This window comes from Micrasema longulum, unplaced genomic scaffold (genome assembly GCF_059751315.1).
Source record: "Micrasema longulum isolate JH-2025_06_02 unplaced genomic scaffold, ASM5975131v1 h1tg000900l, whole genome shotgun sequence".
Lineage (NCBI taxonomy): Eukaryota > Metazoa > Arthropoda > Insecta > Trichoptera > Brachycentridae > Micrasema > Micrasema longulum.
Genome location: NW_028278091.1, coordinates 29,191 through 101,279, shown reverse-complemented (window position 1 = coordinate 101,279; position 72,089 = coordinate 29,191). Strand labels below are relative to the sequence as shown.

The window sequence follows — 72,089 nt, the reverse complement described above, 5'->3', positions numbered from 1 at the left end:
CATGTATTTTATTTTTTTTAAATAATCTCGACTAAGATACTAATCAAATAATGAAAAACGCTTTGTTCAATATTTTTCATGTGTTTTTTTCAACTTTTAACTTGTATCAGGGTTTATCCTGATGAATATTTTTATTTATTATAATTGATCATACATTTGTTTTTAATATTAAAAAGCGAGTTACAGATGTATGGTTCAAAAACGGCCTTCTGAGACCATCGTGCAAAGGTCCGAGATTCAAATCCCACTTTACTAAAACTCGATTTAAATTTTTTCAGCACAAGTTATTTACGACTTTTAGAAAATAGTCTGAAAATTTCAATATTTGAGAACTTAAGTATTTCTCTTAAAAAAAAAAAACAAGTGGTCAAAACCAAAGGAGTTTTATTTTAATTTTAATTAGAAATATGTGTTTTTAAGAAGGGGTTAGAAATGGAACAGGAAGGCAAGATAATTATTATAAATAAATTGTAACCCATATAAAAAAAACTTCATTTGAGTTTAACTTCTGCCTAAAGGAATGAAATAATGCGTTTCCAGTTTACGTCCATATTTATATAACCTTTTTTGTTCTCCATAAAAAATAACCCAGTATTCATTTATTTTATTTATGATTTATTTATTTAATACACTACGTACAATTAATTAACGGTTTTTATTCTAATACATTATACATAAAGTTAGTATTTTGTTATTTACGTAACTTTAATAAGAGATCTTGGGGTGGTTCAAGACAACAAACTAAATTTTCATGAACACATTGACTGTATCATTAACAAATCCCTTAAGTTTTTTGGATTTATTAATAGAGCTACATACAATTTTGAAAACATATTAACTCTAAAAACACTTTACTGCTCATTGATTCGTCCCACTATTGAATACGCCTCCGTAATATGGTCTCCTTCATATGTTACTCATATAAATTGCGTCGGATCAGTTCAGCATAAATTTATAAGAAAAATTGCGTACAAACTAGGAATCACAAGAGATCACTATAATTTTTCCGGCATGGAACTTTTCCTGAATATATCCAGTCTCTTACAACGTCGATTTGATGCAGATTTAATTTGCATGTTTAAAACACTTAATAGTTTATTTGATGTCCCGACTATTCTCCAACAAATATATCTTAATGTTCCTTCACGTAGACTAAGATATAATAAAATTCTGTTCCTTGGTCATCATAAGACTAATTATGGTTTCCATTCGCCTCTACCGAGAATGATTAGATTATCTGTAAATGAAAATCAAGATCTAAATTATTTTGATTGTAAATTGAGTTTTTTTACAAATAGACTGAAGAAATATTTCCAATAAATTAACTGTATATTTGTAGAATTGACCTGGATTCCATAATGCCTGACTAATGTATTAAATGTCTTTGCTTTTTTTTGTTGTATTGCTTCCATTATTTTTTACTGCATTATTATTGTTTTTCGTTATATGATTTGATTGAATTGGATATTGTCCGTAAATTTGAAGAATAAAAAAATAAAAAAATAAAAAAAATATTTTATGCTATTTCTCTCCAAAAAAGGGACAAGTTCTTGTGCTTGGAAAAGGACTTATACTGGAGTTAATAGTGGTTACAAGTATTTTAAGTATTTCATGTTATAAAAATATAACACATTGACATTTTTCATTTTTTCTTGTAAACCCTCAGTTTGTTTTTTTGCAAGATGTTTTAATGATGGGCTTATTTAAGTTATCACATATCTGTATTGTTTTTTCAGCTCAGTTTTAGTGCAAAATACGGCGTTTATTGGCCAAAAAGTAACAGTAAATATTACTTCTCGCTACTATCCGTGGCCCTATTAAAGGTTCTGTAGAAAATAATTTCAAAGCTTTTAAAAAGTTTTAATCATTTCGGCGAATTGATCATCTCCAGTCAATTTAATCCTAGTCAGTGAAGAATTCACTTCCCTCTTTTTTTTATCCAATGAAATGCATATTATGTACTTCTGGATTACTTTCTTTCAGCAGAAAGATGTTAAATCTACCAGATTACAGAAAACTCCTTCGGGCAGCTTTTCTCGTTTGGCAACGAGCAACTTTTCCGTGTATATGGGCACTGCCAAAGAAACTTATGTCCTCAGGTGCGGTGTTTGGTATGTGGTGGGCAAGCTGTAGTACATTATACTTGCTGTACAATAAATACATTCAATTTAAAATATGTGCTGGATATGTAAAATATGGAAATATTCCTAGCTGTTTCACTTTAAACAAAAATACCTGTTTTAAAGCTACGTATATATTTATAGATACAATGAATATGTAATAATGAGAAGAATATGAAGGTATTATTATTAAATTACAAAAAAACAAAATACTGAAAAAAGTACAAAAAAATACATATAATAGAAAATTAAAAAATAAGAAACCAAGTGTATTTTTTTTTATTATTTGTTATTGATCAATATATTTTTTTAAATGGTTCATGTTTTTTTATTCTTATACAAATCTACTTTTATACGTCTAGTAAATGTTATAACTGTAACTCTCCAAAAAAAGAGACTAGCTCTTGTGCTCGACTTACACTGTTACAGTTATTTATTTATAAGAATTTACATAAGTTTGAATATGAGTAAATGAGAAAAAAAACTTATAGGTTGTAAAAAGAAAAACAGAAAATAATGTACATTAATACTAATTCAAATAGAATGCAGTTTTTTTACGCCTTCAAAAAATTTCTTTAAATTGACATTGATATTATTTATTGATATATTAGTTTTAATAGTTTTTAGTTCATTGGGGAGATTATTGTAATTTTTGATACCTTTAAAGACAAAGATTATTGACCATGACTTGTGTAGAATTCAGGGGTTTTAATATTATTGGTATCTGAGTGACTTATTCATCTCAAATAGTGTTATTTTTTTCACCTTATAAATTTGTATAATGGAATTTATTTTATAAATAGTGTCTACTGTATGAACTTAAAATAATTTTTAATGAATTTCCGTAATGAATGTTGAAGGTTTCTTTAAAATTACTAAATCTAAATTATAAAACTATTGCTAGATTTTTATGAGGAATACACATTTAAAAATTAATATTTAATTACACAAAAAAAGACAGCATTATGAACAAACTTGTAATTTTTTAATGTATTTATTATATTTCTCCTTGCATTGATTGTTTTATCTTCTGGCCTAATTTGTGTTTTGTAAAATACTATGATTTCGGTTACCTAACAAAATTAAAACATAGAAAAACAGAATAACTTATTAAAAAAAATCAATCATAAAACATTTTTTATAATATTTTTATGATGTTGTAAATTTTTAACAATCCAATCATATTTCATGATTAAAAATACCTTATGTGGTGGTCTAGTAAATTGAGATTTTATTCACAGGTAAATTTTGATAATTATCTGCATAAATATGTAGGTAATCTACTTAAATAATCTATATAAAAACCAAATGCTAAAATATTTTAAACTACTGCCAACAGTTTCTTGGTAAAAAAATAGTTTTGTTATTAGGTTTTTGTTTCACAATAATAACTTTTTTTTTATATGGCCAATAGAAGTTCACAGGTTGGTATTATGTCATTCTAAAAGTTTGCTTTGTGGTTAGCTCATTCGTGAGGTCCGAGGATTGATTTCCAGCAAATTCTATGTAAAACATTAATCAAAAATTGTTTTTTTTTACTATAATTTGAAGCTTGACTGTTCATCTTGCATTTATGTAACAATGAGGTACTACGGGAAATGGATATAAAAATGTGTTCTTAAGCAAAAAATATTTTTAAAAATGAATCGTGGTTCTATTTAAAATAAAAATTTGATTTATTTGACAATGTGTTATCGGAATGTAAGAACAATATAGGTTGTTCTCTTTTTGCTCATGTTGACTGGGTGGTCAACTTCGTTTTGATAACAATACAACTCAACAATACAATATAATTCCTAAGTGAGATACATCTAAATCTCCCAAACATTATATGTATCTTCTAAGTGATGTTATTAATTCTCATATAACACCATAAATTCAACGTCGTTAAAAATCCGCACACATATCCTGACCTTTCGAAGGAATTCGTAATAAATCTGTTTATGGTGTTGGCGATATCGTTGTAGGAATATTAACAATAAAAAAAGAAATTTATATGTTGAAATAAGCAAAAGTTTCTGGTGAATAAATGCCATTCAGTCGATCTCGACATTACTCTAATATATGTACAAGACTGAACTATCACCAACTGAAGACTGAGACACATTAAAATAACATTTGTAAAAGCGTGTAAAACTGCTGCTGTCAAATAGGAATACTTTATATGATATGTCTTAACTGCTTACATTTTTCGTTTGTCTTTTTCTCTGAGCAAGTCAAATTTATATTTAATATGGTAAAGATCGAATGATATCGTGTTATTTCAATTCGATGCCACCGATCACAAACGTATCTTCGTGGAAAATTTGTTCAACCCCAAAAGAGGATATTTTAGTCTCTCACCAATAAAATTGAATTTTTCTTTTTTATTGTTTTTAAATGTTTCATAGATGTTTTAAAAAAATATTAGCATTCTTATAATTAACCAAAATATTTTAATTTTGGTACGCATTTTCAACTACTGTTACGAGTCGCGGGACCACAAACAGACTTTTTTAATGTTTATTTTTCTGGATTTTATCTGAATCTTCAATTCCAAAAAGTAATGGAATAACCCTTCTCCATATAAGTATTTTTATACTAAATTAGAAATCCAATCTTTATCTACAAATATTTGGACAAACTCAAAATATTATTGATTTAACCAACTGGTCCAAGAAAAAGTACAATTTTTTTTAATGTTTTCAGACGTTGCCTAGTAGATAATGATTCAGTCAGATGAATCTCACCCATATCGCGTAGGATTTGGCTTGACTTCACAGACAATATTTGAGTATGTCCAAATGCTTGCAGACTGGTTGGATTTACTCCCTAGGGAGTTATTTATATTTAAATGTATTTTAACAGAGGGAAAACATTTTTGAGAAGGGAATATGGAAGTCTAGGCATTTACATGGCTTATGACCTGTCATTGGCTGGTTTAAGTGGCCACTTTACACACTGTCTAATATTCACCATTCTGCCCATATTTAGTTAGAGAGGAGATTTAGCCAGTCTTCAAGCATTTAGACACACTCAAACATTGTTGAATTAACTACCTGGTAAAAGGAGAAGTATAAAAATTGAAAAATTGTTTTCAGGCGTTGCCTAGTAGGTGATTTAGTTCAGCCGGATAAGTCTCACACACGTGATAAAGGTTTTAGCTCTTTTATTTCACAAAAGTCAACAGATGGAAGAGTTGAGGAAATATGGGTGTTCAAACATGGGCAGAATGGTGAGTGTTACACAGTGTGCAAAGTGGCTTTTAAAACCAGCCAACCTGTCATTGGCTGGTATAAGTGGCCACTTTACACACTGTCTAACATTCACCATTCTGCTCATATTTAGTTAGGGAGGAAATTCAGCCAGTCTTCAAGCATTTGGACATACTCAAACATTGTTGAATTAACTACCTGGTAAAAGGAGAAGTATAAAAATTGAAAAATTGTTTTCAGGCGTTGCCTAGTAGGTGATTTGGTTCAGCCGGATAAATTTCACCCACGTGATAAAGGTTTTAGCTCTTTTATTTCACAAAAGTCAACAGACAAAAGAGTTGAGGAAATATGGGTTTTCAAACATGGGCAGAATGGTGAATGTTACACAGTGTGCAAAGTGGCCATTAAAACCAGCCAATGACAGTCATAAGCCCTGTAAATGCCTAGACTTCCATATTTCCTTCTCAAAAATGTTTTCCCTCTCTGTTGAAATAAATTTAAATATGACTTCACAAAACTCAACAGATATAATTGAAAAAAATAAGATTCTCAAACATCAGCAAAAAGGTGAGCATTACACAGTGTTTAAAGTGGCTACTTAGGCCAGCCAACGACATGTCATAAGCCCTGTAAATGCCTAGACTATATAGTCTAGTAAATATTTACTTCGCTAAAATGTTCTACATCTCCAATCTAATTTCCTTCTTAGTATTGCCGAAAGGAAAATAAGAAGCAATTCTTGAATCACGTATTTGTATGAAACTACCGAACAAATTGCCAAAATGCTTTTCCTTACAACTTACCGTGTCTTTGATTTCAGGAGAATGCGGAATGTTGGCTTTGAGCTAACCCAAATACTCACGGGTCACAGTGGGCTCATGAGCTAACTGCATCGCTTCAAGAACTCCGAGATCGACAGCTGCCTGTGCGATGATGAAACACCTTAAGATGTTTTCGCCTGTTGATGGATTGCCTCTTTTTTAGCTTTAAGAGAGAACAGCTGGAGGCGCGACAGGCCCGCTTCTCCTGAGGAGTTTAAAGTGGTTTCTCATCACTAAAGCATTTTCTGGAGATGTTTCTGATTGGCCCACTATATACTATCTTTCCTGATCTCTACATTTAAAGATAATAACCGAAAAATCCACTTTTAAGAATTATAAACCTTACATAATAAACCAGGCAAATAATAAATGGAATTACCATGTAGAAAATCAAGCTCACTAAAAGGCGATATTAATTTATTGTAACAGTTATTACGGTATGCGGGCTTTCTGATTCGTAAGATAAGTAAATTAATTGTAAACAGTCAGGGTTACAATGTTTATTTATTTAAAAAATGAATTTACGTCGCGCATGTACTGTTCTAGATTCTAGATTATACGAAACAGAAGGAATAAAATCAAAGTGACCACAATATTTTGACGTTCACGATAACTGCAACAATATTGTCACCTTAATTAAAGAAAGCATGAACATAGTAATAATGATTGTCACCCGGTCGAATGTTCGCATGACACGAGACAAGATATAACTCGGAACAAGTCGAGCATATTGTGGAGTAATTAAAGCCCAGAAGGCCACACCCAGATTGGTCGGAATAGAAAGAAATAAGATTTGTTCGTTTGAACTCAGCAGTAAGTTAGGAGTAATAGTATTGATATTGTGACACGCGGGTGTAGAGAGGGAACCTTGTATCTGGTATTCCATTGCTTTCCGCTCCAGATTGTGATCTGTTGTCTGCGTGGCCTCGGAGGTTGTCAGAGAACGTGGCTTTATTGTTGACACTATTTATATCAGTATATGTACAGCGTATTTATGCGTTTTCATTATTGCCAATACAAGCGAGATTTGCATTTAATTGCTTTCGGTCCTTGATTGAAACCATATGCAAAGCGTAGCTATAAAAGATTTAGTATAAAAATGAGAAAAAAAATTATCAAAAAACTTGGAAAGTTTCCACTGAATCATTTATTTACAAATTCAAAGCGTAGCCATAATAGAAAACGAATCTTTTCATCCAGTCAGGATTCGATAAGAAGGCTCTTTTCCAATGGGGTTTCTCGATTTAGTTCAATTCGTTTAAGTTTTTCATAGTTGAAACTTAATGTATACATTAAAAAAATTAGTTTGAATGCAAACTTAAAAATACTAACATTAATTAGTTTCCAGCGTCCCAATCAGGAACTTCATCCCTAAGAGAAAACGGATATAAAAAATGTTTTTTTGCGTGCGGTAAAAATTAGAGCATTAAATTTTACCGCAAAATTTCTTGAAAACGTACAAAAAAATATATTTTAATAAAAATGCACTACTTTGAACGACGATACTGGTTTATATGAACCAACCAATGCTCTCCAGCTCTCATAGCTGTGAAGGATATCCGTTATGCTTACCGTAAACGAACCAATCAAGAGAACTGACAGAGAAGAAACTCTTACGTTACACGCAAAGTGATTTCTGAAATACAAAACATTTAAAGATCAAAGCTGATAATACGATGTATCAAAAAATATTTTTTAAATTTGGCCTAGTTTTATAGACTATTAATATACTTTTTATAAATATATAAAACACTGAACTTTATTTACCAATCTATTTATTTTTTCTGCACCACAAAAGGACAGGAGGCCCAATTACAGTGGTAAATTACAACACAAAACACCCAGGCTTGGGAAAAATCACATTTCATGTTTGGGATCTCGACGGGAATCGAACCCAGAATCTTCCATTTGCGAGTCAAGCTTCTTGACCACTACACCACTTTTACATTACCATTTTACTTTTTCAAAGACTGCAGCAACATAAAAATAAAAAAATACAGACATACTATTGTATACATATAAAATAATAGACATATATGTATATTATTATGAACAATATTTTGTGTTTGTCGCATTTTCTAGAGACAAGAACTAGATTCAATGCCCGTGTTAATGCCTAGGCGTCCATATTCCCTTCCATAAAATGTTATTTATCTCTGTGTTAATAGATTTATTTGTATCATGGTTTTGGTGCCGAAAAAATCAAAATACTCTTAAAATGAGATAAAATAGCTGAAAATAATTAAAAATTATTAAAAAGAAAAGAATAAGATTGAAATTAAAGAATAAACGTATATATTACAATTATAACTCTGAGGTTTTAATGCATTTAAGAAAAAAATATTAGGTGCTCATGAACGTAACTAAAACAAGATAAAAAATAAAATAAAACAAAATAAATCCGAATTTAAATCTTTAATAAATATTGCAATATTTTTTTTTAGATTAAAATCTAAAAAAACATGTTAACAAAACAAAAATGATAATCTTAAAAATGATGATGTTATGATGAAACTATGATGTTTGAGACAAATTTAAAATATTGTTGCGAAAATCGAACCTACCTTGAATATCATTTGTAATTCCTACACGGAATAATACGAACCTCAAGATCGCGTGCGCAGCCACATTTCAGATTAGTCGTGACATCCGTCAATAGCCGTAACATTCAAGAAAAAATATGGCTTTGCAACCAATTTGCCACAATTCATACAATTTGTTATTTGACATGTATTCAGGAAATATGTGTACGTAACCTACACTTGTGTCCATAAATAGTTTGATCTTTTATTTTTCCCATCAAAACAGGACATCTTACTTTTCAGTAAAAACATGTGTATTCAAGAAAAGCAGTTTTAATTTATTACACGGTATGTGTACACACCTGGGGTGGTATTTCAAACGCTGTATTGGCCGTATTGTCTCGCGTATTTACATACAAAATGCCGCGAGAGCGGTTCAGAATAACACCCCTGGTTGAAATACACAATAATTGTAATGAAAGATAACACCGGGCACAATTTTTTAAATCATCTTCACATCTTGGTAAATTACAAATCAAGCTTCTCCTGGTTAGTATACACAAAAAACTGCATTAGTTATAAATAACTTTTTTTATAAATTAATCAATTTTAAATAATCATTTCATTTTATGATTTTATTTACATATCATAAAAACATTAATAAATATGAATGATGAAATGTGAATGATTGCGATTAAGCTTTTGAACTGATATTAAAAATGATCAAAAAGTAAAAGTGAAAAATCGTACATAATTGTTAAAATGAATTTTTCATAAACGGTAAAAATTTTACTGAATCTGGTTGATCTTTATTTTATAGCTTTTTTTCTTTTTTTTCTGTTTCAGTTTCCTGTACAATATTGCTGGATGAAATAATTTGATTTTTGTTTAATTTTGTAAAGCTTATTAAAATATCTATACTGTATTCTAAGATTTTTGTTTAAAATTTGATGTAATTTCTACCTCAAACTCTCAATTCGGGCAAAGAAATTTCACGTTTTTGGACTCAAAATATTCGAGGTATTACCTGAAGATTTTAAAACTGTTACCCGGATTTGGTTAAAATAAAATGTTAGTGGGTGTTATGTTAGTGAGAGAAGTCAGAAGTATAAATTAAACGTATTAATATTATCATCATTCCCTTTCCGCACCTAATTGTGCAAAAGCATTGGTATACCATTCGTATTGTATCTTGATCATCTTTGGTACATGAAGATAAGATAATCACTCTTACGCTTTAGGTGCTAGTCCAGGGACCATGAAGTATTCTAATGTAAAAACACATTTTTGAATAAATATTTGATGTTAATAATGTCGGGAATCGATCCCGAGACCTCTTGCATGATAGGTAGGCGCGCTGACCACTACAGCATAAGGCTGACAACGTATTGATAAACAATGTTTAAAATCGGGTTGTGGTCCTGTGGCCAGTGTCTCGGACCCATGGACCAAAGACCTGAGGTTTGAATCCCACTCTACCCCAACTTGATTCCATTTTCTAATAGTGAGTTATTTACAACTCGTTGAAAATGGCCCTCAAAATTAAATATTTGGGTAAATCATAAGAACGCAAATATTTCTTTGAAAAATAATTGTAGGTAATCAAACTTAGTCCCACAATATAATCAATTCACTAGGAGGTAGTACTTTTTATTATTATTTTGCACTGCGTATGAAAATTATCATCCTTAAACTGTTGTAGTTATCCTTAAACTAACCTCCTAACCATCCTTAAACTAACCTAGTTGTGCAGACTACACACAATCCAGAAAAAAAATGTACTAGGTTATAGGAATGATTATGATAATAAATTATTATTATTATGATATAATAAAAACTGAAATAAACGTAATCGAATTTCGTTTACTATGGTGCTTCATTTGACTACGACATCGCCCATTTAAAATAATGAAATAAGATACTAATAGTGTAATATGGTAAGTGACGTATAAACTGGTAAGTAAGTTTGGCCCACGCACGCTAAACTAGAGTAGTGGAGATGGTGCATATTGTAGTGACGCGATGATAAAGCTAGCATTTTTATTTGAATCCAGCGAGATCGTGAGCCACGCAATATGTGTTAGGCTGTAATGTACGTAGTTTGTTTAACTTTTTGTACATCGGCGGGCTTATTGCCAAATGGCGATTTCTTCCAACCAACCAATAAAATAAAAGTGTTATTTTTATAATTGAAGTTGCAAAACATATTCAATAGAAAATAAAAACAAAAAGCTAAAGATATACAAAAAAGGAAAAATTGTATTTATATATAAATTTAATGTACGTTCATTCAATTTATAATTGTACAGTAATTTAATATGTTACAACAGAGATTTATAACATTTTAGGTCTAGGCCTTTTTTGTTATTATTCTTAGAGGTGGGGATCAGTGCTAATCAAGCTACTGACATCACTGCGACCTGTGAAGATCTATTGTGACAGGTCCCCGTGAATAGTTCTCGCCCTCTAAGCCCAAGTCTATAAAGAGCCTGGCTACTGTGTGGAAGGCGAGAGTTTGAATTTAGCAAAATCTCCCCCTCCAAGCCCAGGTGTATATAGAGCCTGGCTACTGTCTGGAAGGCGAGAGTTTACATTTTGCTAAATCTCCCCCTCCAAACCCCAGTTTATAAAGAGCCTGGCTACTGTCTTGAAGGCAAAATTTTACATGTATCTAAATCTCCTCCTCCAAGCCCAGATCCGTAAAGTATCGGGTAACTAAGTAGGGGGCGAGCTCTTTAATATCCTCAGGTTCAACCAGTGCTCCCCCGAGAATGAGGCTCCTTTTATGATGAAACGCATCACATTCACATAGAATGTGTTTAAGTGTTTCCTCATCTGCACTGCAGAACCTACATCTAGAAGTTTCGGAAAAGTTCATTCTAGCAAGGTGTTTGTTTAATCTGCAGTGCCCTGTAAGGGCTCTAGTGATAACCTTCACTTGATTTCGGCTGAGCGTTATTAGGTCGAAGGGAAACCTTTGCGAATGCCCTTTTATCACTTTCTTCGCATGGTTCTGACCAAGTGCTTTTTGCCAGAGCATAACGCTCTGCTTCCTGGGCCATGACCCAAGCTCTAGGCATTTACATCTTGTCTACAAAAATTTGAACACACTCAAATGCAATATTTTGACCAGGTTCATATGTCCGAATATTTGTGGACAAGTTGGTCAGATTCAATCCACTCGGAAGTTTGTGGGAGAGGGGATCACTTAAACTCCCGACACAATATATGTTCGCATCTTTCATAATACTGAAAGGATGTTCAGAGAGGATAGTTTTCTTTTATTCTAATTACTATTACGTTTATTTTGCCATTTTTCAAATTCAAATATATTGTTATTTATTTTCGCGTTATTTACCTGTACCTTGAAATTCGTATTATGTAATGAACATAAACAAATTAAATTATATCTAATGCAAGTATCAAACTAAATATTTTTAAAAGACTTGGAATATGTATGGATTCATATTCATCTTTTTAAATAATATGTGAAATATTATTGAATAATATTAACAGCCGAAGGGGCGTTACTATCAAACGCGCGTCAAGCTCGCTTTCGTCAATGAAATGGAAAGTGTTACAGTGATAAAGCCTATGATGTCTAACATACGTTAGAGTGAGGCGGCTAATACAAGGCCAATACGTTGGAGGGAGAGGATGAACGTGAAGACGATTACTCCAAAGAAGCGTGAGATTTTTAGCCATAATGACAGAACGAACCTCCTTACTATGCGCTCCGGATAGCAATTATACTCATCGGATTATATGTTATTCCTGTATATTATAATTGTATCATGTGTCCTAGTGAGATGATGACTACAGTTATATATGTGATTTGTAACCGAAATTTGTAACAATAATGAATCGGGCTGTGATCCGGTTGCGATCAGAGGTTTGAACTCCCTCAACCCCAACTTGATTTCCACTTTCTAATAGTGAGTTATTTACAAGTTGGAAAATGTTCAAATCTGGAAAGTTAGTTGTGACATAAAAAATGTATAAAATTACATTGAAAAAGAAAAAAAATTTTCGAAAAAGTCGTTGAAAATGACCAAAATTGAAATATTTTGGCAAATTTTATAATATTAGTATTTATATTTATTTTAATTTAAAAAACCGTTGACGAGTGGTTTTGAATCGATTCTGTAAAAATCCTAAAAAAGAATATCAAGAATGGAGTGGTCCGCCTCTTGGCCTATTGGTCAGCGCATTGCATACCATGGCTGACGCCTCGGGTTCTATTCCCCGCAAGGTTGACGTGAAATATTTTTCTCTCGCTGTAATATTTCTTAGTCCCTGAAGCGAGAGACTAATCTCGTTTTCATGCAAATACCACTTAAACCAGCCAATGATAGGTCACAAGCTACGTTAATGTCTAAACTTCCATATTCCCTTCTCAAAAGTGTTTTCCCTCTCTGTTGCAATAATTTCATGTTCTAAAATAGCGCAGAAAACAAATGAGAACAAAAAGTATCAATTAAAGAAACATGGGGTACAAATTTTAATTCTCTACCACCTTACAGTTTTTTTACCTTTTTCAGTATCAGAGACTAACGCGGCCAGTCAAGCCACAAACCCGAAAAATAATTTTTCGTCGTTCACGCTTACCTTCTAAACGTTTTTGTTTAGACTTCATATGATAACCGATGATTTAAAAAAAAAAAACAATAGGTGTACATGATTTTGTCATTGAACAAATAAAAGACATTAACAATATGCTCAGTTTCCCCAAATGTTTGCAGACGAAAGACTGGATTTGTCAAAAAGTTTAAAAATTGGAAAATTGTTTTTAGGCGTTGCCTAGTATGTGAAATAACTCGATCAGATGAATATCTTGACGTCAATATAGGGTTCAGTTATTTAACTTCACTGAAGTCAACAGATGGAAGAATTGAAGAAATATGCATGTTCAAATATAGGCAAAATGGTGAATGTTACACAGTATGTAAAAGCCACTTAAACCAGCTAATGACAGGTTATAAGCCCTATAAATGTCTGGACTTCCATATTCACTTCTCTAAAATATTATCCATCTCTGTTGTCATTTGTTGATTTAAAATAGTTTTTTTGTAAAACTGAACCAGAACCCTGGACGAATGTTTTTGACTCGATTATTACTCTCAGTTAAAAATCCTAAAAGAAAAATCGAGTGCTGCTTAGTCAGCCTTGTGACGCAGTGCCTTGTCCCGGGTTCGATTCCCGGCAGAATCGAAGTGAGAAATTTGTTTATAGGTGATTTTTCGCTGAAGTACTTCACAGTCTTTCACCTGAAGTGTAAAAATGGTCGATATTAGAACACTATTGTTGCGCACTAGATGATCACTATACAATCTCCGATGTTTGTATAAATTTGTCATAATTGAAGTTCTCTGAATTTTCTAATAGTACTGACTGTATTACTATTTAGTGCCTATCTACGTACACATGTTGACCATTATCTTAAATAGTTCATCTTATTTCAATTCACGTGTTTATTTGTCACGCTCGTGTGGAGTAAAATGATTGTTTTTACATTATGTATAACAATGCGAATTTCGTTGTTCGGTTCATTGTTTGCGAGTAGATGTAGAGCGCGGGCGACAGTAAGGCACCGATGGAGAAACCTTGAGACAGTTGTACTCGACCACTCTTTCCTGATAGCCTTAAGCGAGAACGGTTCGGAGTACCCGCTCCAGCCACACTTCGAGCAAAACAACACCACCAATTAAAAAGAGTCCTCACACACCATTCTCATACCCGCGAACGCAACGGGCACATGAAGAACTTCAGAGCTGAGCCTCTCGCCGTTAGGTATTTACGCAGTGAGGTACATTCTGATCCCGACAGACAAACATACCCGGACTTGCAGTCGTAATTGTAAGTCTAATGGTTTTATCGCGAACATATTCTCAACGCGCCATTTCAATGGCGCGTCGCTCGAGATCCGAGATCCTTTCACTCGCATACGGCGGCGTGGCGGTCTTACTCATACGCTCTTGATACGAGCGATTTAAGAGCGTGCATTCTTCGCATTGTTTTACCTGAGGGATTTTCCCGCGCGGAAACCCGCGTTTCCCGTTCCGGTGACGCGCGATTTGCTGTGACGTTGTCGGATGCCAGCGTTTCGAATTTTCCGTCTGGCGGCTGAAAACCTTCGGCGGGTCCTCCGGCAGCTCCGCGCTCGGCGCTCGCGGCTCGACAGTCGGCAGTTCGCGTCCGGCTGCCGTCGCCGCGACACTCCGCCGCCGCCCGCCGCCCGCCGACCGAGTCCCGGTGTCTCCGCTGTGCGTTCGTCGGCCGATCGATGGCCGAACTCTGAGATCCATCGAAAGACGATCTTCTGTCAGTGATGTAATCAAACAAGTGCCTTTTCGTAACATTTTAACGGAGTAAGTCCAAAGACATGGTTTTATTTTACAAACTCGCGATGATCTCGACCAGTCATATTGTCAAATATTTTTTTGCGATCACTCTCGGCGCTGTTTTGGTATTTTTTTTAGCAAGATGCAGTTTACATTTCTCATCTCTCAGCAATTCTGATATAATTAAGTCGTTTAGCGTATTTGTCTCTTGGTGCAATAATTTCCCAGTATTACGAACGAATATGACGAGTTAAGCAACTTCACTAATACGTTTAAAATCACGATTTAAACTAACAGCTTTGATTTCGCCAATTTACAAAATTAAATTCGTGAATAAAAGATAGTGCCAAATAACGTGTTTACGAAATTTACCCAAAGTATCATTAGTAACCATTAAGAAAGTAACTCTCACTTTATATTTCACTAATTTATAAGCCTCATCGCCATATTCTCAATGTAAGCATTTGACCTTACATATTTCTAAATTATATTTGAATCTCTATCGACAAACATGATAAGGAAAGGCAGCTGGAAAAAAATGTCCACAGATACAATATCCAAAGGAGTCATCGACTCGCACTGAGCGCCGATTCGTTTGCTACTTACTCGTATAATGTTTTCCTCGGTGCTGAGAAATGGAAAAGGTTACGATGGCGGCATTCGAAATTCCTTCAAGACTAAATAAAAGCTATTAAAGGTCTTCAACGACGCTTAACACCTTCATTGCCGACTACAGAATTAAGAAACATTGGTGACTCCATAATCAATAATAAACATTCTGTCAACGCCCATAGAATCTCGTTTTAAGGTGAACTTTTATTTTTACGAGATGCTTTATTTTGGAGACATTGTTCACGCGTATTTTTTAAATTTTTTTTTATAATTCTTCAACTGAATAGATTATTATTTACAATATGTATATTGTTTTTAAATAGTTAAATGTTTTATTCTGAAACAACGACGGCAAAATCCACACGTTTAAAATGTCATGAAATGTAATTAAATACATGACCTTTAAACTAGTTTATCAAATTAACAATCATCGTCAGCTCGAAGTGTTCTATAAACTTTACAGACTTTTTTAATATATAAAAACTTCAGTAGAGATTTTTTTTTTACTTTTACTAAAATCATTATAATTTATATCATATTAACAGATCTAGACGTATTAAAAATAACATAATTATGTACATATTATTATTTATATTTATATTATCATTTATATTTATATTATGATTTATATTTATATTATTTTGCATAAAATAATTAGAGCACCGGCCTTAAAGTAGTAAATACGTTGTACAAGCAGACGCAAGGTGTCAGGTTCGATTTTCAAATCAGTAAAAATGATTGAAAGTATTTTTTCAGTGTTACGAGTATGTACCAACCGTTATGCGTGATATATTTTGATCAATATTTTTTATCGATTTGTTCTATTTTGAAGCTTAAGACTGATCATCGTACCTTCGTGTAACCAAAATCATCCAGATACGCTGCGATTGATGTACCAATGCAGTGTCTTATGCAGCATTATGTTTAGAAAGGGAATGATGATGATGATGTCCTAAATAACATAAAATAAATCCAATCGGGTTGTCGTACCGTGACTAGTATTGCAGACTCACACATCAGAGTTTCGCGGTTCGAACTCTTCTACCCCAACTTGATTCCTATTTTCTTATATGAAGTTATTTACAAATCGTTGAAATGATCCCAAAACTGAAATATTTATGTAAGCCGAAAGGACGCAAATATTTTTTCAGATAGAAAAAAAATATTCAAAGATTACAGGTCGACAATATCCAGACATGGAAATATGTCTTTAAAATTAAAGGCGCATAGGGTACTGCATTGGTCCTAAAAGTTCTGCGTATAAAGATAGTTTTTGTAGCATAGATCGTAAGATGAACAGTCTTACGCTTTATGTGTCAGTCTAAGAACATTGAAATATTGCAGTGGAATCGAATCCATAACCTCAAGATCGGTAGGTGAACGCGCTGACCACTATACAACGAGGTGGACTTATCTCCACTTGATTTATATATTCAGAACTTTTATTCAAGAGTCGTCATCGAGTCAAAAACGCTCGTGGAGTGTTCTTGTTCTTTTTCACAGAACTATGTTTTTTAACCAAATGCATAAAAAGAAAAGAAAAAAAAATCCTTTTTTTCTTAACTAGTAGATAGTACTTTCAGAAAACTGATGTACTTTAAAGCAAAAAGTGAGAACTCAAAAGTTAAATGTGGTTATCTGGGGCTAAAATGGCCTGGGTGTTCTGCGCTGTAATTCACTAATGTGATTGTGGCTCCTAGCCTGCTGTGGCAAAAAACTAGAGCTTTAAATATTTTTTAACGATAAAATCATTTATTTATTTATTTTTATTTGGGAAAAAAACAACCGTTTTTACATATATTGTATACAGAAAATAAGAATATACATGAACAAAAATTGTGAAAACAGTCAATATAAATTTTCTACAGTGGTGTAAGCTATTGATTAAGTAAATTTTCGGTATCAAAATAAAGGCAATTTAATAATTAAGAAATGTTAGGCACTTGGAAATTGCAAATAAAAAAATATACACATTTATTTGTATACAGTAATAAAAATAAAATAAATAGAACAAGGTAAATTTAAAGAATAAGAAAAAAAAATCCAAAAAAATAATGTAAAAGGTACAAAATATAATATTGAACATACGAGTACATACATAATTACTGTTATCGTATAACTAAGCTAGTGTACTGTCTAAAAGGAATCTTCTATATTTTATATAGGAGAGATGAAAAATGTCTGCGTGCCCGCCGAGAACAGTATTATAATAATGACATGCTCTAAAGAAAAAGTTTTTAGTTTTTCCTTGGGTTAGTCTTAGGTTCTGGCAAATTAAAGGTAGTATGGAGTCTTGTTCTGTTGGGTACAAGATATTCTAAATCTATGTTAAAAACGCAATACATCTACAGAAATAATCACCTGATATGCACAAGCATTATCGAAAGACTTTTGACTTTCACAATTATCGATCACAAGTTATCCTATAAACGTTTCGCATTAACTTGGGATTTTGATAAATTAAATGAGTGCTTCATTAATCTTGTCTAATTTTAATATCCCTTTACCAGGATCAGATAAAATCCCATGTGACATATCGCGAATAACCGGTAGCGAACGAGTTAAATTTTTACGCGCCGATGCTATACAGTACACTGCATGTGTGTATGTAAATATGTATGTTTTGGATCACGTCCCACACCTTGTACTGAAATCAGTATGCTAAAACATTTTTTGCGATTACAATTGCTGAATACAGAAATGTCACTTTGCTGCCGGACTCACGATTCGAAACTGTCTCGGGAGCGCGGCAATGCGATCACATTTGAACATCACACAGCAAAAACGAGCTCATTGACATAATATATAATTAAATTTACAGGAGAGCAAAAAGAAGATTAAAGCCTTTCTTGTAGGATACTGGGATCTTTTTTGTATTTATGTAGGTTATAATTGAATGCGAAATATATTTTTACATAACATTTACATGAAAAAAAACGATGTTCTAGAACTGACAAAAACAAGCTCATTCAGCAATCGTCGAATTTTTTACTATTGTATATTTTTTTCTCCAATTATAAGACAATGAGCCACGTTTTATAAGTTTCACATATTATCTTAATGTATATAATTTCTCTGTACGTGCGATGTCACTGAACTCCTCTTAAACGGCTTAACCGATTTACGAGCGTCTTTCAGAGAAATATAGATCTTTGCACTGTGCGTGTTCGTAGATATTAAAATCTTTAATCTAACATGTAAAAAAAGTAAGGAGAATAAAAGTTTTGTTCATCGATCTACCAGGGTTGGAATTCTTGGAATTTAATCACAAACAAATACCTGAGTACCTACTTATCAATGAATAGTATTTTTCTAACGTTTGGGCAGGACATCGTCTGTCAGGTCCACTAGTATTCGATAGAAATCATTCAGGGTAAAAAAATGGCATTAATATCTCGAAAATCTAAAAAATGCCATGAGCCTGTTTTTGCCGTGTACCGTTCATATTTTAAAACGTACAATACCTATAAACGTAATGTACCTACTGTACAGGGGCGTGCGGTGGGGTTTTTGATAATGGAAGCAATTAATATATAGGTACATAATAATATACACTGCCCTTAAGAAATTAATCATTATTCCCTTTCCGCACCTAATGATGCCTAGGGCACTGCATCGGTACACCAATCGTAGTGTACCTTGATCATCTTTGTTATTTGAAGGTAAGATGATCAGTCTTACGCTTAAGGTACCAGTCCAGGAACTATGAAATTTTCTAATGTAAAAACACCTTTTAAAATAAATATTTCATTTCAAATCGTCGGGAATCGAACCCGAAACCTCTTGCATGGCAAGCGCGCTGACCACTACACGACGAGGCTGAACGACAAATTAAGAAATGAAAGACTTACTAAATATGTATACCTACGTATGAAATAATAACAATAATTTTACATATCTAGTAAAAATTGTAAAAATATATCAACTATCTTCACTTTATATACCATAGTAAATAACTGATAAAAAAAAATTTTTTTTGGCGTTACATTTGATTTGACTAAAATGCAGTGAAACCAAAATTAATATTTATTTTGATACAAAACATGATTTTTTAACGAAAAAGAATTGGTCATTATTTGATCGCGAAAAGTCAATATATTATATGTAGCGCCTAATAGCTTAAATGTTATCAACCAATCACAATGTTTGTGTAGATGATCATTTAAAGTAAAATCCAATATGGCGTCCAAAACTTCATGATATTAAAATCAAGCAAAAACAAGCGATGTTAATTTCAAAAGCCTCTAAAATCAAATGTTACTCGAAAAGTCCCTTAAAACAAATTTAAAATAGTTTTTAATTTTTTTTATTTTTTTATTTTATTTATTTCTTAAGTTAGCTTATATTAAAACTAATATAAACTATTATGTACATTTACATCATCTATGTATATTTACATTTCCTTACAGTAACTTATACATTTATTTTTAAATTCTTTGAGACACTTTTCATTCTTCATACATTCAGGCATCTCATCATACATTTTTAAACCCTTATACATCAAACAATTTTGCGACTCAGCTCTTTTCAATAATGGTAGTCTTTTTATATCCTTTTGTCTAGTAGCATATTCATGACAATTTTTGTTTAAGACAACTTTATCCTTAAAATATTTTGGTAATTTATCGTGAAAAAATTTATGTATAAATATCAACATATTAAATTTAAGTCTCCTTCTTACAGATAACCATTTTAGTTCATCTCTCATTTTTTTTACATTGCTATATTTATTTTTCTTAAGAACTATTCTCATCGCTTTATTTTGTAAAATTTCTAGTTTATTTAAATTTCCTTCGTTTGCTAAAAATAATATTGTTGAGCAGTAATCTATATGTGGAAGAATGATTGTTTTGTAAATTAGTTCTGCAGTATCTTTCTTTAAAAATTATCTCTAAAATGTATTAAAAAAATAAGTTTTGAACATCGCATGATTGTTTTTTATAAATGTGCTGATGAAAAACAGCAGGTTTTATTTGTGAACTTACAAAATAAACTTGTTTTTCATCCATAACTCAAAAACATATAAAATCGTTTTAGGGGGTTTAGCAATTAGACGCTACATATTATAAACATTTTTTCTTATTAACATATTACAACAGAGACGAAGAACATTTTAGAGAAGGTAATATAGAAAGAAGTCTAGGCATTACTGAACTTATGTCCTGTCATTGGCTGGTTTAAGTGGCCACTTTACACACTGTGTAACATTCATTATTCCGCTCATATTTGAACATACATATTCCTTCAATTTTTTCATCTGTTGATGTTTGTGAAGTTAAAAAACTTCAATTGTACTCCCAGGAGTTACAACAAACTCATTAAGGGACAGAATAATATTAATATAAAAGTATGGTAATAATAATAATATAGTAACAAGTAATTATATGTACATATAACTGAAATAAGATAGCAACAAATATTTAATACAAAGAAATTATAACAAAATTAAAATTAAAAATAAATGTTGACATATTTTAAGAAAGAAATATCCGAGGAAAAAGAAGAACTTAAAACTAAATTTTACCTTCCACATACCTCTTCAAATATTAATTTTTTTAATGAATACAGTCATTTTTTAGCGTTCTATAGGACTCCGGTAGCCTGTTGTGCTCCCTACAAGCAAGGTACAGCAGAGACCTTAGACCATAGTTGACATTAAACATCTCATTCAAAAGGTAATTTTAGACGAAAAATTCCATAATCCCTAAGCCGACAGCTGAAACGTGAGACTGAGCATCTTAGATGTCAAAAATAATCAAGGTACGCTTCGGTTAGTATATCAATGCAGTGCATTATGCATCATTAGGTCCAAAAAGGGAATTATAACGATTATACCTATATTCTGTTATTAAAAAAAAAAATTGAAAAAGAATTACTTTAAACATGATCAAGCAGAAAGCAACCAGTCCACAATAATGTTTTTAAATAAAATATGTATTGGTGTTATCGAGTACAGTAAGGTCAATTATATGTTCCGCTAAAAACAATCAGGCCACATTCATACAAAAAACTGTAATAATCACATTCTGAAAATGGTGTTGATCAAAATAATGGCATTTTTCAATTTGCAGAAAACACCCACAGCACTAGAAAAATCTTACGGTTTAGATGCTTATGGGAAGAATAATGCCTCCTAAAATCTAGTTCTCTTAAATAAATCAAAGTGGATAAATGCAGAAGTATTTTAATTATATAAACTTTTTGATTTAAAAATACCTGTGACATAAAAACATGTTTTAATTCAAAGTTTGAATGAGGTATCATTCCATATTATTCTCGCTGTATTCTGCAAAATGTATATTTTAGGTTGTGTGGTCAGCCAGACTTAAAAAAAACATTTAAATTCCTGTTATATAAAACAGTAATGATAGATAATCCGAAATTATATAATAGTTTTTTTTTAGTCTGAGTGGCCTCATAAGAATAAACAACACAATAAAGAACCAGAACCACAACAATAATATGTATATAAACAATGTTTATACTAAAACATTTAAGTTTGTAAGTGAAAATTCTTGATGGAAGTTCATTGTAATTTATTATATAAAAAAACACGAGTGATACTTTAATCCACAAATTTGGAATATCCAGTGACCGGTTTCATCGCTTTCGCGACATCTTCGAGACTGGTATCTTTATTAAAAAGTTAAATGTATTTATACAGAACTGTATGTTATACAGAACGTGTTTTATTTATATAATAAATGTTTATACTCATTAAAATATCGCTGTTTCAACTCATTAGTTACATTGAAACATTTTGTTAAAAGGTCCTTCACACAAAAAAAACACAATGAAATAACTATTTTATAATTTCGAATTCTCTATCCTTGCTGTTTTGTATAAAGACATTGAATTTTATAAAAAAGATATCAGTCTCGAAGATATCGCGAAAGCGATGAAACCGGTCACTGGTTTTTCAAAATTTGTGGATTAAAGTATCTCGTCTTTAATTATTATATTTAAAAAAAGTTTATCAAACACAAGTTTTTGTAATAAAAAATCAACATCGTTGCATACTCAATTACTACTCGGCTACGTTACGGTTATCAGTCCGCCTTCAGGTGTAATGGTCAGCGCGTTTGCCTACCATGCAAAAAGTCTCGGGTTCGATTCCTGAGATGGTTGACATGAAATATTTGTTTAAAAATGTGTTTTTACACTAGTATATTGCATATTATTTGGACTGGCACCTAAAACGTATGACTGGTCTGATCATCTTACCTTCATGCAGCAAAAATAATCTAGATGCGCTGCAGTTGGAGTAACAATGAAGTGTTCTATGCACCACTTGGTGCGGATAAAATGACGATGACACTTTGTTTTACCATATTTGTACAAAACAAAAACATACAATTTTATTTGATATTAATTTTATTCGTTTTACTTTAATGATCGTTGTACGTACTTTTGATCAAAATTATTTATGTTATACTGATTACTGACATCATCTTGAATACTTTTTTTTTCAATTTCATTTTGTATATTTGTATTAATTACCGTTTCACTGGCGAATTGTTAAAATTTCTAATAATGCACGTTGTAACAAATTTGCAATAACGATTATATTATATTCCAATATTTTGAGTTTGTAGACAAATACTAAATTTCATTCCCTGGGAATTTATTAAAGTTAACAAATTACAACAGAGGTGGAGAAAATCAACAGATAGAAGAAACGAAGAAATATGGACGAAATTGTGAATGTTACACAATGTGTAAAATTGCCACTTATACCAGCCAATGACAGCTCATAAATCAATAAATACCTAGACTTCCGTATTTCCTTCTCGAAAATGTTTTCACTCTCTGTTGCAACAAATTTAGATCTTAAAAACTCTCTAGGAAGGAAACCCAGCCTGTCTACAAACATTTGAACGTACTCAAAACATTAATTTATTTTCGCTTAACACTTGCCGTCCTTTGAAGAACGTTTTCAATCATGTTTTTTCTAATGTATTTATTTTATGAATAAATGAATTCATCTTCCTATAAGCTAAGTAAAGTGGGCTTCGCTTCCTCGCTGTCACGAGTCCGATGCTCATACCAAGACAAAGTAAACAGAGATCGTATGCAAGTTAGTCCCAAGATAAACATCTTACTAATGTTTAATTGACATTCAAATTTTGCCAAAGTTGACTTTTATTCCGATTACGATCTTAATTGCATGTTTATATATATATTTAAATGTTAAGGTTCATCAAATGATACTGAATAAGAGTTATAATTGTATTTTGATATTTACTTCATTTATCCAAGGTTGGTAATGTTTCAACGAAAAGTCATTTAAATTAGAAAATTAGTTTGTCTAGGTTATTCCACTTTTATTTATTATTTTTTACCAACGACCGGGTGTCGTCGTAGCCGACATTGTCAGACTTGACCAGTCTGATAATGTTAATCACTTAATGAAGCGTTTTTCTAATTATAATTAAAATGCAATTCCATCTAGAAATCTTAGTACAGAAACTATATATTTTTATGAAAAGCAGTTTTTGCTAGGCAAACGCATTAGCCACTACACTTTTCAGGATTTTTCCTGAAAGTAACAAAGTCGGAAGCACTCTTGCAGGGTTCTGGTTCTATTTCACACGTGACTACGTTCATTATCCGCCCGGACGAGATATATGTACTTAAATAGTATCACTGTTAACTAAGAATAAATAATAATAGTGTATTATTAAATACTTATTATTTACTGAATTTGCCAGATCAAAAATCACACAATTTAAATACTAACTGAATTTATAATTTATAACTACACAAAACATAGCTTCTTTTTCGCTCACTGTGTCAATTTACATATGCATCAACTGTTTACATTATTTCATAGTCGACTCGCTCTACATAATATAGGCTTATCAGTTCATGGTTTACCTATTCGTTCTAATTCTTAAGGCACTCTCTTAATACCCATTCACAATTCCTCTTTCTTCTCTAACTCATATAGTGTCCATGCGGCTCGACTATGGAATCATCTCCCATCCACCATCAAAGATGTTACTACATTATCTCTGTTTAAATCACGACTTAAGAAATATCTCCTTTCTCTTCCTTAATCTCTCCTTCTTTCCTCTTTCCTCTTTTTTCCTTTTTCCCATTGAGTAATAGTTTTGATTTAAGGTAATTTGTAACGTTTATTTCTATCTTTATATATCTTTAGCTTTTTAATTTTTTTTTCTATTGAATATGTTCTGTAACTTGAATTATAAAAATAACTAACTTTTATTTTATTGGTTGGTTGGAAGAAATTGCCATTTGGCAATAAGCCCGCCAATGTACAAATAACATTATGTACAAAAAGTTAAATAAATAAATAAATATATTTTTATACCCAAACTCAGAACTTAATATTCGCGCTGTTACTGTCTGAAGTACTAGTCTCATTTCGACATTAATTAGTATTTTTCATCCCTTTTCGGCTAATCCGATTATTAACCTTAGTAAGTACTCTTCTGGCTTCGGTAACTGCGTCATAATTTCAGTAAACAACAAAAAACGAATCCAGTATTAGAACTTCGCGTTTTATCTATATTATTTTATTCTTTAATATGTCAAGAGTTGACGACCGTGAAAATTAGTATTTCCATTCAATTACCAGTCGCTAATTCTAAATAGAACCGTAAATAAATTGAAGGTTTCAAAAATATTACACGCCATTTTGTACTCATTCCTGACTGCATTTGTTAAAGATGTGTTCTTTCTACTGATTCAAATCACTTATTGATACATTTCGTTGGTATTATTCAATAAACAAAAATATATTCCATCAGGAAGTAGAATAAAAAAACAGTATGTTGCTTGTATACAACATACGAATATGATGTTAGAGATTATATGGTCGACGTAAAGAAACCCCGCTTAAATCTTAAATCTAACTAACTTAATTGTTTCGATACCTCCAAGTCTTTTGATCTAAATAAATGTTTAAAAATTAAGTATTTGAGAATATCTATATCGTACTCTTTACATTTTGAATATTTCCATACTATATATTGACCACATTTACGAACCTTAACTATAAAACTTTTTGTCATAAACATAATATGCTTAGTCTTGAGGGTCGCCGTTTGGTATTAGATATGGGGATTTTACATGATATTCTTAATGGACGTCTTGATAGTCCTGTTCTGGTTTCTGAGTTGGCCCTTAATGTACCTAGCTACCGCACCCGTCACACGAATCTATGTATCTCTTTTCCATGTACCTACAGTTCGCACCAACTATGCACAGAACTCTCCTCTGATTCGCTTGACGCGTAATTATAATGTATTTTTTAATAACATAGACATATTTTACTGCAGTAAACTCACTTTTAAAACCAAAATTAAAAAAGTATTATATGAAAAAAATTATGTTTCTTTATAAAAAAAATATATTTTTACATTATAAATTTAAGTTGTTTCTATGCACTCATTTCAAACACACACTCACCCTGTCCATAAACCTACCCTCACACCCATAAACAATCACACACATATTCAAATACCTACCAAAACCACACTCCACTTTTTTACACACGCATCCTCACACAAAAAAAACTCGCACACATGCACTTCTATGAACTAATATCTAACTGAACTGGATTTTTATAATTGTATTCATGTGAAAAACTGATTTGGTTTTATTTTATGTTTTTTTTTATGATGTTGTGTATATTTTTTTGTATTGCTGTTGTTTTTCTGAATAAACAAAAATAAAAATAAAAATAAAAATAAAATAAAATAGACATAATACGAACTTGGTTACTACGTGTTCAGTTATAATAGGGGTTAGATAAATCAAGTTTCCACTCTCGATTATAACAATTAAAAAGTATACAATAAAAGCTTTAGCGCGATAGATTTTTTCAACGAAAGAAAATATTGTTTTGAAAACATATCAAAATTGCGATAGAGACGTCACAAGAGCAAAATTTGTTTCGTTTTATTTATTAGCTTTCATTATTTTATTATTAATTATAAATATATTTACGCGTATATACATACATACGCATATGCGTATATGCATTTGTATATGCATATATCCATGTGTTTATGTATATGTATATGGATTTGTAGGTATGTGTGTATAATCTATGTATAAGTTTATATTAATTTTTATTTGATTTTTCACTGTTTTATATTTACTTACTAATTCTTCTTTCTTCTTCTCTTCCTTCCCTATTTTCTCATCCCACTTCCTTTCACCCCTAGCAAACTTTACGATTTGTTTTTTATATTTTTGTTCCTTTATGAAACCCGTTATTTTATTTGTTGTTATTCTGTATGTATTGTTTATAACTATGACTGTGTTGGATTCATTAAAAAAAAATTTAAAAAAATTAAGGTAACGGTTGGAAATTTAAAAATTAATTTTCGTTATCATTTGTAGGTTCCGAAAATATTTTTTAAGGATTGTGTAAGTTTCAAATCAAAAATTGGTTTCCTCGCTGTGCTACTCATTTCAACAATTTTTTTAAAAACTATCATTAAATAGGTGAATCACGGTCACTGTTATCCATTTGTTTCTTTTTTGAGTGATACCGTCTGCGTTGAATTTGTTCCGACTACATACTACAAAAGTTAATAGAAATGGACCAACTGCCGACTGCGACACGGTACAAATTACTAGTACTTAAACAATTACTTTTTTCTACAAAACACTCAGTTCACCCTGAAGATGGGTCCTGCAATGGTAGCCGAAACGTCGGAACAAATCCAACAAACACGGTATCACCCAAAAAAGAAAACAAATTGAAAACTATCTTTAATTTCTCCGGCTCATAAATTGTCAACTGCATTCACCACGAGAAAATACAAACTATAATTTTCAATTGTATACATACAATTTTCTTAAATTAGTGATATAATAATTATTTCTGATCTTAATATTTTGGCTATTTTTGATTTTCCTGATTTGGTAAAATGCATCTATTTAATGGCGTTTATTTTCTAGGCGAGGCATCATGTCGAATTTGCACATTAATTCTCTGTTCCCGAGAACTCACTCTCTCACAGATGACATTTTTAATATAAGTAATTATTTTATTTATTAAGGCAATCATACAGTCTTTATATAAATACAAGGTTGGTACCTTCTTTGGTAAGAACAATTAAAAAAGTAAGACCAATTACAGATTTCACACTAATTTATTATAAATGCAGGAGGAGAGGGGAATATTCTAAAAAAGTAATATTAAATAAAAAGTACACAAAAGGACGAAGACATTGTATAGCTCCAACTCCACTTTCCTCCTTCTCTCTCAGCTTTCAAGAACGTTTATATTTCTTTGAATTCACAACCAACAATAATAATTTAGATGCAGGTAGTAGATGTACATATGAATAAGTATAAATTTAAAGTTGAAATTAAAAATCAAAATCAAAAGTTTAAATTAAAAGTTAAAATTAAGAATTAAAATTAAAAAGCTAAAATTGAAAGATAAAATTAACAGTAAAATTAAATGTTAAAAGTAAAGCAGGAGATAAATTCAAAATATCTTTAACAGATCTGATAAAAATATGGTATTTACAATATAATATGTCAATGTCTCTAAAACTGTCATTACAGGTAATCTGTATTCTTACGGCAAAAAAATAAATTATATCGTATTATCGGCGTTGTGATTTTTTAAAGTTGTATATATCTGAAATTACTCCGTATGTGACGTCAGAGATTCTTTTCCGCTTATTCTCGGTCAGTTCTGCCGATTGGTGCGTTCACGGTTAGTAAACCGGACATATTTCACAGCTCTCTTATCATTGGTTGATTCATAAGACCCAGTAACGTCGTTTAAAGTAGTTCGTTTTTATTAAAATATTTTTTCGTACGTTTTCAAGAAACTTTTTTAATGCTTTAAATTTTTACCGAGCCCTAGAAAACGTTTTTTTATCAAATTTCCCGTAGGGTTGAAGTTTAAACCACAGTGTTAAAGGTATCATTTTTATATTTTTGATTTAGTGGTTGTGTGGTTCATTTTTTATTAGGAACATAACATAGGATTGTGCCAGCCTTAAATATACATCGTAATAAAAATGTATTTGCAATATTTGCATATATTTAAACGCAATTTTTCCATAAATAATTCAGTCAAGCGATGTCCTATAAAATATCAAATTGCTTCTCATTCATCCTACGTGTTTGTTAAGTAACCACTTTCCACGTTTCTCAATGCAAAACACTCGTGGAATTTAACTTACAACGCTCGTGAACAACAAATAAATATTTGTAATTGTTTACATTTTTATATGAGGGTAAACAATGATTGACAAAAACCACAGACCAAATAAAACATTAGTTATTACGAAAATATTTTGACGTGTAATAAATAGTAGATACCTACGTCAAAAATCGGTAATGTCCACTTATTTTTTATAGGTATGCCTGTATTCTGAGTCAATACTCAAGGTGAGGAAAGTACATTCTATTATTCTCACCTTCAAGTTATTATCTGCATCCATATGCAGAGAATAACGAATGTACTTTCCTTACCTTGAGTTTGAATTCTGAATATGGCCATTATATACTATAAATTAATGTTTTTTTTTTTAAAGTCATAAAATAATAATAAATAAAATATCATAATTTATATCTGCACTTGATGCGGCACAGGGCACTAGTAAACCTAATACAGCGTTATTTATGTTCAAAGCATAACCGTGGTGGTAAAATATTTTAATAATTAATGTTTGTCAATATTAGTATATGACTACTTACAGACTTTTTATGTCTACCCGTATCTTGGTCAGGACTCACACTACACTTACATGCAAATACTAGAATACACTTTCACCTTTACGTATTTTCATGTTGGTGTAGTCACTGTCCCGACGAAGCGACGGGTACGTCTCTAAACCGGTAGACACAAAAAGTCGGTTAGTGGTTATTTACTAATATTAATTCAAATACAGCGTAACAAATTACAACAGGGATGGAGAACACCTTAAATAAGGGGATATGGAAGTCTAGGCATTTACAGGGCTCATGACCTGTCATTGGCTGGTTTAAGTGGCCACTTTACACACTGTGTAACATTCACCCTTTTGCCTATATTTAAACATCCATATTTCTTCAATTCTTCCATTTGTTGATTTTAGTGAAGTTAAAGAGCTGAAATCTTTATTGTTGTAAAGAGATTCATCTGACTGAATTATTTCACATACTAGGCAACGTCTGAAAACAATTTTTCAATTTTTAAACTTCTTCTTGGACCAGTTGGTTTCATTACAATATTTCCATATCCCCTTATTTAAGGTATTCTCCATCCCCGTTGTAATTTGTTAATCTTAATGACTCCCGAGGGGATGAAATCCAGTATTCTGTCTACGAACATTTAAACAAACTCAAATATTGTTACAAATACAGCGTATTAAAATAATAAGTTTTATGAAGGTGTCTTACGCAAAATAATCGCTGTGTTAAATCACTTATTAAATCAAAATAACTAGTCGATCTTGCCTGGGTTGGAACCGGGTCCTTACGCGTGTTTTTTTTGCCTTGCTTATTATGTACAAGGCTTATGCTAACTGCAAAAGGTATGTTCCTTTTAATTTCTCTGACTATAGTGTGAGTATCTGGTGGAATAATCGGCTGTGGCTTTGTTAAGGAACTTATCCGCATTTGCTTTAAGAAGAGGAAACCACAGAAAACTCATTCAGGAGAAGCCATACTATTGACAGGCATCAACAGACCTTCTGTTCCACTTTATGCGTGGTAGGCGAACACACCAGCAGTGTCAGTTCAGAAACATAATATAGCATGTTTCAAAATTATATAAAATCTCTCCCGACTGGGTGTCCCGTGCCTCGGCACGGGACACCCAGTAAGGGAACATTATCATCAATGTAAAAAAAGGTATACATAACTGTAAAAGATCAAATAAATAAATAAATATTGCGGTAAAGAACCAACTTCTTTCTCAAAATTTGTTGTCGACCTTCCCAGAAATTCTCAAGCATGGTAGGTGAACGACTACACTAACTACGAGGGGGACTCGATTTCTTTATTCAGGATTTTTACATGACAGTATTCATCGAGTCAAATGCACTCGTCCAGGATTCTGATTTTATTTTACACGCAGAACCGTATGCTAAATCCTCCCAGACATAGACTTTATAATTACTTATGACTGACTGCCTTCTTTTCAAGAATCGAAAAGAAAAAATAAATACTGAATAAATCGACAGCGAAGTATTATGCAATTGGCAATAGTGCTAATGCGAAAGCATTAACAGTATTGCGAAATTAATTAGTATGAGTTAGAAGTAATTCGAATGCGAAATATTCGCATTAGCATTAGCACTAGCATTCCACGTACAGCATTAATGTTTCGCATGCTAATGAAATTAAATAAAAATAGACATAATTTCCATACTATAAAAAAATAACGTTTTGAATTCAAGGGTAAATTTCCATAGAACATTTTCTTGAATGGCCTGTATCTACGAGAAAATTTTATATGATTCGGTATTTTGAAATATTTTTACGTTTGTATTTGAAAAAAAAACGCAAATTATTTACACCGATTATAATTTTATACGGAACATTCCATTATTTTAATAACTATGTAGAATGAATTATTTGTGAACTATCGCTTGAACATGTCTAGTGTAAGGTCATTTACAGTGAAATCTGCTTATAGTTATCATTAAAGAGATGATTCGAAATTGGCAATCGAATTAAACACTGTCATTATACCTAGTCTCCTTGATTTATTTGTGGCACACCTTGTAATTCAAAAATGTTCATCAAAATAATAATAAAACATATTTGCTAGGAATCAGTTAAATGAAAACATCTCAATATCAAATAAACGAAATGATACATTACTTTATTTACTTTATTTACTTTATTTACTTTATTTACTTTAATTACTTTGTTTATTTTGTTTATTTTGTTTATTTTGTTTATTTTGTTATTTTGTTTATTTTGTTTATTTTGTTTATTTTGTTTATTTTGTTTATTTTGTTTATTTAATTTATTTAATTTTTTTTTATTTTTTTTTTTATTTACTTTATTTACTTTATTTACTTTATTTACTTTATTTACTTTATTTACTTTATTTACTTTATTTACTTTATTTACTTTATATTTACTTTATTTACTTTATTTACTTTATTTACTTTATTTATTTTATTTATTTTATTTATTTTATTTATTTTATTTATTTTATTTATTTTATTTATTTTATTTATTTTATTTATTTTATTTATTTTATTTATTTTATTTATTTTATTTATTTTATTTATTTTATTTATTTTATTTATTTTATTTATTTTATTTATTTTATTTATTTTATTTATTTTATTTATTTTATTTATTTTATTTATTTTATTTATTTTATATATTTTATTTATTTTATATATTTATTTTATTTTATTTATTTTATTTATTTTATTTATTTTATTTATTTTATTTATTTTATTTATTTTATTTATTTTATTTATTTTATTTATTTTATTTATTTTATTTATTTTATTTATTTTATTTGTTTTATTTGTTTTATTTGTTTTATTTGTTTTATTTGTTTATTTGTTTTATTTGTTTTATTTGCTTTATTTGCTTTATTTGTTTTATTTGTTTTATTTATTTTATTTATTTTATTTATTTTACAGTAACTGATTCCTTTAGGTGCTTCCGACTTAACACTTTTCTCAACACCTGGCATGAGTCGTTCCCGAGTGTCTATTTTGGTGTTTTTCTTAATTTTTGTTTTGTTTTATAAATAAAGTTTAACGCTGGAATAACTGAAAGGTCGAAAAAATCACATGTTTGGATGTATTATAATTTTTTAATAAATGTATTGTCCATCAGGATCTCTGAACATGACTTAATACCGAGTACCTACCCTGAGATAAATATATACAAAATTCATTTGAGAGAAAGAGATGTAATCTAATAAGATCACTAAGCGAGACACATGTGTAATTCGATAAGATGAAAAGAGACAGTTACAATCATTTCCTAACCTTAGATTAGGTAACCACATAGTGAATCGAGGGAGTTTTTTCACACAGTTTGTTAAAGGTTAACCGTACAAATCAAAAATGTCGCGGAAAAACTTTGCCTTTCTGCCTTCAAAGTATGTTTTCTAATTATTTTCTTATTGGCCATTGTCCAGTTAGTTGTTTTGCCATAAAATCTTTTATGCTTAAAAAATGGTATTTCAGCAAAGTTTCTGCATTTCCTTGAAGTGATTAAATTGTTGTCAGAAGCTGTTTTTATTGACAACAGCTCTTTTTAATTCGAACTGTAAATCATTTCAGTCGTCTCGTAAGTTCAGATCAGACGTTGTAGATTTTTTTAATAAGAAAAGAAAACATTATTTTATTTATCTATTGATAATGAAACTATAAGACTGATTCAACAAATTCACAATCCTCCACAAATCATGCGAAGTGACTGAGTAGAGAATTTAAAATCACGTATAACATTATTATTTATACTAAATTTCGGTTTTACTCCGAGAATTTTTGACCGGATTAAATAAATGAATTTTAATTTATCACCAGAAAAAATCTAAATCGGTTATAAGAATGTTTATGTTTTTTTGAAGATCAATTTATAGGTATTCAAATTGCCAAATATTCTTATTCGGTAGCTGAAATACCCAGGCTTTTAAAATGCGAATCGGTGTGGTTATTTTCATTTAATGTTTACGAAGTGGATTAAAATAATCCCGTCGAGAAACTAGAATGCAAACTTGATTGCGGTGGTATCCAAATTTCGGCATTTTCACAAAAATTTACATGTAGGTAAGGTATCATCACATTAGCATTAATTTGCTGGCGACACGCTGAAAGGTATTTATTTTGTAGCAACATTCTTGACACTCGTATGCGTCACATGTGGCTTCCTAGCGGATAACTCTCAAGCTATAGTAAAAAATATATACTCAAGACATTTATTATATTGTAGGTACTGATGTGCAAACTTACAAATGTACTTAGTTTTTGCATCCAATATAGAAAAAAATAACAGTTTTACTTGACATTCTGATTCTACAGGACTATAAGTCATAGGCATAAATTAAATTAAATAAGATGAGGTTTTGCACAAATTGGCAAATTTAAGCACTTGATCAATATTGTCGTTCTTACAAAGAGTTTTTGGCGACATTTTGATGAATACAGATTCGAAATCACGAAGAAAAGATATTAATATTAGTCTCACTCGTATCAAGATTTCTTCAGGAACTATAAAATCCAGGAAGCAAAACTGCAGTAACTAAGGTTTTTAGTTTTGAATTATTTTTAATTTCATTTCATTGGAGTTTAATTCATCTTTTAAATTTAAATAAAAATCTTAACATGAAAACCGAACGAATCTCTCGGTTTTTACCTTTCTTTTGATACATGGCATATAGCGATGACATGAATAGTATTGAAACTACATAAAAAACAACATTATTTTCTTTTACCGCGTTTTTTCCCAGAAATACCTATGTCTAACTGAAATACTGCACTCTTCATTCGGAGGGCAGAATAGGCGGTTCGATTATTTACTTGAATCAAAAACATTTCCATATTTGCACAGCGTTGGGAACATTATTTTATTATATATTCTAAGCGGTTAGTGCTTCTGTGCCCTATAAAATGGATTTAGCCGGGAAGTTTACTCAAAACGTTGAACAGATCATGTTTGTTTAAAATGTTTTTTATTCTGTTGAATGATTATCTGATTGTGTCATAACAAAAAGGCCTATTTGCATTGTTTCCAGTCAGCAAAGGTCGAGTAAGTAATAAATAACAAAACACGCTCGATAACGAGTTCCGTTCGGCGATTTGTTCAAGAAAGAACTTTTCATTAATGGCCGTAACTTCGGCACCGACTGCCGCATACCGCTATCCCACTGCAGTTTGCCTTTGTCGACATTACTTCCAACAGATTAACAAATAGGCGCTGACCTTCATAGCGCCACTATCACAACTAGATTATGCCGTGCAGAATAATAGTTGGCATTTATTCTCGAATCGATTGTAATCTTACGGAGAACTAGAGAGAAATATCCGCTCGCTACGTCTGCGTTACCGTCTGGCGTATTTCCCTACCATCTTCATTCTGGAGCCGACTCCTCGCCATCACATTCCGGGTTCGATAAGACTCGGAAATCCCCCGAGTAATCCCACAGTTGCTCATTTTGTTACGCAACATAACTCGGATCCGTTTAGCTTATTCTATTGTAAATAACCAATAACCATCATCAACATACGTAGAAGTACAAAGTTGTGTCGCGTGAATTCCTATACTAGGTACTTTCCTTTTCCCGCGGTCCCCGACCTATGGATACGTTTAGCATATTTATGACTGTGACGTTGCCGGGATATCAAATGAATAAATAAACGCTGATAAAGCCGTGTCATTTTGTTGAATGCAAAAGAATTTGCGGCCATTAAAATGTATATGTAAAATGTGCCCAGTACACATTCCTCTTCTAATTTATGAAGGAATGTGATTCCTTTCTGTTACGAATTGAAGTTGTTTTTACATTTTTATTACAAGAGATAATTTGCAAGATGAAATGAAGTAGCGCCGAGTCCCGCTTATTTATTTTCCAACTTCAATAACAATATATGAGTATTTATTGTGCTCTAATGGAAACCGACTCACACTTGCCGGATATGTTTCGTTTTCTGTTTTCTTCCATTCCGCCATCTATCCGCATACTTCCTTATACGCAAATTAATTATTTTCAAACCTCCATATAAGCGCAAATTGATTAAGGAAATCATAACAACCGAGTTGAGTTAAGCTAATTACAATATAGCCTGTGTGCTTACGGTTAGGGTCTATTGTTGATTCAAATACCAGAACACATATAAATCATAACCACTAAAATAATTTGACAACTAAATATTAATAAAAAATAAATTAAACTCATACAGCTCATAATTAATTTCATTCATATGCAGTCATAGTTCCTAGGGATTTGATATTCGCATATTTATATGTTGGTGGATAGCATTTAGAGATTCCAATTTCCCATCACAGATTTTACCTGTTAAAAACCTATCCTAATATTTGATATTTATGATCAACGCCTGGAACATTTTAGTCTAGATAATCAAGAAGTTAGGAAATAGACTGTAGACTTGGTGTATCTTTATAATATAATTGATTATAATATAGACTGTACATTTTGTTTAGATAATGTACCTCTAAATGATCCCTGTCGGCAATAAATATCGTTGGGTTCATTTTATCTTCCAACCTTGAAAAATAATATGGCGCACTTCAATGAATATCACGTATGTTAAGATTATAAAGTCATGCTGATCATCTTAAACAATGCATTAAATAATTATAGGAGAACTGTAACTAAATTTATAAAATCAAATCACAATATTAATTACGTAAAATTGTAATAAACTAAATGTTTAATTATTGTAATAATTAGATAACTCGTTAATGTTAATAAAACTTAAGGCTTGTCCATTAAAAAAAATTGAGCAATTTTTTTTTTACTTATTTGCTCATGTTGTGTTCACATATCTTTAAATAACAATGTGTAAACTTAACAAATTGTAATTATTACAGTAATGTTGTATGTATCGTTTATTGTTTCGAAATATAATAAATAAAATTATCAATAATAATCATAATATATATATGACATTGGGTAGTACGTCAAATAAACATATTTTTCCACAAGAGTTTTTTTTAAACGTCGTATTTTGTGTCTCATTCCTTTCAATACTTGTATGTACGTATGTAGTTTGGGATAACTATATTTTCGTAGTTTAATTATTAATCCTCATCTCATCTCATTCTTGTCGGCCTCGTGGTGTAATGGTCAGCGCGTTTGCCTGCCACCATTCAAGAGGTCTTGAGTTCGTTTCCCGACATGGTTAATATGAAGTATTTATTGAAATTTATTGTTTTCACACTATAATATTTCAAAGTCCCTGGACTGGTACCTGAAGCGTGAGACTGATCATTTTACCTTCATGTGACTATTTTTTTACTTTTTTAAATCAATATACGCTGCGATGAGTGTACTGATGCAGTACCCTATGCACCATTAGGTGCTGAAAGGCAATGATGAAAACATCACATTTAAAATACTAACGAGATAACTACAGCCTTGTATGTGAAATGAATATTGTATTTCGGTTGTTTTTTCTACACATTTGTTGGCGCCAGTGAACTCATCTACTCAGTAATAATAATTATGTTCTATCTTATGATAATTACAGGCATTCATTGTCTAAATGCAAATCGCCTTGACTGAAGCTACTGTTTCTCTCTTATTTCAATTAAATTCCAATTAAATAATTCTTTGATCAATCAGAATAAATAATTTAACGTTTAAATGACGTGCGGAATTAACGCAAGTTTTATATTAAAAATAAAAATAAACTTTGTTGATTTATTTTTATTTTATTTCATTGGAAAGCCAACAGACATTTATAAATTTATGAGATACAATTAAATTATAATTATATATCATAAAGTCCAATTAGAGGCTCCTACATAATATTGTTATTGTAAATACTGTCACATAAAAATTATACATGACATAAGATTGTTAATCATACACAGCTTAAAATATTACTAAAAATGTTAATGTAATACATATTATTAAAAATATATCTACTTTCGAATATTGGTCACACAGTTTTACATTATAATATATAATACAATTATAGTTGATCATACAGTTTACATGAATTATGTGCCTACATACAGAACTGCGCATAACCTGCACAATATAGGCTGCGGATTCAAGGCGCAACATCATAACTTGGAAATTTCATTATTAAGGGAAATTAAAGATATGTTATTAATATCAATACAATTTAATTTACGATTGCACATATTGCAGGTTCTATTAACAAATGAATAGTAAAAAGATCGAGTGCAACATTTAGAAATTTCGAACAGAGATTGGTTTCTGGTCTGCGTTACTGGGACACTTAAATTAATAAGTGATAGAATTTTAGGGCAATATATCATGTTATTTAAAGTTTTATTCATCAAAATGGCGTCATCCATGTTTCTTCGAGTTTGGTGAGTTTGGAGTTTAGGTAAGTTTGTAGATTCATCTGGACCTGTATATTTAGAGTCAACCGTCTAAAATTGCAATACGATATAAATTTTGGTTGAATAGATTCAATTCGGTAAATGTATTTTTTGTATTGAGGACTCCAAGCGGAAGATACGAATTCTAATTAACTCTGAAAATATGTAAAGTAAAGAATTCTAAGAGTGCGCGCATGATTGAATTCTCTCCCTATACGGAAGAGGAAACCTAACATTTGATATGGTTTTTTCACAATTGAGTTGACATGTGCCTCAAACGTTAACTTATAGTCAAGTAGAACCCCGACATCCCGCATCTCATTAACTTTAGTAAGTACTTGATAGTCAAGGCAATAATTATGGATAATTTTAAAGTTATTCCTAGAAAATTAAAGCAAATAGCATTTTTTTAAATATTAAATTTTAGTAAGTTTTGTTTACAGCATATATTCAATCTATCGATATCTTCTTGGAATTTGATGCAGTTTTAATTTTATATTATTTTTTAAATATATTTTCATGTCATCAGCAAAAAGTAAAAAATTTGCAAATTAAAAGCACTTACTAATGTCACTGATAAAAATTATAAATAGTAACGGCCCCAAGTGCGATGATGAATAAACAATTATTACATATATTTATTTTAACTTTGAAGTTAGACATACCATATATTGCTTGAATATAAATACTTAATTGACGTAACTAGTCGATAAAGTATCTATCATTAATTTGAATTTTATGCTGACCCCCAAAAAATATATATTCTGCAATAATTTTTGAATACTTTAGACGTGCTTAATTTGTTTTCTATTTTTTTTTATTTTACTAACTAATCTTTACATTGAATAAAAAATGCGGTCTCAACCCGTCATAGAATCTCGATGAATGAAGTTATAACTTTATTTGCTTGCTCGAAAATCCCTTTGAGGACGGCACTGTAACGTCCTGTTATAGTAAGCAAAAGATGATATGAAAAACGATAAATGGGATATTTTGAAATACAGGTATTAAAAAATAAAAAATTAACATTTTCATTTACAGTTTAAAAAACTATTTTCCTTAATTTATAAAAAAAAATATGATTTCATGTTATGTATTATTTCAGATAGTATAAAGTTTGAACACGTTCTATCTACCTATGTTGATGTTTGTTTTTAACAAAAAATATCGCCATCCCAGAAACGATGCGATAGGCCCATCATCTCTAATTTCTTTTGGCAACTCATTGAACAACTTAAGTCCTTTTTGATACATATTGTTTTGAGTTGCATGGATTATTGTTTTAGGGAGTCTAAAAATCTTCGCCTCCCCTCGTAAGGTAGCGATGAATTTTGTTATTACGCTGAATATCACAAAATACGTATTCAGGCAATATTTTTTTTTTTAAATTTAAATATTAACACTGAAGTATTAAAAATTGCTCTTTATTTTACCGAAAGCATGTCCAGTACCGTCAACAAATGTTGATTTTTTATTAATCTGTCACATCTCAATATGTCCTTATTCCCCTATTCTGAGCTTTTTGAATGACATTATATTGATTGTGAGTGTCCAGAAAGAGAACGCTAGAACAATAATTCAAATGCGGCAAAACAATTGCCTTAAAAATAAGATTACTTGTATTTTATAATTAAGGCCTGTTATAGCAAAAGATGACTTCATAATTTTTAAAAATAAGAGTAGTATTGTATTCTATGTAGAATTATGTGACATCATAGCCGCCACACAAGGGTCAAATATGTATTTTTTATTTAGAAGCATTATAATGACATACAGGAGAGCCATGAAGTTCCTTGCATGACATAATAGACAAAACGGCTAAAGAGACAAACCACAGAGAGTGCCCCTGACGGGAGTATTTAGAACATGTGTTAGAGTACTTTAGTACGCCTCATTCCGTTTATTATTACATAATTAAACGTATTTTAAGTATTATTATTTTTCTAAATGTTATTAAATATTAGTATATAACCACTTACCGACTTTTCTATGTCTACCGGTTTAGAAATGTACTCTCGTATAGTTACATAATAACATTTACTAAAATATTTGACCGCAAAGTTTATTCTTTAAATATTGACGATATTATTTTTTTTCTTCAAATACTCCGCACTAGCTTTCTTTATTTTTTTTATTTAGAATACAAAAAAATGTCCAGATTAACCATTTACATTTAGAAACTTTTAAAATACATATATATATATATATATAAATACTTGGGCCTGCCATCCAATAATATTTATTCAGTTAATTGTAATTAAATGAAGCGACGGTTTAAACTATATAAAAATTGAAGCAATATTATTCATATAAATTATAACAAAAGTCATATGTACAAGACACTGAGATGGTGGGAAGGAAAAAGATAGAAAGTGATAAGGAGGTGAAGGATGAATGAAGAAAAGTAGAAGTGTAAAATTGCATTTGATTTTATGACATAGACTTTTCCTTATTACATAAAAAATATAAAATACAATTAAGAAAAGAAAGCTCGATTACTTTAGAACTAAATAATTTGTATATTAAAGGAAAATGTTGAAGAGAAACTCAGCATATGTAGAAAGTAGACGTATGTCCTGTCCTAAAATAGTAGGGCGAGATTTGAGCCTCGGACATCTTCGACACTACCCACGGGACCACGACCCGTCACAATTGCTCTCGTACGAGTATATTAATTACATTTCACGATATTAATCTCAATTATGTCACGACTGGTTCGATGTGTGTCACTGCTTGTCCTCTCGTACTTTTAGGAGATACAGTCTGATCTGAAACTAATTTAATTTAACCCATTCTTGCACAAACTATAAAATATGAAATAATATTTATTTTATTTATTTCGAATACAAACAGATGTACAGGTTAGATGAATATTTTTTTTTAAAACTATATAAAATGTTTACATAGTAGGGCCTGCCATCCAATTATATGTATTCACTAAATAATACTGTAATAAAGCGACGACGGCTTGAAGTTTAAACTATATAAATAATAAATATACTATGTATTAAAATAAGATTAATATGAACAAAGCAAGGAGATAATGGAAAGGAAAATAAGGAAATTGATAAGGAGTGGTAAAGGATGATTGAAGGAAAGATTATATATTAGATTGATTATAAATTATTTCGGCCATTCTTTCGCCATTCATTCGCTCTACATATATAAACCAGCGCAGATCACCTTTCTTTGCTCCGAGTTGGTTTGTCAATAATGCACATCCCAGCCTCACATAAAGCGCGGATCTCAACAATTGTGTGCATAGTTTTACCACACGTTTGCTTGAGACATCCCATTTCTACGGCATTCAGTTTACTTTCATCCTACGGTTTACGATGCGAATGTCGATGTATGCAGGAAACGAAGAAGACCGAGTAAGACGTGGCATGACCAAATCCAACAAATATACACAGACTCGAAGATGGACATATGGAAGTCTCCAAAGTCATAATAATCGGTGTGATTAGATGAATAAATGTGAATGAAGCGAGGTCTGTATGCAAAGACAGAGTGAAATGGCGTTCTATTTCTCTACCTACCCCTACGGGGAAACGGTGTCATTCTATTTCATTTATAAGTTCAACGAAGTTAACATAAGTTATGTCCGTTTTCTGCCAAGAAAAAAAAAGTTCTATTAGATATTTTGTTTGCTTTTACGTTACATCTATTATTTTATTGGCTTATAAGCCCTTAAAATGGATAATAAGTTGGCGAAGATGCTACGAATTTACTGACTATTTTTACTGTAAAATAATGAAGAAAAACACGTTATTGACAAATTTGTTGTATTTTTTTTGTTGTATCATTTTGTTCCCTTTAATTTGAAAAAAATGGAGTCAACTTATGTTTACACCCAATACATACAATTTGTAAATAAGCATTGGTATCTTTGGTAATGGTTTGTTTGTTTGAAATATGAACGTATTTTGCTAATCACCCGTGTATTTTTTAAAATAAAACTATCAATTGCGCAGAAGAGAGGGTCAAATGATGATACCGTGACCTCTTTATGCAGCTCAGTAGCCTACTTAACGCCATCGCCTATCTGTTTTGACAAAAAATGGCTGCTTCTGATAAAATCATAAAATGTCTACGAGTTTTCTTTTTTTTTAAACCCAGTCGTTCTAATTACTCAATCAAATGTAATTAGATAGTGCGACGGCAATGCGTTATGCGTTCTGACGCTGACAGACGCTCGACGCCCAAGCCCGATATATCCTGTAAATTATTTATATGGCTTAAAATTATGTTAGTTTTAATTTATGTTTCATTTCTTAATTATCAATTATATATTTTCTAATTTACATTTACGCTTCAATTTTTATTATTATCGGTATGTTTTCAAATTTATATTCATTTTTTAATATTACTCTTATTATTATTATTTTAATTTTTAATTTCATGAAAAAAACATATAAAAAGCAAGTCCTGCCTAAGCACTGCAATTTCCTAGCTAGATGGGACCTAAAATAAAGAACCTTTGTACATTTTGAAAACTGTAAAATAAATATTCAAAAAACCATTTGTACTATATTTGTACATATTTATTGTATTTAGGAAAAGTAGACTTTATTTTGTGTATTCTGAATTTTTTTCTTTTATTCCTTCAGTATGTCGTGGACTTAAGTGATAATGTTTTTTTTCTGTGTTTGCCACTGATTTATTTGTTTCACGTTATTTATACATATAGATATTTACATTTTGTTTATTCAGGAAATACATTAAACTACAACAAAATATATTTTTTATATAGATTTAAAATATATATTGATATTAAAGTTTCCCATTTCCTAAAAGAAAAAAAAATATTGGGTACATAAAAGGGTGTGACGTCTTAGAATAATGTGTTTTTTTTTAAATCAGAATGGTAAATGTTTTCAATCTTAAATACGAATTACGAAAAATATACAAAGTTTTCAATGAGTGCTTCATAAAAAAAATATTAATACAATTTTTTACTTCTTTTTTAAATACGGTTATTTCTGACTAAAAAATATCCCAATATTGAAATATTATGGTAAATTGCAAGAACCCAAATATTTTTTAATAAAAAAAATGCTTAGCAACTAGTTAAGTAAAATAGTTGATTTAAATTATCAACAGTTTGTTGTCTAAATTTTTATTAAAATAAATTCAATTACACTATAGAAGCATAAATATTTACCATGCAAATGCAGTGCTTAGCATATTGAAGGTTGTAAAATTAATTACTGTTCTTATTATTATTGAGAAAAAACGTTAATTGCAGATATTTTTAGTCTAACATTGTTTGAGACCCAAGGCAAATTTCGGCTCAATTTCACGATAAAAACAATAAAAGTTAGTCTCTTTTCTGTGTCATCTTCTTTGAGCGGTATTTCTCGCCATATTACCACATTACCACGGATCTGTAAGTAGCGTGTTCAAATAATGTCGTGTAAGAGTTGTCATCGGTCCGGACGCTGCGCTGCGCGGCTAGAAAACGAAATTTAGAGACGCGTGGATTTGTAACATCGCGCGTGACGCTGCGCCTGTCACATTTCTACATTCTGTGATGTAACTTCTCCGCACGCCCTCGACATCTCCCTCTCCTCCCCGCCCCCTCGTCACTCGCGCTGACATCTGTGTCGGATGAACCTCATACATCTCAATAAACTATTTGTTTATTTCCACAGGTCGTGCGCATCGCTGTAATTGCGTGAATAGAGACAAATTAGCCGAATTATGATATACTACGTAATCGTAACGATACATTCGGTACATTAAAATAGTGATCGAAACAACTGTGCCGAAAAATGATTTTTTTAAAGTGTGCGTAGTGTTTATTTAACGTTCGATAAACAAATTGTTCTCGCAAAATGATAAAGCGCAAATCGTGACAGATGGTGTCGCGCGCGGTGCTGCGCCTCCTGGCGGTCCTGTGCACGGCGGGGCCCGTGCGGGCCAACTACAGCGTGCCGCCGGGGTCGCCCTTCCTGCAGCCGCAGCCGCAGCCGCAGCCCTTCCAGCCCTACCCGCGGGCTTACAGCTCGCCCGGCTACCTGCCGCCCGGCGCCGCGCCCTACCGCGAGCCGGAGCGCGCCTACAGCCCGCCCTACTACAGCCGGCCCGACGCCAGCGGCGAGTACTACGAGAGCGACGCGGCCAGCGCCGCGCCGCCGCCCGCCGAGCGGGGCGGCTACGGCTACCGGCCGCCCGCGCCGCCCGCGCCGCCGGCGCCGCCGCCGCCGCCCGCGGCCCCCGCCCGGCCCGGGACGTTCACCCGGGTGCAGGGGGGGCAGGGAAGGGCGCAGCTCCACGCCGTGCTGGACTATGACGATGACTACTACGAGGACGAAACGGACTCCGGCTCTCCAGGAAATGGTGAGTGATTCGAACGAGCGGATGCTGTGTTTTATGCGTGTTATGTTTAAAAAGTCTCAACCTACTTTCCGGAGAAACTATATTTAACAACCGATCAAATCTACCGAAATAAACTCATATTTTTATACAACAGTAGCCGCCTACGTTAAAAACTCTAGGAAATATGTACTTGTACATAGTGATTGAAATTCACTAACGTAATTTGGAAAATGATCACTCAATGTAATTGCTATGAAATGTATAATTCAAAATATTGTACAGGGAAGAGATTTCTGTTTACCCATGGCATCACGTACAAACACACCCGTATGATTTAATGATAGCTTCCTAGAGTAAGGAACATACCTTCCTCGTCTCATCACACGACGAGAATGTCGCCGTAGAGGATGTACATGTGGTACCTTTTACCCGGGCGTCCTCGCTCCTGTTAAATGAAGCTGTTAAGGTCGGCCGAGGACCTTTGAATCAGACTAGCTTAGAAGCGAATACAATGATGATCCAATTTACCTTGGAACAAATTTCGACGTGCCATTTTTAAAGACAAAATCTTCTGTGAATAATGACTAAGTCATCAGTTAAATGGCCTCGCGCTTCTAGCTATACAATTTATTTACACTGTAAAGGAAATGCTTCAGGTTGACAGAATATCTTGTCGAATTATTTGAGAATAAATCTCTAAGCGTGTAATATGAATAGAGTGATGCTCAGTGGAATTAACAAGCGGATGTGATTTTCTTATTTTCTATAATAAGTTTTGACTGTCGTTCGCAGGAGACGTCGGAAATGGAGGTCACATGCAGGCAGCGACACCTATTCAGGGTCCAATCTTCCTGAAGAATGGCACAGTTCCTGTTGTGCCTCTATACTCATATCCTGTTCTTAACAATGGATCTTTTGTGCAGATTCCGGTGAGTTCTTTGTTTGCACTCGCTTTTGAACATCATTTTAGTTTACTCGGGTTCAGAGTTCTGATGATAATTTATTGACGCAAAGTCAATTTCTCTAAGGTGGGCGTATAGAGTACATAATAATACCGGCGATATTACCGGTACATGCATGATCAATAGCTACAAAATTACATTTCAAGTGAAGAAACTGCAAAACTCTTCACATTACTCATTGTATGTACCAGAGCAGGATGTTGTAGGACTTTATAATACTCAAAATTGTTATTTATGTATGTGCGTTTTAACATATTACAATGAAAAGTTATGCAAGTCTTGGTATGTATGAAGGTAAACCGACGAATTGAATAACTTTAAAAAAATATTATAATTATTTGATTTATCTCTAACCTGGACTCAATGGTGTAATGGATGAGATGTTTAATGATTTAGCATGGGTGTTTCGGGCTCAATTCCAGGAGAGAATAATTAAACCTAAGACCTCTCGTGGTGCAACAAATTAATCGTAGTTTGTAGTGGTACTTAAGAATAGACAAGAAAACAAATAAGTAAAATATTTTTACTAAATGTTATTAAATATTTGTACATAATTTTGGAATTTGGCCGGGAAAAATTTGAAAACTTTGAAAAAAATTGCTTTATATCCCTCAATTGATATTTACTTGAAAATAATAAAGACATTTGCTGGTTAAAATGCAAAAAAGTGAAATTAACCAATCACAAAGTTGTATAATAGCAAACATTCTTCTTCTGGTATCAATGTTAAATTTTTCCTTCCTACATTTTTTGTTCAAATTCAACGTGTGTCTAAATAATAACAATGCGCGATTTGTAGTTTTTCTTTGGTTTTGTTTTGAATTTGTAAATAATAAAGTTTGTCATCTTGTTTCTGTTCAAATGTTCAGCTGTTTTTGTTTCGTCTAGTAAAAAATCTCAATAAAGAAAAAAACGAAGTAATGGTTGCTTCGATTAAATATTTGATACACCACTCGTATATCTTTATTTTACTACTTACACTACACTAGAAGGTGTTATTTTTATCAAGTCAAATTTTTATATGATTTTTGTTGGCTTGTCAAGTGCATTTTTCTGTCACCACCAAAGAAAAATTCTTACAAACTAAAAAGTAAATCATAAAATTATGATGTTAACTTGTAAATATTAGATTTGCTTACGTTGTTCCATTTATACATAATTTTAAACTCACTTGTGAATAATTAATGTATTTACGTTAATTTTGGATTTCACATAAACATAAAAGAATGCTATTAAATATTTGGATATAACGTTGTTACCGACTTTTCTATGTCTACCGGTTTCGAGACGTATCCGTCTCTTCGTCGGGACACCAATTGAACCAACATGCGAAACCCACTATGCACCTTCACCATAGTTGTTGCACAAAATTATAAAACCAACACGACATGCATTTCAAAAAGCAATCCTTACATGCTACTCGTATGTAATCAGTTCATAACCTAATGCTTATGAACATATTTTATCTTGTGGGAGAAATGGACCCCCTGTTTACTAAATTGGAGACCCAACGAAAGTTAATACTTTATTGTAGATCAATAATTAGGCCATTTACAAATAATCAGCAATTTTACAATGTCATAAAACACTTTTCTCATACACTCGTATTAAAGTATTTCCTGTTGATAAAGATAAGTGCAAATCTAATCTTTAATAGAACTCTACGTTACTATTGTATTGTACTTTTTAATTGATTCTGGAAATTAGAACAAAATTTTATAATCTACATTTGAAAATACTGCTTTTGAACAAATAATTTATTGTAGGTCAAATAAAATACTTGCTTAAACCGCTGTTACGTATCTAATACCCGTAATAATATATATCAACTGCCCCTTATAAGCTACGCTGACTTCATTCCATTGAGAGGTGAAAAAGCCATAATAAATGAAGAAGAAGAAGACTTCATTCCATGATACGCAAGATGATCAAAAACTATTTGTTCTTCTACCTTTTGATTATGTCTGTGGGGAGAATGATTGGTCTGTTAAACGGCCTTTGATGAAAAGGTGGATCTTTTCCATGCTAGGATCTCCAGTTTTAGACTTTTGTTTATAAGTTTTTTTTTACTTATTAATGTATATTTGTTCTTCAGTTTTTAATTATTATCGGTATATTTTCAAATTTATATTTAAGCTTCAATTTTTATTTTTATCGGTATGTTTTCCAATTTATATTTAGGTTTTATTTCTTGATTACTAACGCTGTATTTTATAATTTGTATTTATGCTTCAATTTTTATTCCTATCGGTATGTTTTCAAATTTATAATAATATTGTCTCATTTCAATTAATGGTATATTTTCTAAATTATATTTTTGATTCAATTTTTATTATTATAACCTGCATGTTTTCTAATTTATGTTTATATTTTTTTTTATGTTATTATTATTCTTTGAATTTATTAGGCATCATTTAATTAAATAAAAAAAAAACAAATTAAAAAATAAGGTCCTTCCTAAAGACAGGAATTTCCCAGCTTGTCGGGACCTGAAACAAAGAAACTCCGTACATTTCAAAACTGTGAAATACATAAATAAATAAATGAATAAAATAAAGGTCACATTACAGGCATATCAGATTAAACGAACTAGTGGTAGAAAACTCACGTTTAATGTTATTTTGATTATATTTTTTCGCGCATTCGCTACAATCAAATTTACATTTTGGAATCATGTTCAAGAAAAAAATTTAAATCTAACTTCGGGTAGCACTCAACTTTGTTTGTTGAAAAATTAATACTGATTGATAATTACGTATGTAAAATCATTAATCATATTGTACTCATCATATTATTATTCCCTTTAATACTTGAAAAACATTTCTAACGCAACATTGCGCAGAAAGCCATGAAAAAAGACAAGTTCGTTTAATTAACATAATTATAAATACTGTAAAAATAAACAGTATAGTAATTATAATCTGTAGTAATTAAGTTAAATAATCGATAAGTATTTCATATAAGAATATTCTTTGTTTATCTCCTTAAACAGTGTTTTCAGAGTCATAGTATTTCTCTTCTTTTTATTTGAACCCACATACTTAAAACATCTATTTTTTTCCTTACAACGTATGTAAATGCTTCATAATTATTTTTGTTATTATTTTCAATTTGTACTTAGGTATATTGACATAATAAGTTACCATAGTAATAATTAACTTTAGTTTTTTTTACCGCAATACAACAATACATGTTTTTTTATTTAATTGAAAGCTTAAAATCTAAATAAATATACATATAACATATATTTAGATAGTTAAAAAAAATTGGTTATATAAAATTTAAATTATATAACTCCATCTCCGCGTTTTAAACTAAGGTAGATTGAAATAATAATATGCGATTTGTAATACATCGGTACAATTAACACACGCGGTTTATTAACAGTACCTACATTATAAACATACATTGTATGTATCTTATATCCATACAACCTTTTACCAGTTGCTTAAAATTAAAGGAATATTTATATATAACCAATTAATCATTTCGTTTTAATCTAATGAATGTATTCTGTCTTGTGATTTATCGTGGGTAATCCATCAAAATATTACAAAATAAAGTGTGTTTGCTCACATTTAAACGATAATTTAGATAACAGTTCGAAATTATTATTTTTTTTACGATTTCGTTACTATGGCGAGTGGCAATCATTGCTTTTACCAAGTTGAGCCTGCAAAATTAATTTTTCGAATTTATAAATTTATCATACGAAATGCTTTTAGAGCAATTTTTTAAAATTCAAGTATTTCAGTCTTTATGGATTTCTTCAAATTTTCAATGGGTGATTGTCTCAAAATTTCTTCCCGTTGCTCTTTTTGGAACTTGAAACTGAAAATTTTGAGGGAGGATTTTAAATTTCTTTTTTATTCCTTCCCCCGTTTCAAGAACATTGGTATTTATTGGATTTTCAGAAATGATCAATCAACATCATAACCAATTAGTATTTTATAAATAGCGTATTATGCACGCAATCGCTATTTCGTCAATGACTTTAATCTTCATCGATGATAAGTTAAGGAGTGGAAAAATATATGTATTTTGCTGTATTTTTTTACATCGAATACAATGGACATCTTCCTTCGAGAAAAGATTGTGGAAGACTAAGCATTTACAAGGCGTATAACATGTCGTTTACTGAATTTTTTAATCACTTAATGCACTGTGTGACATTCACTTATGTGCGTATATTTTTTCCTAACCGGTAAAATCTAGTAGGTACACGTTCACAAAGATTTAACTATTCTCAAAATACTGCCGTTAAAATTATTTTAATTATACGGTGCGTATTGTTTTGTAAATATTTTATATCGAGTTTTTTCTGAAGTTCCCCTTCTTAATTATTCTTAAACAACGCAAATATAAGTAGCAACGACATAATGAATAGGAAAATTTTAGATCTTAATCCAGAAGATGAACATTTTGACTGACGGAAAACTAAATTTATCAATTTTCTACAACGGTTGTTCTCCACTCTGTTATGGCGAAACTTAGTTAACATATCGATGTTTTATTCTTTCTGTTTCCGTTTATTATGAAGAAGAACGAGTCTTCTTTTAATTCGCACCTTAAAGTGCCTTTGAAATCAATATTTCACATCCACCCTGTTAGGAATTGAACCCAGGACCTCGAGAATGGTAGGTGAAGACGCCAACCACTTCACTACGAGGCGGAATTTTCTCCACTCAATTTCCTTTTACAGGATTCAAACTAAGAGTACCCATCGAGTCAAAAATACTCGCCCAGGGTTCTGTCTGATTCTATTTCACACATAGGACTGCATTATGCATCCGGCTCGAAAAAATATTTGAAATCATATATAAATTAATGTGAGTTGGTAAAACACAGTACTTATTTATTTATTATTTTATGGTGGTCTACTATTTATTTCAATTTTTAACTAATTTTCTTTGCTAATTATTTCTACTACTGAATATAGTATTTTATGTGATTTACATTTGTAAACGTTATTGAATTGTTTTAATTTTACCTTTATACTCATATATTATTAGAACTGTCCCAAAACAATATTTAGTCAACTAAAGAAAATGCATATTATCTGTGTTCGTATTAAAATGACAGAACTTTAGAAACCAATGAAATTTTTAAAGTTTACGTAATAGATAGCACAGTACATACTATGTAAACACTATAACAATCTTAAATAATGTGTATCAACATATGTTTCAATCGTATTTCATATAAAATTAATTAAAAAAAAATTAAAACAGTGCTCGGACATAATTACACAAATAATATTAAAAAATTCACTACTGATTTTTTATACAAAAAACCTGTCAAGTTTATAAAACTACATACGCATATTTACTTTTTTTAATATGTATTTTTGTGGTTTACCTACAATTTAACCAACTTTTTAAATATTTTGAAGTAATTTTCTAGTAATGCGAATTTATGAAGATACTAAAAAGTGTCATTCAGTTTGTAATGTGAGTTGCATTTTACGTAATATGTAATACGTTTAAAATTATAAACGAAATTTCTTAAATCAATAGTAAACTGTACTTGAAAATGTGAACTTATGAAGGTACTAAAAACTATCATTCAGTTTGTTAAGTGAGTTACATTTTTTACGTTATTTATTTATTTATTATATATACGTCCTAAGCCAATTACAACAGTTACATGAAGAAACATAAATGCAAGAAACTGAACAAAAAGAACATAAAACTATTTAGCAAAGACAAACAAGGGCAAAACAATAATTATATACAATATATTCATAAAAACGAAAGACCTAAGACTTCGAGCTAAACCATGCCAATCCAACTTCATTCCACACTGTTTAGTCGCGAAGAGAGCTACGAAAAGCCGGAAGATCTATCCCAAAGAATTCCAAGTCGTGTGATGAATTGACTAATCTACACATTCTGGACATTGGGGCATAAAAACCAAAGTTGCTCTTAGAAGATTTTATAAATAGCAGATTTTGACTTCTGGTGACACGGTTGAGAACGTGAAAAGAAATTGATTGCAACAGAGATGGGACATCGCTTATAGCATCGAAAGTTTATTTATTTATTATAAATTCTTAAATCAATAGTAAACTGTACTTGAAAATGTGACCTTATGAAGATACTAAAAACTGTCATTCAGTTTGTAAAGTGAGTTGCATTTCACGTTATATGTAATTCGCTTAAAATTAGTAAACGAAAATTGTTAAATCTTTATCATTGGCTCTATAGCCCGCTGTAGACCTCGGCCTCCTCCAACATTCGTCGCTGCTTCTATCCTGGCAAGTACTCCTCCAGACCCTGATGTTTGTAGCATCCACATTCCGCTGCGCTTTGTGTGTCATCTCATCCGCGGGGCTTTGTGTGTCATTGGGCACCCTCTTTACTCAATATTTTTTCGTGCCCTACCCATCGCAGCACCCCAATTTCTGCATATCTTTCTTAGTATTTTCCTCTTATGAGGAGAAATGTCCGATGTTTTTTTCTTAATATCCAGTATTCAGAGCTTTACGTGAAAACAGAATGCAATAGTGTTATGTAGAAATTCTTAAATAATTTAATACAGCTTCTTTAATTGGCCTCGTATTCAAGATCAAGTAATACTGTAAATACGTACCTGTTAGAAGTAGGTACGTAATGTATTATTTTACTACGTTTGAAGTATCAAGAAAAAAAAATACAAGTATTTTTATTGAGAAACTGGCGTACGAACTTTGATAACAAATCACCATTACTTCATTCGCGTCTCTTTTTATGCACACAAACATAATTATGAGAGAATTAACCGCATTAATGGCAAGTATAACGAAGTACTTTAAAATTGTAATTACTTTTGCCCGATACATTTATTTGGCGTGCCAATAAACACTAAGTACTGATATAGTTGTTACCCTAAATTGGCATTCATTGTTCGTGATACAATTTGGTAAAATAAATATGAGTAACCTTTTACCAGCGACAAGAAAATATGTATTCAAACATTAAAGTTACATTCACCGAAGGCCTTGATAATACAAAACGATTATTTCCAACAATAACGCGAACATTTTAATTTCCTTTTATACATTGTATCTGACAGGAACACGATACTCAGATCTTTTCCCTGGAATTTGGAAGTGATTACAAATAAATAAAATTGCAAAGTCGTTAAACAATAAAGTAAAATATTATGAAACAGCTTTATAAGGAGGCAGAGCTTTGTAATAATAAAATGTATTCTTTTACTTGTGTACTTTTGAATCGTTTGTTATGAATTTATTTATTTTCTTTCACAATACGCCCCATGGGGAAAACAAAGCTATTTTTTGTAATAAGAAATACTTTTTAAACGAAAACAAAGTTAAAATCGAAGTGGATTATTGTTCGTATTTTAAGCAGTATCTAAAAAGGCTTCACTTGACAAAAATAAATGTTTTTATTTCCTATACCAATCTTTAAATTCAAGTTAACATATTACAACAGAGATGAAGAACATTTGAGAGAAGTTAATATAAAAGTCTAGGCATCTACAGGGCTTATGACCTGCCAATGGCTGGTTTATATAGCCACTTTACACCCTGTGTAACATTCACCATTCTGCTCATATTTGAACATCTATATTCCTTCGATTCTTTCATCTGTTGATGTTCGCGAAGTAAAAGAGCTGAAACCTTTATTTATGCGGGTGAGATTCAACTAATTGAATTATTTAGTGGATTTGTCAACAATATTGTTGATAAATCCACCTGGTTCATAAAGAAGTATAGAAATTTAAAAAATATCATTTTTAGGCGTTGTCTAGTATGTAGGTGAAATAATTTAATTGCACGAATCTCACCGGCATAAATAAAGGTTTCAGCTTTTTAAATTTATTTCAACAGAGAGGGAAAACATTTTTGAGAAGGGAATATGGAAGTCTAGGCATTAACAGGGCTTATGACCTGTCATTGGCTGGTTTAACTTCAAGCATTTGGACATAATCAAACATTGTTGAAAGGTTTCAGCTATTTAACTTCACAAATATCAACATATGAAGAAATTGAAGGAATATAGATGTTCAAATATGGGCAGAATGGTGAACGTTACACAGTGTGTAAAGTGGACATTTAAACCAGCCATTGACAGGTCATCAGCCCTGTAGATGCCTAGACTTCTATATTACCTTCTCTTAAATGTTCTTCATCTCTGTTGTAATATGTTAATATAAACAGCTCCCCGGGGAGTTAAATCCAGTCCTTGTCTATAAATTGAACGGTTGTATTTAATATATTTTTCAATAAAACGCTGTTAAACCGAGCTGTGGTTCCATGGTAGAGTCGCAGATTCATATTTTTTTCCCATATCGAAAGTTCGAACCCCGCTCCATAATAACTTAGTTTCCATTTTCACGCAGTTATTCCAAATCAACATAGTCTTTTTGTGTCCTTTATTTTTGCACCATAACAAGCTTATAGTGTTAAATTTTAGCACAGATCACACAGATTTGAGTAAAAAAAAAATTGTTATCTCACCAGGAATCGAACCCAAAACCCTGAATGCGTGAGGGTAGTGTCTTAGCCATTACACCACGAGGGTCGCTAATTAGTGAAAGAAAGCCATAAAATCTAAATGTTTGGGTAAATTGTAAGAATTCCATTTTACTTAATAAAAACCTACTGTTAACGAAAAGGCGTACTGTAAATGAAAAACGAATTTCATTCAGTTTTGTGATTGGGAAATATTTGAAGAAAGGATAGGAACGTGGAATGGATACCTACCCTAATGTAATCTGAATGTTCTCCAATTTCTGGCGCCGGGTGACAAAATGAACTATTAAATGTAACAATGTTTTCCACGACGCGCGACGATTCCAACCACTTTTTATCCGATATTATATTATTATGTCAAAAATGTTGTTTGGTTTTTGTTCTAAATCTAAATCTTCTAATTTTGAATTTCTTATGTCTTGATGTTAAGTAGGTACCATAAGAATGGGTTAAAGGAAGGATTGGAACGAAAGGTAATCGGCCAGGAATAGTATCGATAAATGTCGTTATTTACTTCACACCTACATGTAGATAAATAATTGAAGAACTGGCAATGTCAAATTTAGTCAGACTTGCGAATGTTATACAAAATGGAAAGTGATCACTAAAACCAGAATATAATAGATTGTGACAAGTATTTTTTTAATTTTATCTAAATATGTAGATAGGTACCGCATTTAACCCTTTCGGGAGTTTATTGAAATCGATCGATGTTTTAATAGAGATTTAAAAAACTGCAAATTGCCCTGGCTTCCATACACTTCTTTATTATGTTCATCTCTGTTAAAAAATAGATTAATTAACTTTTTGAGATTATGAAAACCGGTTTTGTTTGCAAATAATTTTACATATTTATGCATTTAATCCTGTAGTCTAGGTGTATTTTTTACAAAAGATTCGTGAAATTTAAGATCTATTTCCTCTCGTACCTACCGAAATAAAAAAGTATCGAGTTTATTTTTTAATTCCTGGTATCGCTTGGTGCGTCTTTTTTTGTTCTTATGTTAGTAGTTGGCATTAGGTACATATTGAAGTTTTTTTTTAGTTGAACAGCTCTCCTAGTCGTCTCTTGTTTGTTTTTGTGCGAATTCTCGCGTATCTCTAAATTATATTTTAAGCTTGTCTTAAATATATTTTAATACAATTTAAATGAAAAAAAAAAAAAAAAATTGGAAAGGTATATTGTGCGAACCGGGTTGCGGTCCCGTGGATAATGTCGCGGACTCACGGATCAGAAATCAGAGGTTCGCACTCCGCTCTACCACAACTTGGTTCCCATTTTCTAACAATGAGTTATTTACAACTCGTTGAAAATGGCCCCCAAAATTGAAATATTTGGGTAAATCATAAGAACGCAAATATTTCTAATAAAAATAACAAGATGCAAGAACCAATGTTTATTAAAAATTCATGTTAAATAAATTCTAGGTATAAATATTATTATATTATAACTAATAATGAAGAAGTATAGTGGTTTTTTTAATTATTATTTGTCAAAAGACTACTTAAATAACTTTTTAAATTTTTATATATCGTATTATCAGTGCTACGAATTTTTAAAAGTTTTATATATCTGAAATAACTCCTTTCTTCTCGGTTCTTTTCCAGTTATTCTTGATCAGTTCTTCCCATTAGCCCATCCACGGCAAGCAAACCGGAAATCTTCCTTAACTCTCATATCATAGGTTCATTCGTATGAACCAGTGACGTCATTCAAAGTAGACTGTTTTTATTTAAATGTTTTTTATTATTTTTCTCGTACATTTTCGGGAATTTTCGCCTTACAATTTAACGCTCAAATTTTAATCGCGCACAAGAAAGCATTTATTGTATCCGATTTCCTGTAGGGCTGAAGTTCCTTATTACAATATTTATTTATTTATTCATTCAAAATTACAAAATTAAATATTTATGAACTTATTAAGGCTTTTTAGGCTATGCCCGTGTCAAACCACAATAAATAACAATAAAAATACAAACTAAAATTAAATAGATCAAATTATTATTACATAGAATAACAATCTAGAAAAAAAGGTAATACTACATAAAGAATAGAAAAAAAATACGCACATAAATGAATGCAGGTTTAAAAGTTTAGACTGTGAGTGTTAGCCATAAATTTTAAATATCAATCGTAAATTTTGATATGACATCATTCTGTATAAAAAGTTGTTTAAACTACAGATTAACACGAGTGTTTTTTTCGGGTAAATAATAAGTCTATTCTACTATGCATTGTTTACATTCACAGTGTTAAAATAACAATACTGGTGTTTAGAATGATAAAGTATAGAAACGCCCCTTTATCAGATAAGCCATGATTTGTAACTAAATCTTAAAGTTTAGTCTAATTACTTATATCGACCACTGTAAAGATCCTGAGACCTTGAATTAGATTATTAATTACCCTAAAGTCCTGTAAATGTATTTTCAATATATAATTTAAGGTAGTTATGCAGAATACGGCCGGTCTTCTATTTTGAAAAAATATATATTGGTGTTATCGAATGCAGTATGGTCAACTCTATGTTCTATTAAAAACAGCCAGGCCGCTTGCTTACAAAAAACTGTAACAATCACCTTCTGAAAATAGTATATGTAGATCACAAAAAACGCATTTCTCAATTTGCAAAAAACACCGCTAGAAAATGCAGCTGATGGGAAGATTAGCCTCCAAAAATCTCGTTCTCTAAAATAGAAAAATACGTAAAAGTATTTTTTTTAGAAATTCTTTTTTTTTTTTCAATTCATCCTATGAAGGGTGATTTCTGCCATCCACGTAGATGATTTGATGTAGACTGGGGTTTTTAATGTACTATTAACGTTATGTACAAAAGGATAAATAAAAAAAAAATAGAAGCCTCCTAAGAGTTTACACCATTCTCACTCAGAAATCTTCCTATGTGATGAATCACTTCGGGGGTAAGTGACATTAATTTAAACAACCCCATGATTTTAAAAAAAAACATATTTTTATACCTAGTGTCACCTCATACGTTCTAAGTTTGAATAAGCTATCAATCAATATTAGATATGGCAGTTTTCTGCGAAATGCAATTTTGTGGACTAAAAAAATCACAAAAATTCCTTTAATAAAATCATTTTAAAAAATACTTGGTAATTTTTATAATTAAGTACCCTAATATACATGGTGTTTATTTAACCCTGTCATATCCGAAACCACGATGATCAGTATGAGCAAGAAGACATATTGGCACATTAAAATAATTTTTTAGAACGAATAAAATTAAAAAAATTAAAACATCAAAAAAAGCAAACGGTTGCTTACTTCTGCAGGGGAGAAACAAGGTGGGGGAAGGGGGAGTCTGATGCGCCGACACTGCGCGGACGCGCTCCCCTCACTTCTCCCCTGCAGAAGTAAGCAACCATATCTTCTCTTCAATATTTAATTTTGTAAAAGTTTTCTTTGTTCAAAATATTTTTTTAAATATGCTAATATGTCTTCTTGCCCGTACTGATCATCGTGGTTTCGGATGTGACAGGGTTTAAAGAACACCCTGTAAATATAAAATAATATGTTCCACACATAATGACACAATATACATCAGAGTTTTACTAGGGTTTTTACTAATTTTCCTGCAAATGGACATCTCAGGTTAACGAATTGATGTATTATTTATCATTTTTTTAAAGTAAGAAACACTCCAACTGCTGCGAAAATTTTATTATTTACTGTTTTCACAAAAGTGCAATAATCTCAATTATTTTTTTCTATTGCTGTATAATTACGTTCAATTGATCTAGTTGTTTCACAGATGTTGATCGCAAAAGTTTGTAACACGAAATAATACTCTTTAGAAAATATAATAATATAGGTGATGATTGATTTTATTTTTATGTCAATTTTGATCTTGGACCAAAAGAATACAATTTGTTCCCGGTTGAATAAGGAGTGAAAAAACAAGGTTACGTTGTGTAAGCAGTGCCTTTTAACCATTTTAAATGCGCGACCCCTTTACGAGTAAAAAAAATCTGGTGATCCCCCAGGACATAAATTTTACTATACTACTCGTTGTCAGCGATGACAACGTATTAAGTTTTATTTCTATCGAGACCATATTATTAAAACCATATTTGACAGGCGCTGTGGCGCAGTTGATTAGAAGGCTTACTGCGAAACTGGAGTCACGGGTTCGATTCCCGCTAGTTGCAAAAAAAAATTCAAGAAAGGTTTTTTTCTGAATTGGTCAGGGTTTTGTGGTGTATTTGTCTTAAATCTCCTCCATATCTTCTCTTTCCATCATAATAGGCGGCCTCCGTGGTGTAGTGGTCAAGACGCTTGACTCACACATGGAAGGTTCCGGGTTCGATTCCCGGTGAGAACACAAAAATCTAACAAAAATCTATTTTTCTCAAGCCTGGGTGTTCTGTAATTAATTCACCACTGTGATTCCTGGCCTGTTGTGGTGCAAAAATAAAATATAAAAAATATTGATATAATGGCGATGATACTACGATACGTAAAGATATATTTTAAAATTTTGTCTTTGTTTGATAGTCAAATTAAAAATAAAGAAAACCACTGATCTTTCTCATTGTAGCGTATCTAGATACGAATGTATCTTCCATGTAACAAATATGATCTAGATCATATTTGTTACATGGAAGGTAAGGCGATCATTCCTACGCTTCAGATACCAGACCAGGAGCATTGAAATATTGCAGTGTTGAACCACCTTTAAAACAAATATTTTATGTCCACCCTCCCAGAAATCGAACTCAGAACCTCCAACCACGGACTCATCTTCTTAATTTCCTTTTACAGGATTTTTACCTAAGAGTGGCTATCGAGTCAAAACCGCTCCTCCAGGGTTCTGATTGTTTTTCACACACATAACTTTATTATTTATCCACCAGGACAGAGATAACAATAAGCATGTTTAAAAGTGAATTTTGTTTATTCGGTCACTCTTTTTATTTTGGATTTTTGTCATGTTTTATTTATATAAATATAAAATTTTTCTTATATTGTCATCTTACTCTTTTATCTTTACATTTAAATGAATAAAAAAGCTTATAAGCCTATGTAAGTAAAAATCCAAAGAAAAAAATGAGATGGTGAAAAAAAAAAATCACTTTCTCGATTTAAATTGAAATAAAATATTATTTGAACGTACCAAGTTAAGTAACAAGTTCCATTTATTTATTAATAAATGTACATATTAATAATAACATCTACCTTACTTGTTTATGGTCAATGTGGATTAAGGCGAGTTTACATAATATTATTGTATGTTGCAACAAACTGACTCAAATGGGGTAATGAAATACCGGTAATTAATTCATTTAAAGACTACGATATCAAATAAATTGAAATTCCGTCCGAATTAAGATTTACCCAACGGACCGCCCGGAAAAGTTAAATATAATATGAATAAAAAAATACTACCAATGAGAATTAAACAAGATATTTTGTTGAAAAAAATGCCCTTTTTTAAATTTAAATTTTTAATTTTTACTTTTTTTTGTGGTTTTTTTTACAATAAAAATAAGAGTTTCAACAGAGTATTAAAAAAATAAAGGATAATTACATAGCAATGAAATACATATTAATACTAAAAATAGTCAACAAAAAAATCCCACAAAGGCATGTGTTCGTGGGTATACATGAAAATGTTAATGAATTTTCGCTCCCATGATAAATAGACAGTTATAATATTTTTGTGTAACATAAGAAAGATAAAATAAAATATTCTGTAAAAAATCATATGGTATTTTAGCAATTAAAAATGGAAATAAAAAATATTTAAAAAAACATAAAAGTATTCCTTATTATTAAAGGGCAACAAAATATCTCATAGAAAAAAAGAGTTCATCCAAAGAGTCAATCCAGGATAGTGCGTGTTTTTTAAAAGGAGGAAAATTTTGAAAGTTTGGAATCAATGGAATATTATCAGTAAAAAAATTCGAGTAATGCGCCTATTAAAAAGGGTGTCTGGATGTTATGGTGTATTTGTTTTAACTTCCTTCCATATTTTCTCTTTTTACAACCTGCTGACATGCCTTAAAAATAAAAGCTTAGCGGGTTATTCATTTTTTTTTAAATTCAATGAAGAAAAATTAAAAAATATAGATATTTGGTTTAATTTGATAGTCTATTAACAAACAAAACAAACACTGAACTTCCTAATTGCGTAAGTGATCACTCAACTAGCCAATGGTATAATTATCACAATCCCTGTTAACGTATAGACTTATTAATCCATTATTAATCCATAAGACCATATTAATCCATTCTCAAAAATATGTTCGTATTTGTTGTAATGTTTATCAACCTCGACAAACGGAGTTCATTGGATTTTTTCCAAATATTTGAACATGCTTAAAATATTGTTGAAAATTACCCTCATATTTCAAATACGAAAGAAAACATTACGGTACGCGTGTGTAGAAAACTAATTTATTTTCATATTTTTATTTTGTTTTACTCATTGCAAATAATATTTGGATACATATTCACTAACATATTATAGTTTTTAGGTTGTGCACGTGTTAAGCTATAATAATTTACAATAACAAAAATATACATTACTATATTTATTTATTTATTAACGAATACGAAATAAGTATACATGCTTAAAGTGCATGCCAAAGTTCAGTCTCTACTTATTGGAGAATTCAATTATTAAATTAATTAAACAGTTAGTCTATTTTCTTACAAGGTCTATATAGATTGTATTATAGATCAAGCTAAATGTAGGTAGCCATTAAGTTAGCTGTTCGTGACTGGCGCAGGCGCAGTTTCGTAAATTTAACAGCTCAAATAAATCAGAGCATTTAGTTGTAAGGAAACCATTTGCAATAATAATTCTGCTAATAATAGTACGTATCAATTTGTTCATGCAAAGGTATGCCTACCGCACTACTGATAGACTGTGAATTATTCTCATTGACCTATATAGGGGCCGTCTCACGAGGATCGAGAAACTGGTGAAAATATCAGATTTTAATCCTGAAAATATTATGTCATGTGACAGAGAGATTTGTGGCCACAGTAGAACTTTGTTTATCCGAATTGCAATCATCCGGAACGCCAAATATCTAGATCATTATCAAGAATTAAGGCGGCTTAATTAACTTTGCTGGACATGTTTCATTAAGTTTTCAATGTGAATCCAATTCGCTGTATTATTTCAAAACCAATAAAAAAGTCACATTAGTTTAAATTTTGCATTTTATTTCAAAACATTGCCCTTATTAATATTCAAACCAATTTTTCGGACTTCTGCATATCCAGATAAAGCCTGGCACTAATTTATCTGGATAATTGGAGTTTTACAATATTACATTATGAACCCATGCATTCCAGTTGCTTTGAGTTATGAACCCACAGTGATAAATAAAAATATTTCCATGCAACAAGTTCATCCAGCAAGTATTGGACGTAATATAGACGTAATATGGACCATACATTAGGAGAGAGAGAGAGAGTAAGAAACAAACAAAGAAAACGCAATAAACAAAATACATACACATGTTTTTTAACTTTTGCAATTCACTATTTATCGCCCAACTAGACAATAGCTTGTTCTAAGATTACCAGATTGTGAATTTATTGGTTTTAAATTAATGTGACATAATAATATAGATACACAAAATTAAAATTGTACTAAGCATCAATACAACAAAGTTAGTATATGACCTTCCCTATTTAACTGCAACTAGAGAACTTTTCAAACGAACTAAGCAAGTAAATATAACTGAACTCTTTCAACTAGAATCATTAAAATTTATCCATAAATTAGCCACTAATGTAATTGTAGACGAAGAACTAAAACTAGTAAAGAATTGTAGTCAACATGGACATAATACGAGAATATCAGTCAAATACCATATACAACTTTCTAAAACAAGACAAGGACAATCAAGACTAATGAACCAGGGACTGAAATTATACAATAAACTACCAGACAAAACTAAACAAAAGACTCAGACAAACTTTACAAAAGATGTAAAAAATATTATTTTGAACAACAGAGTATAAATGAAAAATGTATATATTATTTTATGTAAAATTAATGTTATAATCCGTAAGGGTTTATAAATAAATTTTCAAATAAAAAAAATTTAAAAAAAACATAATATTTATAAAGATATACATGAAAAATTTTATACTAAACATTGCCCTCATAATATTTGCAATAAAGTGTGTAGAATATCACTTACCATTTCACTTATTTAGATTAAAGATCACTATCCTTTAAAAATTATCCAACGCATGCGCCCAGCCTCATTGTATCAGTTGCTCAATCCCAAAGGCCGAAATTATTGGAAATTACCGACGCGATAAAAAATTCTCACCCAGGGCTTAATTATAAACGCTATCTTCATATATACATATCGAGACGGTAAACTTAACTTCTGTACTATCTGTATCTACCTCGGTATGTTCTACCTACTTGTCATATCGACATCATATGATCGAACAAACCAATGAATGACCGCAAAAACTAGTCCGCGTTAAGGAACGCGGAGTTTATAATGGAGTTTATAATCGCTTTGATGTTGGCACTTTCTATCACAGAAGCCTATTCAAAATGAAAACTATTTTAAATGTTAATGAAGTAAGGACTTCATTAACATTTAAAATAGTTTTCATTTTGAATAGGCTTCTGTGATAGAAAGTGCCAACATCAAAGCGATTATAAACTCCAATAAATCCCAACTCAAGCAAAAAAATGCTCGCTTGAACATGATTTTAATATGACTTTTGACAATTGCCAATACGATATGCTTAACGATCGTCTGTATTTATCTACTGAGCGATTACAAGGAGCGACTCTCGATACGTTCTCCTAGAAAGATAGTAAATCAGATGGAAAAAATATAATAACCAAACTATTTTTTTTACCGTGGCAACTTTCTAACACCTAAATACTTTTATATGTTAATAGGGCAGAATCCAGCGACATTATTTTTTTAATCTAGCCTCGTTTTCAAAACTGACAGTTTTGTCAGAATCTTATTCCACTTCAAAATTGACTTATTTCTATCTCATACTTTTAATAGGCTTTTAAGAAAAAAAGTGCTAACATCAGAACAATTAAAAATTTAAATAGATCGTAATTAAGGAAAAATTGCTCCGTAGAACATAATTTTCGTCACTTTTAATGCGTATATAAACGAATCGGGGGTTCTAGACCCGTCGGTACAAACCAATGTACGTACATCAAAACTTAATGGTGAGAGGATCGGTAGTGTACCTTTGTAATCGGTTCGGAGAATTTTATCTTCAACTATGACGTCATACTGAAGCTATATCATTTTAGTGCGTAGATATGTGTACCGTACCGTACGCTTCCTCTTGTTTCATATCGATATACCTACCCAAAACTTGAATGTTTCCTCCCGGTCGGTAGTGTATCTTCGTAATCGCTAGAGAGAATTTATCTTCAAATATACCGTCAAGGTGAAAATATGACGTCTTTATATTCCTATTGTAATCGGAGCCCTGATTGTTTATCGTTTTAGCGATTCCAATGGAACATCGATTGAAATTTATGTATGTTCCATTTGAAATACACCAAAAAAACGCTAAATACTAAATTTAATAATTCAAAATTTTTACGTTTTGCGACGCGCTTAATCTCACGTTCCGCATATTATTTGGCACTATTGAATTATTATATAAATTAAAGAGTAAAAATACTTTGTTTTATAAAGTTGTTATTGTTTGTGCACAATGAATCATGCGCATCACCTAATCACGTGATCGCGATAAATTATTCAAGTTCTATCGTGATCGGTCAAGTTGTTTAAGGACTTTTTAACCACCTTGATAAATATCTGTGATTGAGCTGCAAGAATTAAATTAATATCTTAAACAGGCAATTAAAACACTGGTTAAAAGTGGGCAAATCTTATAAAACCTAATCTTTGGTCCAATTTATTGCTTTGGTTCTGTGCACACATGTATGTATGTAAAATTGAAAAATTTATACTACATACTCTTACAAGAATACATTCCATTTCTGCCTCAAGAATGCATTTTTACTTCTAAATCTACACGTCATATGCCCAAAAATGTGCCGTAATGGATATTTATTGCGTTTTGCTTATTGCACATGCCCACAGACTAATTCCAAATCAGAACATTGTACCGTGTATTACAGCATCAGACTGTATACTTCTCGTACAGTTTTTTTATCTTTGTAATACGGCCATAACACCTACTTACCAATAAACGTATTTATCATGTGCGTTATACCTTCACAAGCATTATGCTAGGTTTTTACACGTGCGATGGCCACGTGTATGTAATGAAGAAATCTAGAAATTTTCTCATTTTTAACTAGTAAATACCTTTTGTTTGCGGTAAAGCCGAATTAGAACCTTGGACCTATTTTTTATTCGGGAATCTGTGACAATATTCCAGACGATACAAAGATATTAAAAATATAAAAAAATACATATATTTTTATTCGTATGATTTATTGAAATATTTCCATTTCGGGGGCATTTTCAGCTAGTCTTAAATAACTCACTATTTTTACTTTTTGTTTTTTTAAATTTTGAAGGAAAATTTTAAAAGTTTGTAATCAATGAAATATTATCAGTAAAAAAAGAATTAAAAATTTTTTGGCCTATAAAATATGCATGTCTCTGTGCGACCCTCGTTTTACAATGTGGTATTTATATTTGACTTGATCTATTTGAATTACATAAATTTTGGTGCTTAAATATATACTTTAAACATTGAAAACAATATATTTGTCTAGGTGCGATTTTTTTGAAGCATTATTTTTAATATAAATTTTTGAACAGTTTCTAATGGTTCACTTCATCATCATCATGCCCCTGTCCACGCCCAATAGTGTATAGGGTAATGTTAACGAAAAGGCGGACTGTAAATGAAAATCGTATTTCATTCAATTTTGTTATTGAGAAATATTTGGCAAAGGAATAGGTGCATGGAGTGGATACCTACCTTTAATATAATCTGAATGTTCTTTAATTTCTGGCACTGGATCACAAAATGAACTATAAAATGAGACAATGTTTTCCACGACGCGCGACGATTCCAACCACTTTTTTATCCGATTTTATGTGAAGTCAAAAATGTTGTTTGGTTTTTGTTCTAAATCCGAATCTTCTTATTTTGAATATCTTCTATCTTGAGGTTAGGTAGGTACCATAAGGATGGGTCAAAGGGAGGATGGGAACGAAAGGTAATCGGCCAGGAATAGTATCGATAAATGCTGTTATTTACTTAACAGGTAGTGCTTTGGAACACTAAATACAGCGCATTTCGTTACAAACCTGAGGTAATCAGTGATCAGCTATTCGCTTCAGCTGCCAGTTCGGAAACATAAATATTGCAGTGTAGAACGACCTTCTAATAAATATTTCATGATGACTTTCCCAGGAATCGGACCCGGGGTCTCGAGCGTGGTAAGCGAACGCGCGAACCATTACTCCACTCGATTTCCTGTTTCAGGATTTTCACATAAGAGTAGCCATCGAGTCGAAAACACTCATCCAGTGTTCTGGTTATATTTAACTCATAGAACTGTATTCTAAATTCGCCTGGACGCAGAGAAACGTACACAAAAAAAACGCTCTCTTTCTACTAACACGCGTACAATAGAATTACCGAAAAACCATTGAGATGACATTCAATACAAATGCGAGCAAAAAAGTCGTCCCGAAGGAAAGGGAATGGTTATCGGAGGAAGCAAGTATCGTCACGTCATTTCACGTCGACTTTGACAAGCAAAACAAGTAGAACAGTAAAAAGCGCGGACTATTTACATTAGTATACTGTATATTCTATTTAGAATGTCGCTTCCTTCCGCATATGTGTCACATTTGTTTATCGTTTCACTATACGCCCGACTAACTAAGCAGGACAAAGACAGAAGATTACAATTACGTTGTGTTAATTAATTCTGGAAACATATTATTAAACGTTTTTTAACATGAAAAGAACTGTTTAAAAAAGTATTGATTAAGAAAAAAACATTACTTACCGGTGAAAGGTTATACCATCGCTTTTCCTACCTTTTCCAGATTGATTTGTGCAGTATTTGAGTGTGCATATAGGCATTTTAGTAATTGTGAGGAGAAAAGTACCCAGAAAATGCTCGCAACAGACTAAAGCCAATTGGCCGCAGGTTAAGGGACCATATTTCGAACGCTGATGTTTACTCTATTTATATACCTCAATGCGGAAAACATAGATTTGTTGTACGTTTCTAAACTGTTTTCAATTCAACAATGTTTTGAGTATGTCCAAATGCTTGCAGATATGCTGGATTTCCTCCCTAAGGAGTTATTCAGATCTAAATTTGTTGCAACAGAGAGGGACAGGTCATAAGCCCTGTAAATGCCTAGACTTCTATATTCCCTTCTCAAAAATGTTTTCCCTCTCTGTTGCAACAAATTTATATCTGAATAACTCCCTGGGGACGAAATCCAGCCTGTCTGCAAGCATTTTGACATACTCAAAACATTGTTGAATTAACTAACTGTTAAAAGAAGAAGTATAAAATTGGAAGATTGTTTTCAGGCGTTGCCTAATAGGTGATTTGATTCAGCCGGATGAATCTCACCCACATTTTAAAGGTTTCAGCTCTTTTACTTCACAAAAGTCGATAGTTGGCAGAAATGAGGAAATGTAGATGTTTTAACATGCGCAGAATGGCGAATGTTACACAGTGGGAAAAATGGCCACTTAAACCAGCCAATGGCAGGTCATAAGCCCTGTAAATGCCTAGACTTCCATATTCCCTTCTCAAAAATATTTCCCCTCAGTGTTGCAACTAATTTAGTTTTCAATTCAATTAAATGTTTCTCTTTTTTCCTATAACTCAATATATAGTGAACATTTGAATAATCAGAACTATAATATTTACATTTTACAACAGTTTACAAACCAAGTATCCATTAAAACAGGCAATTACATAACAATAAATTAATAAGTCGTACTAAGAACAATTATGTATCATTAGTGACAATTACAATTATAATACGAGTATTATTAGGTTTAATATGAATACAATCATATTCATGTCATAATATATTTTAATGCACGACAATCTTATACCTCTGAAAATTGTGTAATTCCATGTTTTCTGAGCAAAATAATAAGAGAAAAAAAATACAAATTTGCGAGTCACTGACAAATCAAAAACAAAGATTTTTTTATTAATGTCCTCAGATTTTCGTATATTTATTTGGAAAATATTGTTTATTTTCGTAAACTGACTTACCTTTGTGTTTTCTGTTTTAGTTCAAACAAAAAATACATTTTTATGACACAATAAACTTTTTTATTAGCAATGTTACATAGATCCGAACTTAGCACTTTGCATAAATGCTTTCTATCAGGACTTATATCTTTGTCGCCATCATCATTACAGTCCACAAATGAAGCATATTTTATGGCGAGTTGTGGCCCTGTGGGTGGTGTCGCAGACTTCAGATCAGGAGGCCCGGGGTGTAAACCTCGCTATATCAAAAATTGTTTCTTATTTTCTTATATGGTTATTTACGACTAAAAGAAATTAACTCTCAAATTAAAATATTTTCATAGATTTTAAAACCGCAAGAAAAAAAGGTACGCTTAAGTTACTTACGCTTTAGGTGCTAGTCGCGATTACAAACGCTTTTTTCATCGTTACATATTAATTTTATTTGATTTATTTTAAAAAAAAACAACAAAAACGTGAAGTTTAAAAATAATCCAAAATTAAAGGGCAATTTTAGTTTTCTATGTATTACAAAATACAAAACCAAAAAAGGACGAATATTTATGAAATAACACATAAATATGGAAACAATTTATTTTTTAACTCGGTCTTAAGAAAATCTCTTGGTCGACGGATTCACGTGGAGTGATCCCAAATTACCCTTTTTTTCCATGTAACAAGAGAATATAAATCTGTTAGCCCCATTAAAGTGTACATTCTGATTTACTTGAGCGCGTCCAGAAGAAGTTTCTAAAATATATTTTATTTTTAACTACATATTTCAGCTGCTTCATTTAATTATAATCAATTGTTATTTTTAGCAAATCTTTCAAACTTTTCCATAGGGGAATTCTAACAGACCTAATATTAATATATTAAGTTATCAATTCATCATTGACTGTCCAGATTTGCCGGAGTTGGTGTGTTTCCGTGTTCCTGGTCGACATACCCGCCACAGATCACCTTTTTGTTTTGCAAGTTCCAAGACCAAGTATCACATGCACTTGCCTATCCCTAAGCTCCACTGATATGGTAATTAGTTTGAGGATGGGGCTGATATATTTGGTTCTGGACTTGATAGTTATAGAACGAGTCTGATTTATTTTTTCTCTCGCGATATAATTCTGAAAGTTTTCTCTTTGTTTAAAAATGTTTTTTTTTGCTTTTTCATAAGTATGAATATATTTCGTCAATATTTTTAGTAACCTATGTATATTTACTTGTTACTATTGACATGGTTATGCAATTTTATCATTTTTAAATGTATTTACATACGTATATATATGGACTTGTGTATTTTTTTCTTCATATTTATGTTCAATGTATGTGTTATAGTCAATTTATGCCATTTATGTAAAAATAAATAAATATACATAATACGAAAGTGCACAAAAAATATAACTATTATTTGCAATTAAGGCTCTAGCATTTTATTTATAGTTGTTTAGAGTGAGCTATAATATAGAAACGTTGTAAATTAAAATCTACATGTATGTACGAAAATGTGTATATTTGCATGAAAATTTAAAGTATCTTCGTCGGTTACCTGTAATTGACCATGTTTAGGGAAAAAACACACATACTCAATTTTTCGTACAGAAAACTTTATTTTACCATCTAGGTAAAATTTAAGATAAATGTTAACTTCCAGATGTAATATAGGCCCTGGGACAGTAAAATATTGAAGTGAATTTCCACTTTTTCAAATAATATTTAAAATCGACTCAGCTCTGTGCTACAAACAGAAGCTGAGTATATTAAAATGTAGTCTTTTTTTGTATTTTGGGTCATGAAAACTCACGATCATTACTGCCCTGACACCACACACACTCATCACTCCTAACACCCTTCACCTCGCACCCTACACCCACTGCCCCACAACTCACACCTCACACTCCACACCCCACACACCGCAGCTCAACACATAAACATCACATTTGCATTCCATTTTGTTGACTATTTGTCAGGATATTAAAATAGTATTATCTGCCAAAGTGCTTAATACGTAATTGGTGTTATTCTTCTTTCAATTTTTGTAATATTAATGTTTTTGTATCTTAAAAACGTAGCATTCGAGACAAAACTTTTTAAAATAATGAAAATATTGCTGGCTATAGCAATATGTTTGTATGACTAGTATTGGTAAAAAAGAAAATATAAAATAATAAAAATGTGTGAAACGAAATCGCTATCTAGACGATCAGTTTGCTCACTTAGAGAGATGGTAGCGTGTTAAATAAAAAGAAAAATTATATTTTTTTTAAATAATATATTAACGTTCTTATGACTCAAATATTTCAATATTGTGGCCATTTTCTTCGATCTTAAATAACTGTATTAGAAAATGGGAAACAAGGGTGGTGGAGCTGGGTTTAGGATATTCATGGTTGTTTTGTTTTTATTCTGTGTTTTACGTTTTTCTCAATTTAATCAATAACCTTACCAAGTGTGTAAAAGTATCTTTATAACCAGCCTATAATAAGTCTATCTAAGTTAAATTAAAATCAACCGTTATTTTCGGTGGCGCAGAATAATATTATGTCTGAAAGTTAATATTTACCTAGAAATCATTACGAAATTCCGTCTTATGTCCTTTGTGTTTAACAAACGTTTCGTTATTTATTTGCGCTCATAACCGGTAAATAAGTTATATACAATCTTGCATACAATATATTATTTAAATGCATAGGATAACTACTCGTATCTCAGATAGTCACGATCGGAAATGGTGCAACTTTGGCTTGTCCCTAATCTAACTACTGCACTGCGGTACCATAATGTCTATGTACAAATTCTCCCATTTCTATTGAGATTCAACTGTTACCGTTAAGGTTCTGAACAGACATTGTTCATACTACATTTATGTCACCTGGTCACATCACGCAGTTACTGATATAAATTACATTGAAATTTGTTGAATTGTTAATGATTGCTCTATGGATATTATCATACTTTATGTAAAGGTACTATTATTTTGTAATTTTAACTTCATTAATATGCATTATAGGAACAGGGTTACTAACCGTAGTCAGACAGTCAAAGTTTATTCAGGCTAATGTAATAATTTTATTAATTGCCATGTAATGGTTTGTCTATGACTCAACTCAACACATACTAGGCAACGCCTGAAAATATTTTTAAACTTTCATACTTCTTGCACCTGTTTGTCCAATTTTTTAAGACAACGTACGATTTCACTTTTAAAATATAAATAACACAGATGTAGAATATTTTAGAGAGGGGAACATAAAAGTTTAAGCATTTACAGAGCTTATGCTCTATGATTGGCTGGTTTCAGTTTCAGTGTTGCAGAATAGCACATTTTCGGTATTTTTCAGTAACATGTGTACATTATAATTAATTACCCACTAAACTAACATTTTCGGTGGGACACAATTTTTAAAGGTATGTTTATTTTACACACTTACATATAATATATTTAATTTTGTTGCTTCGAACAATCTGTTTTTATAAAGTCCATTTGCATTTACCATGCCTTCGCTGTATTTGGAGACAGAAACCGAGCCAAAAATTTGCTGGTGATATAGAATCGAGCTGTCAGAAATATGTTTCAGTAACCGTACGATACTTTTTAAGGGAGATATATTGAAATAAAATCATGCCTTTTAGCATACTTCCCCGCTACGAAAACACTAGTGCTATTCTTGATACAATTTACGACTCGATGCGCGGTAACATAGGCCAGCTTTCAATAGCTGTACTCGATCAAAAAATATCATTTATATTGGATTGGTACAGTCTATAAAGTTTGGTACTAGATTCTTGCAACACATAGTCTTCAAAAAACAATCAATTACCACAAAAATTTAAAGAACCAATTCCAAAATTTAGGATCAGGACGTGCAAATAAGAGTAGAATTGAAAAAAAAATGGGCGCTTTAAATAAATCATGTTACTTTGAAGTGTTTGTTATGAATATGTCATTTTTAATATTTAAAAAAACTCTTTTTGTTTATGTTTATATATATATATAAATATATGCATATTTATGTTAATTTGTAATATATCGGGGTTTTATACAAGGTCGTTGAATGTAAACGTGTAAATATGTCTACAAATTAATGTTTTTATATAATTGTCCCTAAATCAGTTTTCAGAAAACTCTTTGGGAATATTATGTGAATTGTGTACAGTTTGCCCACCACATACCGCACACCACACCTGAGGACATAAGTCTCCTGGGCGGTGCCCACATACACGGAAAAGTTGCTCGTCGCCGAACGAGAAAAGCTGCCTGAAGGAGCTCTCTGTAGTCTGGTAGCCTTAACAAATTTGTGCTGAAAGAAGGTAATCCAGAAGTACATAATATGCACTTCATTGGATTGAGGAAAAAGGAAAGTGAATTCTTCACTGACTGAGAATCAATTAATTGGACATGATCAATTCGCCGAAATGATTACAAAACTTTTTAAAAGCCTTAAAATTATTTTTGGAAGCCTCCAGATCTATATATTCGACAGGACCTATAACAGGGCCACGGATAGTAGCGAGAAGCTCAATTTGGTAATCATAAAGAGGGGGAAAAGGACAAGATCACATAATGTGTTCAAAAGATTTATAAGGATATCCAACAATATTGTAAAATAACAATATTGAAAACAAATCATTTGTCATTAAATTTACCATGGCCTGATAAAAACTGCGTAGTCTAGTGATCGGGGATGACCCAAGAAGATTTTAAGCGCTGACGGACGAATTGTGTTCAGTATGTATATATATAATAAAGCTTTTTTATGTACATCGGAAAATAAAAGGTTAAACTAAAAAAACACAGAGATGCGATGAGAAAAGTATTACGTGTTTTTGAAATTTTCTGTGTTTAATTTACTGTCTGTTGATTTTATGTTTATATGGGTTGCTATTAATGACGTAGGTAACTAACAAATGATACTTAACTGTACGAACGAGAGACAGCTTCTGACATAGATGTTAATAGCATTGTTTCATGAAGACATTGTTTTCTAAAAAATCCACAGTAATATTAATTTAAGGAGAGCAGTAATAAATACCAATATTTAATAGTATTTTCATGCCGACCGCATGTGTTCTGTATTAAGGAACGTTTTGAGATAAGAGATGAAGACTTTATTGAATTTTGTTAAATTTTATACAAATAAAATGAAAATCGTCAGTGACAATGAATAAGTATGTTTTCAATTAAGAGTTATATGTTTTAAAAATCCAATTAATCAGCAAAATTATAAAAAAAAGGCTTAGAAAATGTATTACGCAAGTAACAAATTATTGAAAAACTATGTTTGTAATGCTTACTTTATGTTTATTGATTATTTTATTAAAATAAAAATTAAGCACTTGTTTGTTAATTATTTGTAAATACCTTTAAAAAGGAGGACGTAGAAGCTCAGAAACCGGTCGGTAATTACATAAATAATAAGTGTTCAACGTACTTTATTTTTACGTTAATTATAATAAAGTATTTATTTATTTTTTGTTCGACAGAGTTTTATTAAATCGCTGCTTTT

General features: G+C 31.3%; 1 protein-coding gene across 1 annotated transcript; it reads left to right on the top strand.

Moving 5' to 3' along the window:
• Window positions 1-14,864: 14,864 nt before the first annotated feature.
• LOC148278259 (uncharacterized) lies at window positions 14,865-44,862 on the top strand (the record flags this gene model as incomplete). The annotated part of the gene is made up of 3 exons (XM_088231683.1): window positions 14,865-15,025; window positions 43,267-43,954; window positions 44,726-44,862. Coding segments are annotated over exons 2-3 (618 nt in total), but the record flags the coding sequence as incomplete, so codon positions are not given.
• Window positions 44,863-72,089: the final 27,227 nt, after the last annotated feature.